The sequence below is a fragment of the Rattus rattus genome, chromosome 1 (assembly GCF_011064425.1).
Source record: "Rattus rattus isolate New Zealand chromosome 1, Rrattus_CSIRO_v1, whole genome shotgun sequence".
Taxonomy (NCBI): Eukaryota; Metazoa; Chordata; class Mammalia; order Rodentia; family Muridae; genus Rattus; species Rattus rattus.
This window is the reverse complement of record NC_046154.1, coordinates 130,612,215-130,684,303: the sequence shown is the minus strand read 5'-3', so window position 1 is coordinate 130,684,303 and position 72,089 is coordinate 130,612,215. Positions and strand designations below refer to the sequence as shown.

General features: G+C 37.8%; 1 protein-coding gene across 1 annotated transcript; it reads left to right on the top strand.

The window, feature by feature from the left end:
• Positions 1 to 20,723: 20,723 nt before the first annotated feature.
• Positions 20,724 to 46,976, top strand: Triqk (triple QxxK/R motif containing). The gene is made up of 3 exons (XM_032905703.1): positions 20,724 to 20,801; positions 40,362 to 40,447; positions 45,887 to 46,976. The coding sequence occupies exons 1-3, from the start codon at positions 20,741 to 20,743 to the stop codon at positions 45,998 to 46,000; spliced, it is 261 nt and encodes an 86-aa protein (XP_032761594.1). The 5' UTR covers positions 20,724 to 20,740; the 3' UTR covers positions 46,001 to 46,976.
• Positions 46,977 to 72,089: the final 25,113 nt, after the last annotated feature.

Here is a 72,089-nt window from a genome sequence, read left to right as displayed (position 1 = left end):
CAGAGAGTGTGTCCAAATTAACAAAATCAGAAATGAAAAGGGAGACATAACTACAGATTCAGAGGAAATTCAAAATATCATCAGATCTTACTATAAAAGCCTATACTCAACAAAACTTGAAAATCTGCAGGAAATGGACAATTTCCTAGACAGATACCAGGTACCGAAGTTAAATCAGGAACAGATAAACCAGTTAAACAACCCCATAACTCCTAAGGAAATAGAAGCAGTCATTAAAGGTCTCCCATGCAAAAAGAGCCCAGGTCCAGACGGGTTTAGTGCAGAATTCTATCAGACCTTCATAGAAGACCTCATACCAATATTATCCAAACTATTCCACAAAATTGAAACAGATGGTGCACTACCGAACTCCTTCTATGAAGCCACAATTTTCTTATACCTAAAACCACACAAAGACCCAACAAAGAAAGAGAACTTCAGACCAATTTCCCTTATGAACATCGATTAAAAATACTCAACAAAATTCTGGCAAACCGAATCCAAGAGCACATCAAAACAATCATCCACCATGATCAAGTAGGTTTATCCCAGGCATGCAGGGATGGTTTAATATACGGAAAACCATCAACGGATCCATTATATAAACAAACTGAAAGAACAAAACCACATGATCATTTCATTAGATGCTGAGAAAGCATTTGACAAAATTCAACACCCTTCATGATAAAAAGTCCTGGAAAGAATAGGAATCCAAGGCCCATACCTAAACATAGTAAAAGCCATATACAGCAAACCAGTGGCTAACATTAAACTAAATGGAGAGAAACTTGAAGCAATCCCACTAAAATCAGGGACTAGACAAGGCTGCCCACTCTCTCCCTACTTATTCAATATAGTTCTTGAAGTTCTAGCCAGAGCAATCAGACAACAAAAGGAGGTCAAGGGATACAGATCGGAAAAGAAGAAGTCAAAATATCACTATTTGCAGATGATATGATAGTATATTTAATGATCCCAAAAGTTCCACCAGAGAACTACTAAAGCTGATAAACAACTTCAGCAAAGTGGCTGGGTATAAAATTAACTCAAATAAATCAGTAGCCTTCCTCTACACAAAAGAGAAACAAGCCGAGAAAGAAATTAGGGAAACGACACCTTCATAATAGACCCAAATAATATAAAGTACCTCGGTGTGACTTTAACCAAGCAAGTAAAAGATTTGTACAACAAGAACTTCAAGACTCTGAAGAAAGAAATTGAAGAAGACCTCAGAAGATGGAAAGATCTCCCATGCTCATGGATTGGCAGGATTAATATAGTAAAATGGCCATTCTGCCAAAAGCGATCTACAGATTCAATGCAATCCCCATCAAAATACCAATCCAATTCTTCAAAGAGTTAGACAGAACAATTTGCAAATTCATCTGAATAAAAAAACCCAGGATAGCTAAAACTATGCTCAACAATAAAAGGACTTCTGGGGAATCGCTATCCCTGAACTCAAGCAGTATTACAGAGCAATTGTGATAAAACTGCATGGTATTGGTACAGAGACAGACAGATAGACCAATGGAATAGAATTGAAGACCCAGAAATGAACCCACACACCTATGGTCACTTGATTTTTTGACAAAGGAGCCAAATCCATCCAATGGAAAAAAAGATAGCATTTTCAGCAAATGGTGCTGGTTCAACTGGAGGTCAACATGTAGAAGAATGCAGATCGATCCATGCTTATCACCCTGTACAAAGCTTAAGTCCAAGTGGATCAAGGACCTCCACATCAAACCAGACACACTCAAACTAATAGAAGAAAAACTAGGGAAGCATCTGGAACACATGGGCACTGGAAAAAATTTCCTGAACAAAACACCAATGGCTTATGCTCTAAGATCAAGAATCGACAAATGGGATCTCATAAAACTACAAAGCTTCTGTAAGGCAAAGGACACTGTGGTCAGGACAAACGGGCAACCAACAGATTGGGAAAAGATCTTTACCAATCCTACAACAGATAGAGGCCTTATATCCAAAATATACAAAGAACTCAAAAGTTAGACCAAGAGGGAGACAAATAACCCTATTAAAAAATGGGGTTCAGAGCTAAACAAAGAATTCACAGCTGAGGAATGCCGAATGGCTGAGAAACACCTAAAGAAATGTTCAACATCTTTAGTCATCAGGGAAATGCAAATCAAAACAACCCTGAGATTTCACCTCACACCAGTGAGAATGGCTAAGATCAAAAACTCAGGTGACAGCAAATGCTGAAGAGGATGCGGAGAAAGAGGAACACCTCCATTGTTGGTGGGGTTGCAGACTGGTACAACCATTCTGGAAATCAGTCTGGAGGTTTCTCAGAAAATTGGACATTGAACTGCCTGAGGATCCAGCTATACCTCTCTTGGGCATATACCCAAAAGATGCCCCAACATATAAAAAAAAGACACGTGCTCCACTATGTTCATCGCAGCCTTATTTATAATAGCCAGAAGCTGGAAAGAACCCAGATGCCCTTCAACAGAGGAATGGATACAGAAAATGTGGTACATCTACACAATGGAATATTACTCAGCTATCAAAAACAACGACTTTTTATGAAATTGAGGCAAATGGTTGAACTGGAAAATATCATTCTGAGTGAGCTAACCCAATCACAGAAAGACATACATGGTATGCACTCACTGATAAGTGGCTATTAGCCCAAATGCTTGAATTACCCTAGATGCCTAGAACAAATGAAACTCAAGACGGATGATCAAAATGTGAAGGCTTTACCCTTCTTAAAAGGGGAACAAGAATACCCTTGGCAGGGAAGAGAGAGGCAAAGATTAAAACAGAGACTGAAGGAACACCCATTCAGAGCCTGCCCCACATGTGGCCATACATATAGAGCCACCCAATTAGACAAGATGGATGAAGCAAAGAAGTGCAGACCGACAGGAGCCGGATGTAGATCGAACCTGAGAGACACAGCCAGAATACAGCAAATACAGAGGCTAATGCCAGCAGCAAACCACTGAACTGAGAACGGGACCCCCGTTGAAGGAATCAGAGAATGAACTGGAAGAGCTTGAAGGGGCTTGAGACTCCATATGTACAACAATGCCAAGCAACCAGAGCTTCCAGGGACTAAGCCACTACCTAAAGACTATACATGGACTGACCCTGGACTCTGACCTCATAGGTAGCAATGAATATCCTAGTAAGAGCACCAGTGGAAGGAGAAGCCCTGGGTCCCTAAGACTGAACCCCCAGTGAACTAGACTGTCGGGGGAGGGCGGCAATGGGGGGGGGGGAGGGAACACCCACAAGGAAGGGGGGAGGAAGGGATGTTTGCCAAATGTACATAAGAAATACTCAATTTAATAAAAAAAAATACAAAAAAAAAATCCATTCGTATGAACTAAGTGGTTTTGAAGCACACAGACAGAAACAACCCCAAACTTATTTCTTGGGGCTAACACAATTTTGAAATAAAATCAAGATGAGCACATTATAAGAATAAATGCATTCTAGTTTCCCATGTTTTCAAACAATTCTCTTTTTGTCTATTCTAATCATCTCTGAGATCTTGTTTCCTAACTTTTTAAACTGCTTTTTAACCTACTGTTTTATTACCTGTAATTTGAGAGACATGCTTCTGGCATTTTTTTTTTAACTTTTTAAAATTTTTCTCTTGTGTTTTTTTTTTTTAAATTCTTTAATCCCCCCCCTTTTTTTTTACTTTCCAGATTTCATCCTCCTGATCTGCCCTCCTACCATTCCCCATCTAATACCCCGTCCCCCACCCCTGCCTCCATGGGGATGTCTCCACCTCCCACCCCTTACCCACCAGGTCTCCCCACTTCCTGGGGCCTCAGATCTCTTGAGGGTTAAGTGCATCTTCTTTCACTGAGGCCAGAGCCAGCAGTCTCCTGCTGCATATGTTGGAGGTCTCATATTAGCTGGCGTATGTTGCCTGTTGGTGGCTCAGTGTCTGAGAGATCACTGGGGTCCAGGTCAGTTGAGACTGCTGGTCTTCCCATGGGGCAGCCCTCCTCCTCAGTTTTCTCCAGCCTTTCTTCAATCCACCCACAGGGGGCCCTGGCTTCAGTCAGCTGCTTGGGTGCTAGTATCAGGATCTGACTCAGCCACTTGGTGGGCCCCTAAGAGGGCAGGCAGCTCCTGTCTGCAAGCACACCCCGGCATCAGTATCAGTGTTAGGGCCCCTGGCCTCCGCTTGAGCTGGATCCCAATTTGAACCTGTCCCTGGACCTCCTTTCTCTCATGCTCTTCTTCATTTTTGTCCCTGCAGTTCCTTCAGACATTCAGACAGAAACAATTCTTGGTCAGAACTTTTGACTGTGGGATGGCAACCCCATCCCTCCACTTAATGTCCTGTCCCTCCACTGGAAATGGACTCTACAAGATCCCCCTCCTCAGTGTAGAGCACTTCATCCAAGGTCTCTCCCTTTGAGTCCTGAGAGTGTCTCATTTCCCAGGTTTCTGGTAGGGCTGGCATGGATTTTATAGTTCACTTTTTAACTCTGGTTCGTCAAAATTTTTTTTTCTAAAAAATTTAACCTCATTCCTTTTAGAATGATTAACCCCTGAGTATATATCATATAAAATCCTGTTTGTTTTAGCCATAATTTTTAGACATTTCACAGGTTAGCATCTATTGTTCTCAAAATGGCTTAAATTTGAATTCATTTTCATTTGGATAATATATTTAAAATTTGTATTTACCATAATTTCATTTCTGATAACTGTCTTATGTCTGCTTTTAAAACTGAATTCTTCAGAAGTGTCCAGGATTGCTGTCAATCAATTCTTTGACATCTCCTTAAGCGAAAGGGTACTCCTGTACCTTTGATGAAATAGAAAGGTTGGATTAAGAGGTGGAGGCTGGAAACCGATGGCAAAGTAGAATTTCCAATGTCTTGATCATATGTTTTACCTGATCAGTCCTTTGTCTCTATGATATACTTTAATTATGACTTTTAGTATTCCATTTTTTTATTTTCTAGTGTAGTTGTATTATTGATATCACAGTGCTTGTCTTTGTTAATTTTTTCCATATTATTTTCCCAGTTTTATGAACTCAGTGTTCATTACTGCATTTTTCTAGTGTAATTTAGTACCTTTTAAGTGTAATTTGCCTCATGGTTTGTAAATATAAAATTTAATATTGCAATCTGTTTTAAAACTACCACTTTGAGAAATTCTTACATTAGTGAATTGGTAATGACCATATCGCATGGGACATTCATATAATGAATACTCTTAATGTAACTTCTGTCCAATTGAAGGCATACTAGTTGTTTTATACTTTTGACATCTACTTACTAATATAGCTCTTCTTAAATAAGTAATGCAGAATTACAAAGTTATGAGAAACTAAGTAACCACAAAGGACATTCTATGGCTCACTTAAGCTACTTGGTTCCCCCCTCAACACTTACATTATGTTCACTTCATGTCTTTCGCTTGTTTTAGAAAATGTATATTAAAATATTATGTATTAGTATTATTAGATTTTTCCTAATATGCAAAAATATGTTTTTAGGTATTAAAATAATCATTCTCAGCCTAGTCATGGGTTCATACACGCTATGTTTAAAAATTGTATAAAAGGGGTTAGGAATATTTTATGAAGAAAGTTTGTCAGGTCATATATTCTTTTATTGAGCAGAAAAGACTACTCTACAGTCTTCTACCCTCTAGTCAGGGTGTTCGTACATTATTCCATCTTTGTCAAGGAAGAAACAATGAATGTCTTTTGGAAGCTATCCATAAACAAAATACATTCCTGTTTGAGTTTATTATTCCCAAAGTAGTTACATATGCAGAGATAGGGAAAAGACACATCTGTATTTTCTGTACATTCAGTGTAACCCTGGCTATCTATCTTCTTCTAGAATAGTTTTCTGACATTCAGATGCCTGATAATTTGAAGTAGATGACACATATTGAAGTGACTAGCAATGAATACAGTTACTGCTATCATAATAATAAATCCGAGAAGCTCAATGTATGAGACAACAACTTTTTCTAGTCAAAAATATGAAAATCATATTTTAAAGACCTTAAATTATGATATAATATATTCATAATTCACAATAAACATCTCAAATTTTAGCAGTTTGCTATATGTAGTTACTTTTGAATTTATACTTATATATACATGCTGTATAATTATTAAAGTCATAGTTTTTATTGAAAATAGAGTTTTTAATATTATATAGTCTAATTATAGTTCCCTCCTCTCCTCTCTGACCCTTATCATCAAATCAAGTCCACATCCTTCTTGGTCTTTGTCATTACAAAACAAATGGTCCTATATTTAAAAATGTAAAACAATAAGACGCTCCTGTCTAAAGGAAATACAGGGACAAAGAGTGGAGCACAGACTGAAGGAAAGGGCATTCAAAGACTGCCCCACCTGGGGATCCATGCCATATGCAACCAGCAAACCCAGACACTATTGCTGATGCCGAGAAGTGCTTGCTGACAGGAGCCTGATATTCCTGACTCCTGAGAGACTGCCAGAGCCTGAAAAATACACCTGAGGATGCTTGTAGCTAACCATTGAACTGATCACAGGGACCTCAATGGAGGTTAGGGGAAGGACTGAAAGAGCTAAAGGGATTTGCAACTCCATAGGAAGAACAGCAATATCAACCAACCAGACCCCCCATAGCTCCCAGAGACTAAACCACCAACCAAAGAGTACACATGCCGGGGGGGAGGGACCCATGGCTTCAGATGCATTTGTAGCAGAGGATTGCCTTATCTGGGATCAATGGGAGGGGAGGACCTTGGTTCTGTGAAGGCTTGGTGCCCAAGCATAGGGGAATGCTAGGCTGATGAGGTTGGAATGGGTTGGTAGGTACGGGAGCACTGTCATAGAAGCAGGGGGAGGGGAGTGGCATAGGGGGGTTGCAGAGGGGAAATGTGGAGGGGGGATAATATTTGAAATATAAATAAAATAATCAATAAAAAGAGAAAAACAAACATCAGTAGTAAAAAACCAACAAACAGAAAAACAAACAAAAACAAAGTGCTAAAGAAAAATACAAGTAACACATATAGATGCAGAGACAAACACATTGACTTCCCTAAAGACACAAACTATAAGTAGAATAACTTTAGGGTAAGAAATAGAAAAAAGCAACAAGAACAGACAAAGCATTATGTGACAAATCATTTCAGCAGCAGCAGCAGCAGCAGCAGCAGCAGCAGCAGCAGCAGCAGCAGCAGCAGCAGCAGCAGCAGGATCCTTCTGCTATTAGCATTGAGTTTGCTTTGCATCCACCATCTACTGCTGGGCATGGGTCCTGGCCTTAAGGGTTGCTTGTACACCAAGTGAGATGCTGTTAGAGAAAACTAGTTTTTCATTTGCCAGTGGTAGTCACTTGGAGATAGTCTGTGGGCAAGGGATGGGGGTTTGTTTGCACTTCAACTCTTTGCACTGAAAGCCCATCAGACCTAGACCTACACAAGCCTCGTGCATAATGCCCCAGTCTCTGTGAGTTCATATGTACGTAGGTCCTTCTGGGTTTAGAAGCCTTATTTCCTAGGCATTCTCCATCCCTACTGGCTCTTAAAACTGCTCTGCCTCTTCTACAGGGTTCCCTGAGCCTTGAGGGGTGCGATGTGATGGAGACATCTCATCTGGGACTGATGATTCCAGTCTTTCTCACATTGTCCAGATATGGGTGTCTGAATTTATTCCCGTCTACTGTAGGGGGAGGCTTTCTGATGACACCTGAGCAACTCACTGATCTATGAGTTTAACACGGTGTCACCAGGAGCCATTTTGTTGCCATGTACCTTTAGTAGAACAGTATTTGGTTTTCTTCTAAGTCTGTTGCCTATCTAGTGTTGAGTCCGTGGCCACCTGAGCAATGTTGGGAATTGGTTCAATCTCAGGACGATGGAATTTTAATCAAATAAGATGTGGGTGGGTTACTCCCACAAGCTTTGTGCTTCTGTTACTCTAGCCCATCTGGAGATAATTGATCCTTATAGAGCGATGGTTTTATAGGTTGGCTGGTGTTTACCTTTCTTCTTTGGTAGCATGCAGAGTACCTTCCAGTACCATGAATCCCTTAGTAGTGGCATAGCTAGAACACTTAAAAGAGGATCTAGTTGTTCTAAGTGGTTCTCAGGGGATGGGCCTCATGGGTTAGAGCCTTCTGGTTCTGGTCAAATGTTTTTCCTGACTGTGCCATGTGTCCCGGCTCCTCTTTTTCCCATTCCCAAGCTTTAGTCATGATGCTCTATATTCTTTTAATCCATGGGGCAAAGTAAACCCTTATCTCTTAAGTGTTGGTTTTGAAGCACTTTATCCAATGAGGGAAGTAACTACCCTCTGAACTGTCCATTTAAGCCTGGCACCTGATGCCTCCACCGGATATAAACATGTGACTTACGTTGACTTAACGAAAATCTCGATAAAAGGAAACTAGACCCCTGAAAATTCTAGGACAACAAATAAGGAAGTACTTTTCAAAGGATGATAATTTGTCAGTTGGACACAAGCACCTTGAAGGAAGAATCTGACATTGGGCAATAGGACCATCAAGATAATAAAAATGAATTCTTACTGGGTGGATAAAATAGTCTTCTGTGACTGTATACTGATAAACGTGTGCAAATGAAAAAGAACAGTGTGTTCATTTTCAACTGATAGATGTAGGCGGAGGAAATTAAAACAGCATCAGTTGGCAGCTGTTAAATTTTAATTCAGTACAAGTAGAGTCTGGACCAATAGCTTCAAATCTTATGAGAAGCAAGGTAAAATTTATATAGTTTCAAAGCTTACTGTAAATTATTATGAATTAAAAAGATGAAAATTCTTAGCTCACAGTGTAGAATGCAAGGATATCCTAAGATGTCCTGAGATGGTTGTTTTTTGGTTTTGGGTTTTTTGTTTGTTTGTTTGTTTGTTTGTTTTGTTTTTGTCTTGTCTTGATGGAGCCTCAAGTCAATTGCTTAGAAGGCAAATTGTGTGGTAGATCTTTCTATAGGTTTCTGTTAACAGGATTATTTTTATAGAACTAAGAGATAAGAACAAACTTATGACAGTCTTTATGTCTTTTATAGTAATCAAATGCTTGTTTTTTCCTGTCTTTTTAAATCAGTAAATGAGCACCTTACTGCTTAAACTTTGTATAAAAAGATTTGCAAGATAAAATTATAGATAATTTTAAAAGTTAGACAAGGACCATAATAGGAAATATGGTCTATCCAAGCTTTTCTAGAGACTGGTAAGATACATGTTAAGACTGAGAAAGTCTTCAAGTAGAGTTTCAAACTCTGCCAGTACTCTAAAACTAGAAGTTGTTCATGTTTGCTTAAATGTATATGCATGAATAATAGGGAAACATAAAGATTTAACATTGCTTTAGTTAATTAGTAAAAGTTGGATAAAAGTCATGATTCTAATAGATTTAGAGTCTATCAGAACATTTCATTTACATGTGAAACTTATTTAGAAATTTATTGTTAAGTGCATTTTCTTAGTCATTGCCTTACAGAAGTACATTAAGAACTTCTTTAAAGAATTTACTTTTGTTTTTAATTGTCAGGGGAGAGGGGCGTCTTTGTGGACCTGTGAGTACAGTGTCTATCTAGAAGAGGGAGTCAGATTCCTTTGGAATAATGTGTATAGGCTGTTGTGAACTGCCTGAGTGCGTACCAGGAACTGAACTCTGATTCTTAGCAAGCACGGTATATATTCTAAAGTGCTGAGTCATCTTTCCTTCTCTCATTGAAAAAATTCTCCAATATTATCTTAGACCTAAAATGTGGAGTTCACATAGAATAGTGATAAATGGCTGCATCTGTTCTTTTGGGGCATTGCTTTTTTCTATTCATATGTAGCACCCCGGGAAAAGCAGCTCAAGTGAACCATTCCACTTTGGCTGTTAGTCATAGACTGTGGTTCATCACAGTGGGCAAGTAAAGGAACAGGTGCCTCAAACAACTGGCCACATCATCCCCACAATCAGGAATGAACACTTACTGTACTCTGCTCACTCCGTCTGCCCAATACCATCAAGATGGTCACTGCAGAAAATGGTCTTACCCACAGAGGGCGGGTCCTCTGTATCAACGCTTGTGATCAAGACACACCCCCATACAAACGCCCAGAGACCGTCTCTCAAATGATTCTATCCTTTGTCAAATTACAACTATCACTGATCATCACCTCTGCTTACTCAGAGATTGGGAAAAAGAGAAAATATCATCTGAGGTGGCCATGTCTATGGCTTACTGCTTTCCTCTCTCCTTTGGAATCAGCATTTGGTACCAGCTGAGTCAAGTGAGAATGCCGTTATTACATAATAAATCAGACAAGCTTCAGTTTCATAGACATCTTTTAAAGAAACTTAAAAGGAAGATGCATGTGGGGAACTCAGGGTTTGGAGTTGCAGATATAACTCTGGTTTCAATGACTCTTTATGTTGTTAGAGAAAACAGTTTGGATGATGCCATTTATTAGTGAGGGTGGATATTACCCTGCCTTGCTTAATATTAGTATCTACTTTAGTTACTGTTCTATTGGTGTGAATAGACATTATGATCAGGGGAACTTATGGAAGAAAGCATTGAATTTGGGGCTCCCGGTTCTAAAGGATTAGAGTCACTGACCATTGTGGTGGGTAGCACATCAACATAGCTCTGCTGTAATAATTGAGAGCATTCTTTCTGATCTCCAAGTATGAGGCAGAGAGCTAAGTGGGAAGGGAGTGGCCTTTTAAACCTCAAAGCAGATACCCAGTAACACACCTCCCCCTAAAAGGCCACACTTCCTAATCCTTCCCAAACGGTTCCACCAACTGGAAACTAAATATTCAAATAAATGGACCTACGGGGACCTCAGTCAAACCACAACGATATCCTTGAGTCTTGCAATATATAATCTTTCCTCTCATTCTCTTTGATTATTAAATATTTATATATAGTAGTCCAAATTATTTACCCATTGATTTTATATACCTTCTTCCTTCAGCACTACAGTAAAACCAAGATATACATTTTAATGTTTCATTTTATATTATTAGAATCTTTAGCACTAAAAAAATATTTGAATTATTTTATTCAAATGTCTGTTTTGATTGCATGTATGCCTGTGGATGCTTAATGCTGACACTGGAGAAGGCCAGGAAAGGGTTTGAAACCCAGGAGCTAGAGTAACAGGTGATTGTGAGCTTCTGTGTGGTGCTAGGATTTTAGTCCTAGTCATTGGAAGAGCAGACAGTGTTCCTAACCACTGAACCATTTCTGTAGTCCCCTTTAGAAACCTGTTTAAAAGAACAATTTATATGAAGTGTAACTTTGTTTAAAAGACAGCGTAATTTGTCAGATTAAAATTTTCTTCACTCTTTTAAATGCCAGAATTCTTTTTATTAGGTAAATATATACCTTTGAAAGCATATTGTATGCATGTTTGAGGAAGGTGTATGAGCACAGGTGTCTCTACATGCTCCTTGTTCCCGGCCGCACATCCAATAGTGAAGGAGACCCTCAAGTGTCTTTTTCTACCATTCTTCACCTTATTTTTGAGGCAGGGTTGGTTCTGAATCTGTAGCTTGCAATTTCAGTTAGGATGGCTGGCTAGCAATCTCCTGGGATTGGCCTGATTCCACCTCCCATGCTTTGGGTTGTAGGCTTGTGTGGCCATGCCTGGCTTCTAAGGTTGTGTTGGAAATTACCATTTAGACTGCCTGCTTTATAAGCATTGTTACTTACTGAATACTCCCCCAACCCAATTAGTGACTTTCATGTAATAACCGCAAATTAATATGAATAGCAGACAATTTGTATTTAAGTATTGTATCTCCTTTGGAAATGTAGCATAGGAAGCTAAAGCCCGGTTGTCACTTTCTCTAGTGAAACATTTGAATTATAATGGTTACTTTCATGTTTTGGAAAATTGGTCACTCATTAGAGATGGTCACTCATTAGAGACCATCTCTCTTAGATGGCACTTCAGATTTGTAGTGCCGACTCCCAGTTTGTCTGGGCAAAGTTTAGAATTATAAAAATTATTCCATGGGTCCCAGCTAATGTCATACCAACCTCCCTGAATGAAGAATGTTATTAACATCACACACAAGGCAGCTTTCTGTCTATTCTGGGCAGTATAAATTTAATGTGTTGTTTTCAAGTATGTTGTATGTCCAGATGCCACAACAGTCTGTGCTTTAAAAAGCACCAAGAGAGAAGTAAGCAAAATGTTTGTGGATATCTTTTGGTGGGTGCTGAAGGATTTCTGATACAATTATGTCTGAAACAATAAATTCTGTTAGACTTGAGGAAAAGTCAGGTCCATTGCTTTCCTGAGCAGTTATATATGTTTTATCAGGTGGCTTTGTCACACCCTCACTGTGACCACCTATCCCTTTTGTTCTTCTCCTGTATTACTTATTTCTGCTCGTGCTGTTTCCATCTGTCTAGCACAATATTTTGCAAGATGTGGCCTACAACTACTTACGTTTGAAAACCCTGGCAAGTAGTAGGTGTTTGTTGAATTTACTTAGCCCTTTCTCCAGCCTTACTGAGTATTCTTTATGGAGTGAGTGAGGCCTTAGAATCTGTATTTTAGAGATCTATGCTTGAAGTTGTGACTCATTGTTAATATCAGCTTTTCTGCCTCATGGACCCATCTAGGTAGATCCTCAGTTCTAAACAGTCAGCTTACAAGCATCACTTTATGCGTATGTGTGAATGTCCTGTTCGCTTGGTGGACTACCTTTGAAATTTCCTTACTTGTGAGTTATATCTTAGGTTTATTATCTTCAAATTACCCTGTACATGGAATGGTAGTAAAAATATATTGAAGTTGGTTTCGTCACTGCACAAAACCCTTTGTAAGCTCCTGTTGTGTTCAGAAAGCCCATCAAAATTAAAAGCCTCAACAATCTAGTCACGCTACTCAAGCAGGCTGTCATCTACCAAGAAATCTGAAAGAAGTCACCGTCTGACATAAAGCATGTTCATGCAACAGCTTTGCAATGCATCACTGTAGAAGAATTCCCCGAGAGCTTGATAAAGAAGAGTCGGTGGTCAGTAGGGTTACTTGGGAAGTCTAAAAGCAGAATAGCACTGACTCTCTGTGAATCTTAGCTGCTGGGATTCTGAGCTGGCGGGGCTGGAAAGGGCCTGGGAACTTGTTGCTCAGTAGATAATAAGCAACTAATGGACAGATGTGTTGACAGTTGCCAACCTAGAGCCGCTAGTCCTGCTTGGTGAGCAGTGTCCCTGCCCCTTGAAACTGAAGACTTTTCTCTGTGGGGTGACTTCTATCTAACTAACCTTTCCCAGAGGGATTGTGCTTCCCCATCCCACCTACCCCCAGATCACTCAGGTATTCTGTGTAGGCTTAAGAGAAAGCCAGTTCCGGACAGGACACGTTTCTTTTTTTTCTTACTCATTTTCTGGAAAGAGCCATTCAATCCGAAGTCCTCCTTTGAACACTCATGTCCCACATACACCTTTGATATTTCATTGGCTCCCTGTGTACTTTCTATTCTTGAAATCCACCAATCCTTAAGCAGTCATTTTTTTTTTTTCATTTAACTGGGTACTCAGAAGAGACATCATTTTCACAAAGTCTTTTTGTTCGTTTGTTTGCTTAGGTTTTGTTTTTTGACATTATTATAGGAACCTAGCTGGATCTCAAGGCTGACCTTGGATTCCTGCTATTCCTGCCTCTCCCTCTGATGTTCTAGAATTAAGGGGCCATTGTGCCACAAAGCTCACCTCTGAGTCAGTATGTGGGTAATCGTCATATTTCCATATTTCTGCTTTGTCACTTAATATTAAATATTGAGTAAAACAAGCCAGAAAAGTCAACCAAAGACCCCCATCTCATTCCTTTGTCACGTGTGACTGCAAGGCCTTCAAACATTCTTTTTATTATCTATGGACATCCCCATCCTTCCTTAGTCTAACTTCAGAGTGTCTGTGTGCAAGCCTGCATGTGGCTCTCCATGTCCATGCTTACACGTGGTTCTCAGTGTCCGACCTTGCATGTGACTTTCTGTATCCATGCTCGTATGTGGCTCTCCATGTCCAAGCCTGCACGTGGCTCTCCGTGTCTAACCTTAAACACTGCTCTCCAAGTCTGAGCTTGCATGTGACTTTCTGTATCCATGCTTGTAGGTGGCTATATCCAGGTCCCTTCACTATCTACATTTACAGTGGAAACTTTATCTTTTCTCTTAACTCCTTTTTTTATTTGCCACATTGGGGTCTTCCACTTTGACAGCCGTCAACCAAAGTAGGCTCCATCTCAGTAGTCACTCGCTCCACAGTTTTATGAGTCTCAGTTCTTCCTTAACAAGGACGTTTCATTCAAATATTTGTGTACTGTTAACTCGAGAAATTGGGTATTTCATCTTACCAGAGCTTTAGAGTCTAAAGATTGGTCTATTAATAATTCTGATTAACTCTGTGATCTGACAACCATACTTCCTCTGGAGCTTTAGGCCCCAGAGTGGGATACTTGTCCTTATACTGTCTTAGACCTTTGCTTTCCTTGCTCTCTTTCTGTTTTTTTTTTTTTTTTTTTTTTTTTTTTCATTTTTTTTTTCGGAGCTAGGACCCAACCCAGGGCCTTGCGCTTGCTAGGCAAGCGCTCTACCACTGAGCTAAATCCCCAACCCCGCTCTCTTTCTGTTTTGCCCATCCTGGAAAATACACATCCTACTCGACCATACGATCTTTCTCAGTGTCAACATTAAGCCGTTGAGAGAGCCAAAAGTAATGTATCATCTGTCAGAATGTGTCCCTGTGAGTAACGCTCACCAAATCCATGTCTTTATAGGTACTTATCTACGAGTCTGTCTTCTCAAAATTCTACAGTTCATCAAAGTATCAATTCCAGTCTCCAACTGTCCAATTTCTGACTTCTGTCTTTGCACCTTCCTCTCACAGGTCGCTTATAACACTGCCTCATATTTCAAGGTGGAAATTGTGCTACCAAACCCTCCATGCTATTTCCTACCAAAGCTCACTTCTTGCATGTTTTTGTCATTTCTCCAAGTGTGGAGTATTATCTCTGGAAACCTGGATTATAGATGGTGCCACTTAGGCAATGTCTAACTTTTTCAGTGCAGATGACCCTGATATGAATTGTTTAAAAATGAGTTATACAGCTGATTACATATTGAGAATATATTTTAAAAAATTACAGAGGTTGAGTAAATTTATTAAATGGTGGCGAATAAGCTTGTGACCATGGTAGAACCCAACGTTAATGTGAACCAGGCTTGGTCTTGCATTTCTGCAATCCCAGCATGTGTAGAAAGAAATAGAAGGATTGAAATTTCAAGACCAGCTTTGGCTTTGTGAATCACTATTTTTCAGTTGTTTTGTTTGTTTAAACAAAATAGGGTTTGATAGCACAGTGGAACCCATATAGAAAAGAAATGACCTTGTCCTCATTCAGAAGACTGCATAGTCAAAGTTTTGAATATTCTGGAAACAGTGAATGTGTCAACAATCAGGAAGAAATATCAGCTATGACCACCATTGTATTCTGCATAATGCTCTATTTTGTGACTTTTTATGTATATCAAGTATCTTTTCTACTTAAATATTACTTGATATCTAATGAAGAATTTTCATAGTTTAGTTGCTTTTTATTAGGAATAATGCTAATGTATTAATTTTTTCTGTGGGCAAGAGTTAAATCTTTTAATAACCCATGTTTTGATATGGATTTGAATATAACAATCTAAATTTAATTCTTTTCTTGGAAGTAGAAACATGTACAACGACTTTGGTTTTCCCGCTTTTACACTTTGTCATTTTGGGCTTTATAAAAATGTTCGAACACTAAATTTTATTCAGACCTTCCCTAAATGGTACCATTAATGATCCAGATGTCATAAAAAAAATATCGTCTTAGTTAAGGTTTCGTTGCTGTGAAGAGACAACATGACAAAGGTTCACTCTTATAAAGGAAAACATTTAATACATTTAATTGGGACTGGCTTTTAGTTTCAGGGGTTCAGTCCATTATCATCATGACGGGAAGCATGACAGCATGTAAGTAGACATGGTTCTGGAGGACTCAAGAGTTCTACATCTAGATCCAAAGGCAGCCAGAAGAAGACTGTCTTCTGCAGGCAGCCAGGAGGAGGGTCTCATTTCACACTGGGCAGAGTTTGATTATATGAGTTCTAAAAGTCTGCCTTCACTGAGACATAGATCCTTTAAGAAGGTCACACTTCCTCTAATAAGGCCATACCTCTAATAGTGCAACTTCCAATGGGCCAAGCATATTCACACACACACACACACACACACACACACACACACACACACACACACACACCATATATATATATATATATATTTAACATATATACATATTATACATTAATATATACATATTATATATTACATATATTAGAAAAAGAAATGTGGTTTCAATGTGATCGAGAATATGAATTGTTTTGTTTTTAGAGATTTCTTTTCTGTGACTGGAGGTGAAAGGCAGGTCTATGCATGTGAATGCGTGTGCCCATTGAGGTCAGAGGCACCAGGTATCCCTGTAGCTGGAGGTGCAGTCAGCTGTGAACTGTACAGCATGGATCCTGGAAAGAAACTGGGGTCCTATATCACAGAGTATGATCACTTAATCACTGAGCCTTATCTCTAGCCCAACTAAATGACCCAAAATATGTTTAAACCTACATATGAAACAAATTTGCGTTTAATTCAAGTTAAGAAACTATATATAAATGGTAAAGACATCTTCAGTCTTAAAACTTCCAGAGTATAAAGTTTTAATTAACAAATTTAACTATGAATTATTTTAATATGTGGTCTATGTTTTGAATAACATTGGTATTCATTCTTCCTTAAATATGTCATCAAGTTTCAAGAAGGATAAAAAGTTCTCTGATGATTTAATCTGAGAATTATTCTACAGCAAAATTCATAAATAATAAATAGCAGCTTATTAATCCATATTTTAGTTGATCTGGGTCTCAGAGCAAGTTACCTCCTCAGGGAATGCAGTGTCCTTTATGAGAGAAGGCAATGAGACCCTGCCTCTAAGGAATTAAATTGTGAATACAACCTTGGTATTGTACATACTAATATAAATCTGTTATTCCCTTTCCACATCTATCACAACACGTTTTAAACTGTGGCTGATCTCATATGCAAATAGCTGTCTCATTAGAAATCATGGCAGGATGTCGCAGTGTCTCCTTGGGTTTCTTGGGGGTCTGCTATCTTGCCATCAAAGCACTAGAAATGAATGTTGATTATTGCAAAGCTTTGAAGAGCAGAACACAGCCATGTAAGTTCTAGATGTCTGAACACTGAGAGTTTGTGCTATACAGATACACGGGCATGTCTTCAGGTCCTTTTAATAGAATCAATGCATTTATGAGGAAAGCAAAATACATTAAACCATTTTATGCTCTATTTGCCTAACAAAATTTAGTCATGTCTGTAGTGGGTTTTAGGCTTTTAATTATTTTACTCATCATTTGGGTAAATGTTGTATTTTGGCTTAAAAGAATAGAATATAGTTATTTCAAACAAAATAAGAAAGTTGAATTTTTATAATTCTGATCAAGCATTATCAATCACTAAAATAATTAGAAACAATAATTATAAGCTAGTTTTCCTTTTGTGTAGACCTTTAAATTTTCTAAATTTTTATAATTTTACATACAATAATTCTATATATTATTTATAGGCTGTACAGACATTTATGACAACTTAGATTTGTTAAACTTTTTGTCATAATATTAAGAGAAGCACATTTGGAAATTAATAAACTTCAGGTTAAGATACTGTTTTTTTATTGCTGTAAGTAATTAATCATTACAGTACTGACTTCTTAAGTGTTGCTTTTGTTAAATGACTGGAATGCAAGGGCATTGGAAGGACCAGGATGAAAAGGGTTGTGTATGAGCAGTTCTTTTTGGTGCTCAGACTTAGCAATTTCCTGTGTTTTGTGTATTTAACTTAAGCATATTTCACAAAGGAACAAAACTATATTGAAAAAATAATATTATCTTGTGTTTTCTTCATGCAAACTAGCTTCTCTCTTGAAATGGATATATCTTCAAGCTCCATTCAATTAAGATTAAAATAATGACTCCACTTTACTATTAATAAATGCAAACACTATGCAAAATAGAACTGCTATATGAATATATTATATCTATTGACATTATTTATGGCTTGTCTTGACAGAACTATTTTTAATGTTTTGATTTATAACAAGTAAGAGTATATAGGTTTTGGTAATGACTTAGTTTCATTTAGAAAACTTTAAGTATGTGTCTTCTTACATGTAATAACTGTGCTTTACTAGAGATAAAGACTTAATTTATTTGACTTTCTGTTATCAGTAGATATTTTATATTTCTAGGTATTGTTGCATAATCAATCTGAAGATTATTATAAGATGTCTTTTTGCTGTGTTGAATGATAACATTATTGGCTCTTTCTGTGAAGATATATAAAGAATGTGTAGTTTAACTTGAACAGACTTCAAACATACTTGGTATCTGAGAACCCTGATAAAACCCATTAGGAAAATTCTGTTTATTTGGAGCCTGAAAGAGCTCCTCTTTTATTAATCCAGTCCAAACCTGAGAGACTACAATAGATTGTCCTCTCTCAAATTCTGCCCTGTGCTCCTTGAGGTTTCCAGACTATGAAAGATATAGCCTACTCCTGCCTTTTTTAGTGTCACCCATAGGGAGATTTTGTTTCTAACTAAATCATGATCATTTTAGAGAAACTCCTGTGTGTGTTCCTGTCTGTGATTGCCTCCTCTGGAGTGAAGGTGACATCACACTGTACAGTTACCTCCCATGGCACTATATCATCTCCTTCAGAGAACGAGGACCATAGCCTGTTTTCATTCACCCAATCCTGTGCTTAAAGTTGAGTCTTCCTTTGGAAATAGCTTTCTCAATTTTTGCTAATCTCTGTAACCACTCACACGGAGTTCCACGTGCCTGTAATTTTGTCACATTTTCATTCTTAAATACAATTCTGTCGACTTTTCATCTGTTCTTTGAAACTTCTAGGCTTTTTGGCTTCCGGGTAGCTACTTTTATCCTCTAATTTCTCTCGGAGATAACTTGGAGTAATAGATCCAGGACAAAGTGGCTCCCATCTCTCTCTCTCATCTCTCTCTCTCTCTCTCTCTCTCTCTCTCTCTCTCTCTCTCATTTCTCTCTCTCTCTCTCTCTCTCTCTCTCTCTTCCCCTCCCTCTCTCTCTCTCCTTTCTCTTCTCTCTTTTCTCTCTTTCTCTCACCTTCTCCTCTATTGTCTCTCTATCCCTCCCTTTTCTCTCTCCCTGTCCTCTCAGATGGGAAATATTAACTGACTTTCAAACTGGTCTTCAAAGATTTCTCAGTTTTTTCTTCCAGTCTGCCTTTTAGAAGTTAGCTTTCTAGCCTTTTAAACCCCGAGTTCTTAGAACTCCTGTGCCTTTATGTATTTCTACTTATTAATTTTTAATTAAAATATAATTATATAACTTCTCTACTTCCTTTCCTCCCTTCTCTAGGCAAAGGCAGCTAATGACTGCTTAGGGAGGAAGAGTTAGCCTCTCCCAGGAATGCAGCCCCTAATGGGTACACAGTACAAAATATTCCTGAAATCATGAAGACTCAGGTCACAGTAAACAGATATGGCAGACTGTATTTATATATGTATGCATATATATGTAACAGTAATAATGAAATAAAACGTGGCCTTTGTGTTTTTAATCCTAAAGTGACTTCTTGCTTGGCCATATCTTTTCCACCTATCTTATTCAAACAGAACTATGCCAGAAGGAGAAAGGACTGACTTCCACGCACTGGGGTTTACATTGAATGTGTGAACATGTGTGATTATAGTAAATGCAGCCCACAGATATCTACCAACTCACAAGAGAATTTAATTCTTTCCTCAAGGATGAAAAATTATTAAAAATGCTTCCTAAACTCCTTGGATAACCAAGTTTCTAGAGACGGCCTTCTAGATTTGTCTGAGGCTCATTTAGATGTCATTGCTTCAGGTGGGGGAGAGCACCCATGGTCTTGCCTGTGAGTTTTCCATACTCACACTTGAAAATGATACATTCCAATCCCTATGATAAGAACTTAATTACTCTTCTAATTAAAGCTAGGCAATGTAGTCTAACAGTGAAAATAAGAAGCGATCATGGATTTGGTGAGAAGAGGACAGTTTCTGGCGCAACAGTTAAACGTAATGAAAACAGAATGTGAATACTGCTTTGAGGACTAGATTAAAGCACATATTGCAAAGGTGGGAGTAATGACACACAGCAGTGCTCTCTGCTGCTGCATTACAAGGGGTGCAGCAGAGCCTAAACACACTCACCTGGACCACACTCTTGAGGCGTTTGAAAACAAAGTCCAAACTATTCAACTCACAAACTATTGCCTCTATTCAATTTAACACAGTTGGTAACTGCAAAGAAATTTACCATTTATAGACACCTCTCTAGTATTCTGGTTTAATTGAACTTAGTTCTTGATGAAATTAATGTGACCTAGAATAAATGAATAAAGATTTTTATCACCAGTAATTATATAGCTGATGATTTATTTGAAGAGTGTTGTTTTCTTTGTAGACATCTAATTGAAGTTAAGTTGGCAGACTTATTATTCAGTGCTTTAAAAAGATCTTGAACTCTTTGGAAATTGTGTAGATAGTTTTTTTAAAATGTGTTTCACTATGACAGTTTTCTTTTTTTTTTTTTAGCAGGTATTTTGGAGATCAAAGATGGGTAGAAAAGACTCTTCCACTACCAAACTTCCTGTTGATCAGTACAGAAAGCAAATTGGTAAGCAATGAGGTTCTGTAATAGAAACTAAAAAAGAGACAGTCAATTAAAAAAATCCACTTCCTATAATGTATATGACTCACAGAAAAACATGAGTAAGGAAGTACCTTAAAGTCTTTAGGAGGAAAAGCAAATGTAAAAGTGCTTCCTACAAAGGACCTACTTCATGTATTTGCTTTTTCAAGTGCTTTTGGCATTTTATGAATTGAATAAAAGCAAAATTAATATTGTTATTTTATAAATAAATGCTGCTTTACAGTACTTTTTATATTACCTTCTAATAAGTTATCCCTTTATAATCATTCAGATATTTAGTTTCATTGTCTCCCATTGCAGTGACTTATATTTTCAGAGTACCTCATTAAACTATGCTGAATAAATACAAATGCAGTGTCACATGGAGAGCTGAGCTTAGAAAGAAAGAAAGGGCAATTCCCAGGAGCCATAAGTAAAGACTTACCGGAGACAAGATGCAAGGCTTTGTAAATTAAAGTTCCAGGCACATCTTCAGATAGTGTAAGAACCCTTGGCCAAGATGGCCATCTACAGAAGATAACACATCTAGGGAGAGAGCAGGAAGCAGCTTGCTCGTGAACACATGCTTCTTTTCTATGTGTCCACAAAGTATTTGCTTACAGAATACTCATGCACTAGGCAGTACACAAAGAGAAATCTAAGATTTTAGAGAGCTTGTAGCCTAGGGATACATTTTTTTAAAAAACAGTGTAATAAAGTAGAGATCAGAAGCTAAACAACAACTTGTCAACATACCACTATCTTCCTCTTCTCTCTACCTCTACCCGTTCTTATTTAAACAGAAATGTAATGAATTAATAAGACCTCCTTACATAATTGTAGAATAAAAAATTTCAGTGGATTCAGATACAATAGGTCAACTAACTGTTAATAATACGCATCTACATTATAATATTTACAAAGCATGCAACTCCATAAATTTAAATAATTACAAAAACATACAAATTTAAAAACAAAAATAAGAGTGCATAGGCCAATGAATAAATTTTTGTGTTTTGTATTATATATAACTTTATAAAACTACAAATATTTATGTATACATACATACACATATCAATATCAGGTGGCTATAGTAAATACAAATATCAGTTATTCCATATAATGGCCACTTAACTCTATCGGTCAGTTGTCTGTTGACCATGATACAATATTATTAAATGTAGCCGGTATATCTCTAGATGCCACAGCTTTGCACTTTTGGACTTGAATATTCCCGTTTCTGTCCTTCAACTTGGATAAGAACCAAAGACGTCCATCTCTTCTTTTCTAAATCCTTTTCTTTTTGAGATCATACTGTAATCACAGCATTTCTCCTTTACTTTTGCCCCTTCCAAATTCCCTATTTCCGCTATTCTACTTAAAGTTCATGGCCTCTTTTTTTTTAATTTATTGTTGTTATATAGATATTACTTCTCTTTTTAAAAATTTTTATTGAGTATTTTTATTTACATTTCAAATGTTATCACCTTTCCCAACCCACCCACCAATGTTTTCCTGCCTCCCCACCCTGACATTCTCCTACACTGGGGGATCCAGCCTTGGCAGGACCAAGGACTTCTCCTCCCTTGGTGCCCAACAAGGCCATCCTCTGCTACATATGCAGCTGGAGCCATGGCTCTTTGAATGGTGGTTTAGTCCCTGGGAGCTCTGGTTGGTTGGTATTGTTGTTTTTATGCAATTCCAAATGCCATCAGCTCCTTCAATCCTTTCTCTAACTCCTCCAATGGGTACCCCGTTCTCAGTTCAATGATGGGCTGCAAGCATTCGCCTCTGTATTTGTCATGCTCTGGCAGAGCCTCTCCGGAGACAGGTTTATTAGGCTCCTGTCGGCATCCACTTCTTGAAATTAGCAATATTGTCTATGTTTGGTGGCTCTATGTATATGGGCTGGATCCCCAAGTGGGGCAGGCTCTGAATGGCCCTTCCTTCAGTTTCTGCTCCCTTAACCCAGTTGATTCAAGTTATCAGGCTGTGGGCAAAATTAAGTAAGATTCTTTGGCAGAAGACAACTTGAATGGCCTCTATTTCATTTCACATATTGTATTTGTTGATTGAACTTCATGGTCTGGACCTCCACTCACCACTAGCTAACCAAGAATTGTCAGTCAAGCTCTATCACAACATTATAGGGCACTTCTTGCCTGCAGATCCAAAAGTTTTTACATTCTTCGCACAAGTTAGTTCCAAAGGCACCAAAACAAATGATCAGGTTCATCATAGTCATAACCCTTCTCCTGGTACCAATTTTCTGTTACTTCCTCTCATCACAGTTGGGTCAAAATGTCTGACAAAAGCAATTTAAGGAAGGAGAGGTACATTTTGGGTTCTGGTTCACGAGATGTATTCTAGTCTGTGTGAGAAGGCATATTGATGGGGCTGAGAAGCAGCTGGTCAAACTGTTCCCATAGGCAGAAGCAAAGAGAAATGAATACTGCTCAAGTCTCATTCTCTTATTCAGGCAAAAAGCCCAAGCAATGGTATGTAGCCACACAGTTCATTGTAGGTATCCCTCTTCAGCTAAACATTGTTGGAAACATCTTCTCAGACAAACCCAAAGGTATAATTCTCTAGTAATTCCAAATCTAGGTGAATTGACAAGTTAAAATAACCTCAACAGTTTGGATGAATATAATTTGGTCAGTGTGAATGATATTTTGAGTGTAGTGTCAAATTTCCTTTTCTACTAATTTGTAGATGATCTTAGCAAATATTTTCTCATGAATATGAGGCATCATTTTTTGCTTTGTAATGTCTTTGTTTAGCTTCAGAATATAAGTTAAACTCTCTTGAAAATGACGTGATCTCTCTAATATATTTTGGAAGAGTTTATGAAGAATGTTCTTTTCTAAATGTCTGGTAGAATTCATCTGTACTGGCATCTGGTACTAGGATGCTTTTAGTCAGGAAATCTCTGATTACTAATTCAGTATCTTTATTTATTATTTGTCTTTTTAGGTTTTCTATTTATATTTGATTCCTTCTTGGTTCCATGAGCTGAAACAGTGTTTCTAGGAATATACCCATGTTTATATAAATACTTCCATTTCTTCTAGTTATTTAGCTCGTTGGTATATAATTATTCATGATAGCCTGTTACAGGCTTTTATGTTTGAGTTTACACGCTCTCCTCATTTTGATATTTGTTCACTTTGTTTCAGTCTAGAAAAATTCATAATCTCTTTTGTTAATGTTCTTCCTATTGTATTTTGGTCCATATATCATGCATCTAGTATTTATTATTTCCTTCATTGTGCTAACTTAATTTATTGTTACATAATTTTTGAGCACTTCGGATTGATTAGTAGAAATTATTTTTTTTCAATTCAGGTAGTTATTAGTTTATATATCACTCTGTATTAGCCCATTGCTGCTTTAACAAAACCGAACTAAAGCCAGTAGTATGTGAAGAAGAAATGTTCAGGGGACTACCCACTGGCTGGCATATCACATATGCCTCTTCGGTGTGACTTAATGTCATCATGTGTCATGTAGAAACCGAGAAAAACCCTAAGTTGGCTCAGTCTATGTTTCTGCTCTTAGTCACCAGTCCCACTATGTCCTATCCTGATGATCCTGCCTGACCCTAATTACCTCCAAGCATTAGCTACATTTGGGTTGTTTATTACATTTCAGCATGAATTTTGAAAAAGGCATTCAAACTTGGGCAACTACTTTTGCAGCATGCAATTAATTTGTTCATTTTCAGGTCACAAAATTGGTGAATATTTAAGTTGGTTACTTGTTTTCACATCATATTTGTGAATTCCCATTTGACTTGCTGGTGTGTGATTCCATTGTATACAGTAATGATATGTTGACTGAGTTTAGTTTTCTTTCTTGTGTTTGATAAAATTCGTCATGTGCCCTAGCATGTGATACATCCTGGAAAATGTAAGCATGCACTTAGAACTGTGTAATCTGTTAATACAGAATTAGATACTCTATATTCACCTATGAGATGTATTATCTAATTTTACTCTTTCTATATTGGTGATCAATCTATAAAAAGCTGCATATTGTCAATAAATTATTTTCTAATCATAGCGATCTCTTGAGTTTCATGATTAGTTTGTCTATTATTAATCCATGTATTAGTATCTGTCTCTGTCTACCAATCAGTCTGTCTATCTATCTCACACATACATACAGATATATATGCTTTTATGTGTATGTACTTTAAAGTTTAGAGGATACAAAATATATCTTCTTAATCCACATATTTCAGAGTTGATGGAGTCAGCTAAGCTCAGAATGGAAAATTTTTCCCTGACTTTAACATGAGTATGGTTTTTCATTTTCACCCATTTTGTAAAGAATACAGCATTATATAGGCTTTGTACTGCATTGGGGACTCTAAGAAACAGAGGTGTTTTGAGGTCTATATGTTAGCTCTACGCTAGCAGCTTATGTAGATAGCATCTGAGTTTTCTTGGACATGAGCCTCTACAGAAGGTCTTGAAACCATCTTCTAAAGACAAAGGAACATTTATAATTACTATATCCATTTCTTAAATTAACTCAGTTATAATACCATTGTTACTCTTTTATTTACCACAGTTTTTATAAGGTTTGTTTTGTCAGATGTAAGCCTAGGTGCTTCTGTGCTTGTTGGCTGACTGGTACTAGAGTTCTCTCTGTGTGTCTCTCCCTGTGTCTCTGTTTCTGTCTCTGTCTCCTCTCTCTCTCTCTCCCTCTTTCTCCCTCTCTCCCTCTTCCCCTCCCTCCGCCTCACTCTTCAATATCCTTTCTGTTTCTGTAATGACACAGCCTATGTATCATTAAATCTAAAGTGAATCTCATCTTGAATGAATTTAATTGTGTCTTTTAAAATTCTTCTCAGCTATTTGTTTCTTTATTGGTACATTTAATGCATTTACATTTAAAATAATTGTCAATAGAACATGAATTACTTTTGCCATTTTGTTGGTTTCAATTTTTAAGTTTTTTCCTCCCTTGCTGTTTCTTTGCAATTTGATGGTTCTTTAATGCTATAAAGTCTTTCCCTTTTCTGTGTCTACTGTTGATGTTTGGTTCTAATTGCTAAGAAGCTTACATGAAACAGAATAGTCCAGCTAAGGCTGGTAACAACAAAGTGCATACAAAGCTGGAAGAGTGGGTTTTTTTTTTGTGTTATCAGGTTTTGCTAAATACTTTTGTTGTGTAGTCAATCTTGCACTAACATCCTCTCTGCTGTTGAAAGAAAACTACTATCTTACATTTAGATATAGTACTGCTCATCTAAGATTTTTCAGATCTCTTTTTATATATATATATATATATATATATATATATATATATTCCACTGTTCAAGAAAGAATTAAAACGTCCCAAAATGATGTATTTTTACAATACCTTTTTGTCACTTAATATGTGAAAATTAATGTTTATTTTTTATTTTGTTTCCCCATTTGTCTTTTAATGACTTAAAAAATATTTTAAAAGTTTTTTGTGGGTTGGGTTTTTAGCTCAGTGGTAGAGCGCTTGCCCAGCAAACAAAAGGCCCTGGGTTCCATCCTCAGCTCGGAAAAAAAAAAAAAAAAGAAAAAAAGGCAAAAGGCAAAAAAAAGTTTTTTTTGTTTATTTTCTGAGCCTTTTTTTTTAATGTAGTATTGATAACTTCCTTCTACCTTTTGTCTAATTCTCAATCATCTTTTTACCTGGACTTTAAATTTTTGATTTTATGTTTTTATATATAGTCCTCAAAATGTTTATTTTGGGATAAACAAATTTAATTTGTAGCTGTAAATGGAAGTTCTTTATTATTGAGCTTAAAAATTATATTCAGCTAAAGTTAATGTTCTCTATTGGTTTGCACCCTATTCAACAGCTCTGTAATATTTGGACTACATCTTTTCTTTCATAAGTATTTAATTTCTTTCTTTCTTGGGATTTTTTTATATTTTCTGTTTTTATTTCTTTCACATTGGATTTACTGAAATGTAATGTTTATCAATTTTGAAATCATACTGAGTGTTCTTATTTCTCATATGGGACTAGTGTTTGCATCTATTCAATTTAATATTCTTAAAGGCAGATGCTCTTATTTATTTGTATCCATACTGATGTCACAGAAGAACTTAATAAAGACTTGCTTAAATATCTTCAATTTCTTAGTTTTAGATTATAATTTCTCCCTTCTCTTTCCTCCCTGCAAACCCTTCCCTTCTACCCCTCATTGCTGATTTTCAAATTCATAATCTCTTTTTCATTAATTGCTGTTACATACACATATGTACAAGTATGTGCACATGTATTTCTAAATGTTACCTGTGCAGTCTATGGAGTGTTGCTTGTGTGTATGACTTTAGGTCTGAGCATTGTTATTGGCAAACAAGTTGGTGGAGGAGACATGGCCTTCTGCCCTCGGCACCTTTCAGTTACCTGCAGAACTCTATGAAGGGCTGACGTCTCTCTCCTGGGCTTTCAACGTCCACTTTGGAATGTCTAGTGTTCTTGTCCCTGTAACTTGTTAAAAGATATAGTTGGTATAGTTACGTAACTCTTCTGAAATATCTTATTTTCTCATGCTTATCCATTTTTTGTTTTATTTTCCTTTAGTACCATAAATCTTAGTGCTTGTTTATTGATATGGTATTAGTAGATGATGTGGTCTTTGAAATCTATGATAGCTGTCAGTATGTTCTACCTACCACTGGGAATTGTTCTAATTATCTCTGTAACATCATTAAACTAAATGTTTGGCCCATGTTTATGTGTTTAGGGATTAGTTTACCAGGTTGCTTGCTGTAATCCAGATGTCTGTATAATTTTGAAAAAAATGATTTTTTTATTTTAAGTTTTGTGTTTATTTTTACACTCCAGATTTTATTCCTCTCCTGGTCCACCCTCCAACTCTTCTGCTTCCTATACCTCCTCCCCTCTCTGTCTCAATGAAGATGTCCCATGCCCCACCCACCTGACCGACCTCTAAACTTCCTGGGACCTCCAGTTTCTTGAGGATTAGGTGCATCTTCTTTGACTGAACCCAGTCCAAGAGTTCTCTGCTGTATGTGTTGGGGACCTCATCTCAGCCGCCTGGTTGGTGATCCAGTGTCAGACATCTCAGGGGTTCAGGTTAACTTAGACTGCTGGTCCTCCTACAGAGTTGCCCTCCTCCTCAGCTTCTTCCAGGTTTTCCCTAATTCAACAGAGGGGTCAGCAGCTTCTGTTCATTGGTCGGGTGCACATATCTGCATCTGACTCTTTCAACTGCTTGTTGGGTCTTTTGGAGGGTGGTCATGATAGGTCCCTTTTTTGTGAGTGCCCCAAAGCATCAGTAATGGTGTCAAGTTTTGGGGCCTCCCCTTGAGCTGGATCCCACTTTGGACCTGCCACCAGGTCTTTTCTCAGGCTCTTCTCCATTTCTATCCCTGAATTTCTTTCAGACAGGAAGAATTAGAGCCCACCTCCAGCAGAAAGACAGCATCAAGCGAGGGTTGAGGTTGCTATCCCACAGTCAAAACTCTGACCCATAATTCTTCCTGTCTGAAAAAAGTGACTTTTTAAAGTTTTACTATTATATTACCTTTATCTTTTAAAAAGCACATGGCATCATTTTAAGTGACTGACAACAGCTAATTTTGTATATCCTTACAGATCAATGTTTCTAATTGTTTTACATTATGTAGTAATTCCACCAACTTGGTTATTATTCTAAGTATACATTTTCTTATGAGTATTTATAAGTTGGTTTATCTTTAAGACATCAAAATACAAAGGTTTTACTTACCTGGACACTAGAGTTTTCTATAGATACTCTGAGAAAGACTGTTGAGTTTGCTTTTGTAGTGTAATTTTTGCAGCTACATGGTGTTTGTAATACAGTAAAGATATCTTACAGCAGTTCAATGGCAGTTTGGAAATTATGTAACAAATTGTCTTGGCCTTACATTTACTTCTGATAGTATAAGAAACAATTATATAATACTTTTGAGTTGAATAAAAGAGGAGGTATTTGAAGCAGTTGAAAATTACTCTAAAAGGTTGAAGGCAAGATAAAAGTCTTTACTGTTGATTAGCAAATATTATTTGTCAGTGCTGCAAATAACTCATCTCCCAATAATTCATTTGAGTAATTAAATTTAGATTGCAAATTTTTCTTTTCAAATATTTTGACTGTTATCTCTCTTCTTTTCTATTGTATCTTAATTGGTGTGGTCTATATAAATGGACAATAAATTATATATCTTTGTTATAGAGATCAGACAGTGAATAGAGCTTGGTATTCATCCCAGACAGAATTATGATGGAATGCATTTGAAAGATTAAAGGACTGAATTTACTTTTTTTTCTAATTAAAGGCAATTAAAGATTTGCGGACACAAATAAAAGACAATGAATTAAGGAAGTCCATTTGCAGGTGAAAGGCTCTGCCTTTGAAGCAGAACCAGCTGCATTCTCATGGAGAATATAACCGTTTAGGAAGCTTTTCTGCATGCGCCCGTTTGATAGCATAATGGAGTTATAAGCAGCTTAGGCGGCATTCAGAAAAGAGAGAGCATTAATGCTGAAAGCAGTGGAGGCTGAGGAAGAGCAGTGCTGCTGTGTGATGATAGTGAACATGGCCACTGTGGAGCGGAGAGAGGAGCTGCAGGCTCATGGAAAGATGACCATTTACAAAACAGTAGCCAGGCAGTCATGGGATAACCAGCCTGAGCAACCAAGTCAGCCCAATGATAAAGACACAACGGGGGGAGAACCAAAGGCAACTGTTTGCTTTTTGGTTTGTTTTTTATTAAACTAAGGAAATTCCTACTTGTAATATTAAAGCATGAATTACTTTAAATAGGAAATAATTGCTTACATATAGATGATATATTAATTTAAAGCATCATATAAATTGTGATATCCTTTGCTAAAACAATGTGATATGGTGAATGAATATCGATAACTAGTATACTATTAAAATGTATGATTTTTACTAAATATATTTTATATGTGTTTTCAGTATATATGTGTTATATTCATTTAAATATTTGTTACTTTTATGGAAAATGCTTGCTTTTAGACAAATTTTAATATTACTGAATATATAAAAACATTTTCAGTAATATTTATTAAATTTTGATAATATCGTACAATATGATTTGATCACATTTACCTCCCTAATGTCTCTGAGATCTGCTTTCTCTGTCTTCATCTCCCTACCTACCAGGTTTCTTCTGTATCCTCCATTTCTTAATCTCTGTATATTAACCAGTTGTAGGTCTGTATATGCCATATTTAATCTCTGTACATTGACCAGTTGTGGTTCTGTATCCGCCATTCCTTAATCTCTGTACCTCAACCAGTCGAGGGTCTTTATGTTAATTTTATGTTAATTGTCATCTACTGAAAAAAGAAGCCTCTTTGATGAGTGTTGATAGATACACTATCTATGGGTATATCCATTTAACAGAATAATAGTCTTGGCTTCATTCCAAATGCCTATAATCTATTTATCCACAGGTTCTTGGCTCCATTAACAGTGCCAGGTATGGTTGCTATCTAAAAGAGCTGGTCCTAGATTCGTGCAGAAAGTTATTGGTGACTTCCATAACATTTATGCCACTATTGCCTCAATGGGCATATCTTTAAGTATAAATAATGAAATTATGTCAGTTGTAGAAAAAATGGAGCTGAAGATTATATTAAGCAAAATAAGTAAGGCTTAGACAAAGATCATTGTTTCTTCCTGTACAGAACCTAGATTAGTCCAAGTACACACATACCCATATAACTACACACACTCACACACACACACACACACACACACACACACACATACACACACACATCAGACACACACATACACACACATCAGACACATGATTTTTTGAAAGAGTATCATAAGAGCAAACAAGATAGCTAAGAGAGAAAGATACTTGCCAACAAGCCTAGCAACTTCAGTTTGATCCCCAGTATCAACATAGTAGAATAAGAGAAATTACTCCAGAGATCTGTCATTTGACTTCCACACATGAACACACTCATGTAAACACACACAAGGAATAAGTGAAGAAACCCAGTTTTTAACATATCAGAATTAAATTGCAGAAATGAAGTATAATTCAAGTGATAAGAAATAGAGTTGGGAAGAAAATTATTATATAATTATTATTGAGTACACAGATAATGCATACAGTGTTCTGAAGTGCATATAGTATGTGAAGTAATTGACAAAATATCTTTGGAAGAAAGAATTAATCTTGCCTCCTAGTTTCCAGTATGGCAGTCTACAATCTTTTCATTCTTGCCCTTGACAGCAGGATGAGTAAGAGAGGCTTACTCATCTACTGGCTCACAGAAATCAGACAAAAGACAAGGTCTAGGGACTAGGTCTAACCTTGGAAAGCTTGTCTCCAGTGACCTACCACCTCCAGGTATGTTCAACCCTCTAAAGTGTCCATCACCCCCCAAAGACATGGCCAGAGGAGAGCCAAGCCTTCACTGCACTTCGTATCTAAATCATAAGGGAGCAGATGACAGAAGTTTCAGCCTGGCTTCTTCCACAAATATGATAAGTATGTTCATGATATAAGTATACATGATAAATATATATATTTAACATATGAGCTGGCAACCTATACCTAAAAACAGGGAATCTTGTGCTAACACAAATCTCACTATGATTATCTTCATTGTCTTGAATTATTAGTTTATGGTTCCCTATATATAACTTAAGTAACTGTCTTGGAAATACTTGGGACATTTATTTCTGTTTACTCACTGTTATAGGTGCTTGAAGATTGAATCTAGGGCCTCATGAATGCTAAATACATATGTAATCACTGTGTTACTCTATCCATTCCTATTGCATTATGGCATGTCCAGAAACAAATGCAAGCTTAATACTTTACATGAAAAAATATAGATTATCTAATTTGGATATTTAAATACAAGTACTCTAAACATAAGGGACTTCGGTGTATTACAGTTTTTACAGCCATTAAGGAGAAAGACTTCTGTCTTAAAGCCATAGGAGTATCGATTTCCTATACATTTGAAACCCACATCTATAACTATAGTATAAGGATATGAACACAGGAGGATTGTTGCCCTGAGTTCTAGAACAACATGGTCTACATAGCAAGACATTGTCAGAGAACAAAAAGATTCAAGCTTTAAAAGTTCTTGCCCATAATAGAAGTGTAGCCTGAGTCTGAAGACCTTAGAAGAGACCTTGTAAGTGCTGTCATTGCAAACTGCTTTGTGCAATGTATGCTCTTGTGTGTCATGGACCAGAAGGGGAATGGAAAATTAATGCCAGATGTGCTGCTTGGAAATGTGCCAGCTGTATATTAATTTTAATAACATCTACTATAAATACACGTTTAGATGTTCACATTAACCTCAATGATAATCTAAAAGTTTTGTTTCATAAAAGATTATAGGTGGGAGAGAGTAACTTAACCAATGGTTTCATGGCACTGAAGCTGAATGGTAAATTCTTACTGTTACACGACTCTAATGTCAATCTGCCATGTGTTATGACAACATTATATAAAATAGTGCACATTATCGATGAGTCGTATTGTTTGAAACCATCGTTCATTCTTATCTTTTCTCTTTTTTAGCATGTAGAAGATGAGTAGGAATGTCGTCTTCCTGCTCGTCTCTGAGACTTTCACATTTATTTTTAGATTTTTCCTTAGGAATGTGCTTGGTAACCCTGAGTGGAGGACTGTATCGCCATGTTCATCGTTCTGAGCTGTTTATATCCCAGCAGGAATAATGACAAGAATAACCTGACTGTTGAGATGTGAAATCAGAATGAACACTTGTCAAGCTTTCTCCTCTCTCTCTTTTTTCAGCAAAATTAAATGTTACTAATTTAAAATGGGTTAGAGTCATGTTTCTCTGTAAATTATTTATTCCTTGATTTAAACTTAGAACATTTGATATGCGTTTTCTTTTACGATTGACTCATTTCTGAATCACTAAACCCCACCAACAAAAACAAGTGATTAAGTTTCTGTTGTTAGATTCAGAGCCGCCGCACGGCAGCAGGGTGAACCACACGCTCTTGCTTTAAGAACTAACACACAGCTCTGCAGGCAGAGAAGCACTTGTATGTGTAATGAACTCTACCCCACCGTAGAACTCTTCATTGCTATCCATTTGCCTCACTCCTCCGCCATTTCTACTTCTAAAGATCTATATGAAAGTTTAAAGGTACTTTTGAATCATTAGTAGACACATTAAGAAGCAGATTTATTTCACATTAAATTTTTATGATATACTTTAGATCAACTGCTTTCCGATTTGCTTGCATGTGAGGAAGATGTGGAGTTAGAGAGAGTCACAGTATCATTTAAAGGAGGGAAGTGTGTGCATGAGCTCTGGAAATGGACCACTGAGAGGACAGGGGCTGAGGTGAGAATGGGAGCATATAGAGTAAAGATTGGAAATTACCTCTATTGTCATGTGACCATTGCTCAGAAACAAATCTCAGTTTCACACGTAATGTGACTCCCATATATTTCTTTGAGAGTTTTTTTTTGAATACACGTTTTCTTGATAAACCTTTTGTTGTGAAATCTACTTTTGCCCCCCTGAGGCTGAGCGATGTTTCTTTTGTGGCTTGTCAGTAGGGTCACCAGATGGTACACCAAAACCAAAAATGATCTGACATGGACTCAGTGTTGCTTGTTTCTTGGCTGTGAAGTGTGGTAATGAAGACTGAGTGTCACATCTAAATGTCACTGTTTGCCACTGTACGTAGTCAGGTCTGTGTGTCCTCAGGGGAGGAAATGAAAGTAAAGGATGTATTTTATTCTAATGAACTTAGGGAACAGAAAGTCGGTTGTTTATAGGTTCTTTTTGTAGTCTTAGAGAAAAACAACCGAATATTTCTTTTTTTCCCATTTTTATTGAATTGGGTATTTCTTATTTACATTTCAATTGTTATTCCCTTTCCCGGTTTCCAGGCCAAGATCCCCCTAGCCCCTCCCACTCCCCTTCTATATGGGCTTCCCCTCTCCATCCTCCCCCCATTACCAGCCTCCCCCAAAGAATCCCATTCACTGGGGGTTCAGTCTTAGCAGGACCCAGGGCTTCCCCTTCCACTGGTGCTCCTACTAGGATATTCATTGCTACCTATGAGGTCAGAGTCCAGGGTCAGTCCATGTATAGTCTTTGGGTAGTGGCTTAGTTCCTGGAAGCTCTGGTTGCTTGGCATTGTTGTTCATAAGGGGTCTCGAGCCCCTTCAAGCTCTTCCAGTTCTTTCTCTGATTCCTTCAACGGGGGTCCCATTCTCGGTTCAGTGGTTTGCTGCTGGCATTCGCCTCTGTATTTGCCTTATTCCAGCTGTGTCTCTCAGGAGAGATCTACATCAGTCAGCCTGTACCTCTTTGCTTCATTCATTTTATCTAGTTTGGTGGCTGTATATGTATGGGCCATATGTGGGGCGGGATGTGAATGGGCATTCCTTCAGTCTCTGTACTAAACTTTGCCTCCCTATCCCCTCCTAAGGGTATTCTTGTTCCCCTTTAAAAGAAGGAATGAAGTATCCTCATTTTGGTCAGTCTTCTTGAGTTTCATGTGTTTGGTGTATCTTGGGTAATTTCGACCATTTGGGCTAATAGCCACTTATCAATGAGTGCATACCATGTGTGTTTTTCTGTGATTGGGTTACCTCACTCAGGATGATATTTTCCAGTTCCATCCATTTGCCTATGAATTCCATAAAGTGATTGTTTTTGATAGCTGAGTAGTATTCCATTGTGTAGATGTACCACATTTTCTGTATCCATTCCTCTGTTGAAGGGCATCTGGGTTCTTTCCAGCTTATGGCTATTATAAATAAGGCTGCTATGAACATAGTGGAGCATGTGTCTTTTTTATATGTTGGGGCATCTTTTGGGTATATGCCCAAGAGAGGTATAGCTGGATCCTCAGGCAGTTCAATGTCCAATTTGATGAGGAACCTCCAGACAGATTTCCAGAATGGTTGTACCAGTCTGCAATCCCACCAACAATGGAGTAGTGTTCCTCTTTCTCTACATCCTCGCCAGCATTTGCTGTCACCAGAGTTTTTGATCATAGCCAATGTGACAGGTGTGAGGTAGAATCTCAGGGTTGTTTTGATTTGCATTTCCCTTATGACTGAAGATCTTGAACATTTCTTTAGGTGTTTCTCAGCATTCAATATTCCTCAGCTGTGAATTCTTTGTTTAACTTTGAACCCCATTTTTAATAGGGTTGTCTCCATGAAGTCTAACTTCATGACTTCTTTGTATATTTTGGATATAAGCACTCTATCAGACTTGGATTGGAAAAGATCTTTTCCCAATCTGTTGGTTGACATTTTGTCCTGACAACAGTGTCCTTTGCCTTACAGAAGCTTTGTAGCTTTATGAGATCCCAATTGTCGATTCCTGATCTTAGAGCATAAACCTTTGGTATTTTGTTTGGGAAATTTTCTCCAGTGCCCATGTGTTCGAGATGCTTCCCCACTTTTTCTTCTATTAGTTTGAGTGTATCTGGTTTGATGTGGAGGTCCTGGATCCACTTGGACTTAAGCTTTGTACAGGGTGATAAGCATGGATCGATCTGCATTCTTCTACATGCTGACCTCCAGCTGAACCAGCACCATTTGATGAAAATGCTGTCTTTTTCCCATTGGATGGTTTTGGCTCCTTTGTCAAAAATCAAGTGACCTATGTGTGTGAGTTCATTTCTGGGTCTGCAATTCTGTTCTACTTGTCTATCTGTCTGTCTCTGTACCAATACCATGCAGTTTTTATCACTATTGCTCTGTAATACTGCTTGAGTTCAGGGATAGTGATTCCCTCGGAAGTTCTTTTATTTTTGAGGATAGTTTTAGCTTTCCTGGGTTTTTGTTATTCCAGATGAATTTGCAAATTGTTCTGTCTAACTCTCTGGAGAATTGGATTAAAATTTTGATAGGGAATGCATTGAATCTGCAGATTGTTTTGGTAAAATGGCCATCTTTTACTATATTTATCCTGCCAGTCCATGACCATAGGAGATCTTTCCATCTTCTGAGATCTTCTTCAATTTCTTTCTTCAGAGGTTTGAAGTTCTTATCATACAGATCTTTCACTTGCTTGGTTAAAGTCACACCTAGATATTTTATATTATTTGGGACTATCATGAATGGTGTCATTTCCCTAATTACTTTCTCGGCTTGTTTCTCTTTTGTGTAGAGGAAGGCTACTGATTTATTTGAGTTAATTTTATACCTAGTCACTTTGCTGATGGTGTTTATCAGCTTTAGTAGTTCTCTGGTGGAACTTTTGGGATCACTTAAATATACTATCATATCAATGGCAAATAGTGATATTTTGACTTCTTCCTTTCCAAACTGTATCCCTTTGATCTCCTTTTGTTGTCTGATTGCTCTGGCTAGGACTTCAAGAACTATATTGAATAAGTAGGGAGAGAGTGGGAGACCTTGTCTAGTCCCTGGTTTTAGTAGGATTTTTTCAAGTTTCTCTCCGTTTAGTTTAATATTAGCTACTGGTTTGCTGTATATGGCTTTTACTATGTTACGTATGGGCATTGAAATCCTGTTCTTTCCAGGACTTTTATCATGAAGGGGTGTTAAATTTTGTCAAATGCTTTTTTGGCATTTAATGAAATGATCATGTGTTTTTTATCTTTCAGTATGTTTATATAGTGGATTACATTGATTGTTTTCCATATATTAAACCACCCCTGCATACCTGGGATGAAAACTACTTGATCATGATGGACAATTGTTTTGATGTGCTCTTGTATTCGGTTTGTAAGAATTTATTGAATATTTTGTGTCGATATTCATAAGGGTAATTGGTCTGAAATTCTCTTTCTTTGTTGGGTCTTTGTGTGGTTTAGGTATAAGAGTAATTGTGGATTCATAGAAGGAATTCGGTAGTGCTCCATCTGTTTCAATTTTGTGGAATAGTTTGGATAGTATTGGTATGAGGTCTTCTATGAAGGTCTGATGGAATTCTGCACTGAACCCATCTGGACCTGGGCTCTTTTTGGTTGGGAGACCTTTAATTACTTCGTCTATTTCCTTAGGAGTTATGGGGTTGTTTAACTGGTTTATCTGTTCCTGATTTAACTTCGGTACCTGGTATCTGTCTAGGAAATTGTCCATTTCCTGTAGATTTTCAAGTTTTGTTGAATATAGGCTTTTATAAAAAGATCTGATGATTTTTTTGAATTTCCTCTGAATCTGTAGTTATGTCTCCCTTTTCATTTCTGATTTTGTTAATTTGGACACACTCTCTGTGTCCTCTCGTTAGTCTGGCTAAGGGTTTATCTACCTTGTTGATCTTCTCAAAGAACCAGCTTTTGGTTCTGTTGATTCTTTGTATAGTCCTTTTTGTTTCTACTTGGTTGATTTCAGCTCTGAGTTTGATTATTTCCTGCCTTGTACTCCTCCTGGGTGTATTTGCTTCTTTTTGTTCTAGAGCTTTTAGGTGTGATGTCAAGCTGCTGACATATGCTCTCTCCTGTTTCTTTCTGCAGGCAGTCAGAGCTATGAGTTTTCCTCTTAGCACTGCTTTCATTGTGTCCTGTAAGTTTGGGTATATTGCACCTTCATTTTCATTAAATTCTATGAAGTCTTTAATTTTTTTCTTTATTTCTTCCCTGACCAGGTTATCATTGAGTAGAGCATTATTCAACTTCCGTATATATTTGGGCGTTCTTCCCTTATTGGTATTGAAGACCAGCTTTATCCTGTGGTGGTCTGATAGGACACAAGGGATTATTTCTATCTTTCTGTATGTATTAAGGCCTGTTTTATGACTGATTATATGGTCAATTTTGGAGAAAGTAGCATGAGGTGGTGAGAAGAAGGTATATCCTTTTGTTTTAGGATAGAATGTTCTATAAATATCTGTTAAGTCCATTTGGTTCATGACTTCTCTTAGTCTGTCTATGTCTCTGTTTAATTTTTGTTTCTATGATCTATTCATTGATGAGAGTGGGGTGTTGAAATCTCCTACTATTATTGTGTGAGGTGCAATGTGTGTTTTGAGCTTTAGTAAGGTTTCTTTTATGTATGTAGGTGCCCTTGTGTTTGGAGCATAGATTTGGACTGAGAGTTCATCTTGGTGGATTTTTCCTTTGATGAATATGAAGTGTCCTTCCTTATCTTTTTTGATGACTTTTGGTTGAAAATTGATTTTATTCAATATGAGAATATTAGTTGTTTTCCAGCCTTTCACTCTGAGGTAGTGTCTGTCTTTGTCTCTGACATGTATTTCCTGTAGGCAGCAGAATGCTGGGTCCTCATGGCATATCCAGTTTGTTAATCTATGTCTTTTTATTGGAGAACTGAGTCCATTGATGTTGAGAGATATTAAGGAATAGTGATTGTTGCTTCCTGTTATATTCATATTTGGATGTGAGGTTATATTTGTGTGCTTTTCTTCTCTTTGTTTTGTTGCAAAACAATTAGTTTCTTGCTTTTTCTAGGGTGTAGCTTGCCTCCTTGTGTTGGGCTTTACCAAATATTATCTTTAGTTGGGCTGGATTTGTAGAAAAATATTGTGTAAATTTGGTTTTTTCATGGAATATCTTGGTTTCCATCTATGGATAATTGAGAGTTTTGCTGGATACAGTAACTTGGGCTGGCATTTGTGTTCTCTTAGGTTCTGTATGACATCTGTCCAGTATCTTCTGGCTTTCATAGTCTCTGGTAAGAAGTCTGGTGTAATTCTGATAGGTCTGCCTTTATATGTTACTTGACCTTTTTCCCTCATGGCTTTTAATATTCTTTCTTTGTTTTGTGCATTTAGTGCTTTGACTATTATGTGATAGGAGGAGTTTCTTTTCTAGTCCAATGTATTTGGAGTTCTGTAGGCTTCTTGTATGTTCATGGGCGTCTCTTTCTTTAGGTTAGGGAAGTTTTCTTCTATGATTTTGTTGAAGATATTTACTGTTCCTTTGAATTAGGAGTCTTCATTCTCTTCTATACCTATTATTAGGTTTGATCTTCTCATTGTGTCCTAGATTTCCTGTAAGTTTTGGGCCAGTAACTTTTTTTCTGTTTAACATTATCTTTGACGATAATTTCTTTGGAATGTCGATGATTTCTTTGGAATCTTCTGCTCCTGATATTCTCTCTTCTACCTCTTTTATTCTGTTGGTGATGCTTGTATCTATGACTCCTTGTCTCTTCCTTTGGTTTTCTATATTCAGGGTTTTCTCCCTTTGTGTTTCCTTTATTGTTTCTATTTCCATTTTCAATTCCTTCACCTGTTTGATTGTGTTTTCCTGTAGTTCTTTCAGTGATTTTTCTGTTTCCTCTCTAAGGTCTTATACTTATTTACTTGTTTTTTTCCTGCATTTCTCTAAGGGAGTTCTTTATGTCTTTCTTGAAGTCCTCCATCATCATGATCAAATGTGATTTTAAATCTAGAGCTTGCTTTTCTGATGTGTTTGGATATTTAGTGTTTCCTTTAGTGGGAGAATTGAGCTCTGATGATGTCATGTACTCTTGCTTTCTGTTGCTTGGGTTCCTGTGCTTGCCTCTCACCATCAGGTTGTCTCTGGTGTTATTTGTTCTACTATTTCTGAGAATGGCTTGACCATCCTATAGGCCTGTGTTTCAGGAATGCTGTAGACATTTTTTCCTGTTTTCTTTCAGCCAGTTATGGGAACAGAATTTTCTGCTCTCAGACATGTACTCAGTTGTTCCTGTCCACTGGCTTTCAGCTGTCCCTGTGGGAGGGAACCAAAAGGGCCTGCCCCTACTTCTCCTAGTTCCCTGTGGGCAGGGGTACCAAAATGGGCTAGGTGTTTTCCTCTAGAATCAGAAATGTGGTCAGAGAGTAGTCTCCTCTGGTTTCCCAGGTGTATGTACCCCTCTCATGTCTAGTTCTCTCTCTCACAGGATTTGAATACAGGGAACTGTTTGACCAGATCCTTTCAGATCTGGGCGCTCTCTGGACCACAGGGCTCCTACAGCTTGACTGCCGCAATCTTCCTGTGCCCAGAGGCACTCTACAGTTTCCTATTGGGCCAAGGATGTGGGCAAAGGTGGGCAGAAGTGGTGATCTCTCCTGCCCTGGTGTCTCAGGATTGTCCACACTTCTGGGTGGTCCACACTCTCTCCCACAGGGTTTGGGAGCAGGGAGCTCCCAATATTTCTTAAATTAATCATTTGAATATTTAATGTATCTACAATATAATAAATTTATCAGGAGTTATTTTATAATTGCTAAAACAAAGTTAACTTTACAACATAATGTGATATATAATTATGTGTTTATTATTTATCAGTGCCTTTATTTCCAAAAGATGCACTTACTCTGACTATCTTACTGTCTAAAAGTTTAAAGTTGTAATTTTGCTTTGACATGCTTTGCACTTTGAATCAAGATGTCTGTCAGAGACTTCTTCCTAAAAGAGTAAAAGGACATATTGATTTTAGCGATGTTTATGCTAATCTCAACTGTGAATGTGCATGTCGTTCTCTATCTATGCTTTTCTTTATGTCAACATTCTTAGACATTTCATAGGTGACTGAATTTTTCATTGTACATAAATATAATTCATTGTCTGAAACTACTTCTTTCTAGGTAAACAAGATTATAAAAAAACCAAACCTATTCTACGAGCAACCAAACTAAAAGCAGAAGCAAAGAAAACAGCTATCGGCATAAAGGTATGCTTCTGTGTGATAAAGTTATGATTTGATGTGTGCATGCCAGTTCCTTTGACACAACTGAATTGTATTAGTGTTGAATTCTGAACATCCTAAGCTAGGAGAAATCTCAATAAAATATCCAACGTGAGGGGTTTTGTAAATAATTTACTTATTTCTTTACCATCTTTTGAGGACTCTTAAAAGGAATAATTAAAGTGTATAACATAAACAGTAAATAGAAAGTAAGTTATTGCTAAATTTATTATTCTAGCTGCTATTACTATTGTTCAAACATTTCAGTCATGTGTCTTCATCAGATTTTGGGACTTTGAGTAAATTTCCCCTACAAAATTGTTTACGTTACTGTTGTAATATCTCTGTTGTTTTATTGTCTCCAGTACTCTGTATAATGAAATTCTAATGACATTCTCAAAGTTGTCCTTTTGGTAAACCAGTGTTTATCTGCTTAGGTGAGATAATTGCAACTGAGGATGATGTCAGCAGATACTGGTTCACTGTGCTAGCAAAGCCAACGTCATCATCTTCACTATTATTCTCATCAAATGTTCACCCAGGACTTAGAATGAAGTAGCTGGGTAGGAGAGGACACTTGGAAATAAAACTATCAAATGTGTAAAGTAAAAATGACCAATTCAAATATTTTATTTAAATATTAAACTGTTAAAAGAAGATTTGGGTTTTCATCTGGCAGATAAAAAATCAATTTTTCTAAGTTATAGCTTATAACAAATGCCAAGGTATTACCAGCAAGCTGTAACAGCTGTTCAGCTGCCAGATGATATATTTGGTTATCTTCCAGAACTTGCTATTATGATCATGAAGCACTGCCTTCCTTTTGCTTCTGATTGCTGATGTTGACCCAGCTTTACTGAGTACTATGCTGTTTGCACAGCACAGTTTCCTCAGTTGGCACTCTGATGTAGGTTTTAATGATAAAATAATGTTTCGTTTAAAAGAAAAGCTTACTTTATATTTTTTTCAAATACACATGAAGTTGCATTCATTTATAAAAGACACTATGGTACGAATTTTTCAAAAGCAATGCTAAGCATTTATTTTCTGTTTGGTCTCATGGTGATTTGAATCTTGTAGTAGGAACAATTTTCACATTGTCCCCCAAGGAAACAGTTAATAATCTTTTTTGTTTCATAATATGCTAGGCATTTTTAAAAGGAAATACTAATATAACAAAATATATTCCTAACATAGTTTAATGAATAGTTAAATATTAAAATTTGTAGAACAATATAGCCATTTATGTATTTTATACCACATTTTTATACACACCCCTCATTTAGTTTGCTTTTATACTTTTGTTTCGGAATACTTAGAAGAAATCACTGTGCTCTGATTATAAGTTAAAGTCCAGTGCACACTACTATTAGCTACTATCTGCTTCAAAATCTATGATGAGTGACTTTCTCTTAGCTTTGCCTCACAATATAAAGTATGTATTAAAAGTATGTAATACAGATATATTTTAACGATCTAACATATCATTCTGATTGCTAAGTCTAGAGAATAAAAAACTATTATTTTCCTTGCATAAATCTGTGTCTGCAGCCATTACTGTGGTATGAAACTTTTAAGAATCAGAACCATGACGGTGTCTTGCACTTTGAATGTAGCATAGTGATTAGTTTGCCCCATCAAACTTTGAGTACCTTGTCATTTTGGCATAGGATTTTAAATAACAGAGTTTCAATCAGCAATTGTCTTTTAATGTGTTTTAATTTCCCCGGTGAGTGATTTTATCTATATTGATAATGTCAAATAAGTAACTGAGGACTAATGAACATCAAACATGTTTAACTCTGATCCAGGTGAAACACGATGTCCATAATGTTACGTTACTACTTGCCTACTTTTGAGTGAGTTATGTCCCTAGAAACTATGAACAGTTCCACAGAATAGAAAAAATGCCAATGGCTACAAAACTAAGCATACAATGAAGACCCTGAGGTCTCATCCCTCTGGCTCTCCCTATGGCTGGGGGTGATCTAAGCCTGAGAAGCTGTATTTGGGGCTGGAGGCTATCATTTACCTCAGAGCTGTCCACAGAGCTGACTGTACAGGGCAAGCAGTACAGAGCTTTGTTCTGGCCAGGCTGACGGCTTCTGTGACTGTTAAGTGACAGGGAAAACTCAAACTTAGCTGTGTCTGGTTTGGATAAAGAAGACTTCCCATGAGTGTTTGTCAGGGCCTTCCTGACTTCAGCTGACCTTGTGTCATGGAGCCATTGCGATATAATGCAAAGTGCTCTTGCATTTGCTATCGAGTTAGTACTGTGGATATTCATGACTTAAAGTCTTGAAACTGTCCCAGTTTTAATAAGCTTACTACCAAAGTCATATAAGCATCACTTGATCCAGTGTGTCTGAGAAATCACTCTGAGCTATTACAATATTGTAGAATCTATGGAAGGTGGTGAGCAAGGCATGGTGTTCTTGAAAAGAGTGTACAGGAAATCCCCTCCAGATTGAGTCACCATGTTAAACCAAAGTACCCTGGCCCCTGAGATGGAAAGAGATGGGAAGTAGGGCACTGACCAAGTAAGGCTTCTGCTGCCTAGCTAGACATGCCCAGCAGAGTAATAGAAAATGTTCTGGAAGGAAACTAGTTCAGCTTAATACAGGAATATATCATGTTGAGTAGAATTCACTTCTAATTTAGAAATCACTCTTATTTTTTATGCTTCATAAGTATGAATCAGTATCATAATTTAAGACATAAAACGGCCGCGTGTGGCACTGAAAGGTATTTCTACAAACAACGTTCATAGTAGGTTGTTTTTCAAATAGAAGATTAATTTTCCACCATTAAAATTAATTTTTACTTCTTTTATTAAAAGTGAATTTTTATATGGTATATTCTGATTATTGTTTCCCCTCCCCCAAATCTTCTGAGATCCTCCACACCTCCCTCCCATCCAAATCCACACCCTTAGCCAAACAGGCATTTAAATAATTATAATAATAGTAATAATAATATAAAACAAAACTAAACAAACTGTAATAGGAACAAACCACTAAGGAGAAGAAAAAGAGGCAAAGAAAAAGCATGGGATACGCATGGATGCAGACACACATACGTACATATCACTAAAATTCTTACACAATACAGATACCTGTGTTTCCCAACATGAAAAAGGAAACAAATCTTTGTTTGCTAATTTTAAAAGTCTATTAGAAAAACATAGTCATCACAAAGGAGTAAGGATAGAAAACTTAGCTTCTCCACATAAATAAAATATTCAGTGTCAAGCAGATCCTGCCAGCATCCCTTTGGGATGAACAGCTTGAAATGTTGTTTGTTCTTTTTGTTATTTCGGGTTCAAATCTGAATAGCAGCCAAGACTTGGAAAGGGAGTCACATGCCTACAGGTGTCTAAGGTTATGGTCACAGCCTCCGCCAATCTAAAAGCTTTATTTCAAGATTTGATCGTGGCATAAAACTTCAAAACAGTCACCCTCCACAGTGCTTGCCTCTGTGAAAATGCATTTTTAAGTAAACTGTTAGAGACATTGTCCACCGTGATTTTTAACTCATCTGCATTTGCATTGAAGGAAAGGGGCCTTTCTATATACATAATCTTTGCTTTCTACGGCCAACCCTCTTCTTACTACCTGTGAATATCCTGAACTCATTTATGAGGGAATGGCGGGTTGCCTTAAGAACAGTGGATGGGAAAGCAGTCATTAAGAATGATTACCAGTAAGATGAGAAACAGGGTCTTGATTCGAGAATAAAAAGTCATTCTTTGGTTGAGCTTATGTAAGCGACGGCTGCTGTTGATCAATCCTGTTGTCCACTTTACAGAGCAGATGGGGTTGGTGGCTGTGTCACTTGTTTATTACATCCTCTTAAAATTAGTGGCCGTTTACCCAGATGGGCCTGGGGGCACAGCTGTGGATAGGAGACAGTAAATGAAACCTGTCTGATGCCTCCTTGCCCTTTAGAGATGTCAAAGTGTTCCAGCTGTAACAAAGAAAATTTCACTTTCGTTTGACAGTACATTGATGTATGATATTTTAAAAATCAAGTCACACAAAATTTGTTGACATGGGTTTTTTATTAATATTTATTCTCATACTTTGGATATTTAAATAAATGTAATCAAGCATCGGAAAATCTGTACATAATGTCTATTCATATTTTCAACATTCACCTGAAATTTCATGTTGGGTATACATCAGATCCATTTTAATGTTTTTTAAAGTTTATTAGGTGGCACATGTTGAATTATTTATTTTACATTCATATGAAATGTAAAATATATTCATACAAATGCAAATGAATTGCTTCCCCATGAAACAAAGCAAGGTAAGCAGTGTGATGCAAAGGTGGAAATCAGTCGGTATTCTAGAGCCTTCTGGGTCATGGACTGACTCTCTTCTTTCTTCCTGTGCAGTAAAATAACATGTTAATATTGAGAAAAGTACTTTTCAGAACATATACACACACACACGCACACACACACACACACATATTTTGAAGGAAATGTGGCTTTATTGTATATTAAATTTTATCCACTATTTAATACCAATGATTAATAAAATTAACATCAAAATACCAAGGTAGCATATAATCCCTGTCTTACAAGCAAAAGTGAATCACACTAGTTTATGTCTTATGAGCTCAGGGTTCACTCTTGTTCCCCACTCTACAATTTACAGATTTTAGGGCTCTAAAAAGCAGATATGTGGCTAAGCATGTTGGCATAACCCTACAATCCCAGGGCTCCAACTGCAGTCTGAAGAAGGACGAACAGGAGCTGGAGGCCAGGGTCAGCCATTTACCAAGTTAGAGGTCAGTTTATCTTAAAAAGGTAGAAACAAACAAACAAACAAAAATGAGGGATGTGGAGGGGAGGAAACAGAGAAGAGGGAAAAGAAGCGAAGCTTAATACAGTGCAGAGAGTGGAGGATGTGGAACTGAGCAGGGAAGGATGTAAGCAAAGGGGAGGGGAGAATCTATAATTCCATAATAATACCAAAAATAAATGTGAATGGCTATGTTTGTATAGCATCTATCTCCTGAAATCAATTATCATGGATGTTTCATTGCAATAGAAAATAGTGATAATTTGTAAAATATCTTCTGTTAAATTACATCACTAATGAATAACATAATAGTTAAAAAACAGTAACGTGTACTCAGAGAACAACTGGAATATAGAAGCATAAACTTCACTGAATGCACTTAAAATTTTGAATGTCAAGGTTAAGAAGATATATTAAAACAATAAATTTAAATTGTACCCCTAGAAAAATCATAATAGAAACACCATACACACTATGAACTTGCTGTTTATGGAGAATAGATTAATAATTGATAAGTAGAGAGCTGTTATTATCCTACACCAATAGCACAGGCTATGTATGTGCTGAAGCTGACCTCTTCATCTACTCAGGTTTCCCGTTTTCTCTTCCCCAGGAGGTTGGCCTCATGCTCGCAGCTATACTGGCCCTCTTACTGGCTTTCTATGCTTTCTTTTACCTCCGACTGTCCACGAATATTGACGCTGATCTGGACCCAGATGAAGACTAGCTGAGCAGGAATCAGAAAAGGAAAAGAACTAAGTCTGATATGAGCATCTTTGGGGACAAATACATTGCAATTTCCAACACTAGAACAGTTCGAAAATTTGCTTCTTGGTACTGTCAGTCAGTTTGCAGAATTATCTTTGTGCTTAATGGCATAGGGTATCAGAAAAAGACCTTACCCAGCAATCCGGGATCATGTATCTATTTGATACTTTATAAATCTCTCTGCCCTGGCAGATATCCTCTTCAGGGTACCGTTTAACAAGATGGAAACATTTTTTTTTCAGATTTCTTTCCAATTTACATGTACAACTCCATCGGTTACAAGTCACTAAACCTATTATATCCTATGTATTTTGTAAGAAAAATATATATTGCCATTTGCAGAAGCATACTCAAAATCATATTCAGAATCCAAGAAGGAGCAGAAAGTGATAGGAAATTTCTAATTTACAAAGAAGCATGCTTTCTCTGCAGACATATTTTATGTCATTAGGGAGACTATCTGCACATACATCTACAGTAATCTTTTCCTTCCCGCCAACTGTTCGTGCACATGTGCTGCGTCAGAAATGGCACCTGCATGACAGAAGCTCAAAGAGTCACATATGTCCCTAAAGTGGAGTTCCTCGTCTCCTGGGCTGCCTGAACTGGTGTAAATAGAAAGTTCAGCTGATCTTGATTTTAATTAACTTATTACACCATTAATATAAAGTTGGGATTCTATATTAATTATGTTGTTCTGGCTGCCTGCAGTATCAGTTTGCCCCTCATTTAGGGAGCTGTGTAACAATCTGCCATCTAATCGTGCAGGGTTTTCTACGCTGCAGAATTAGCAGGGGCGTACGTACATCGAATTATTTTATTGGCTCGTTTCTTAAATGTGAGCATTACAAAGTTTTTTATCGCATTTTGTCTCTTGTGAATTAATTATGACTCTGTAGAGAAAAATAAACAATAGAAAAATATGTCACATTTTACCTTTATGTGTAGTTCTTTTTGTAAATGTTTTCTATGTATTTTGTGGTTTAGTGTAATGACTATTCAATATTTTTATTGGTAACCAGAATTTTAACAAAACTGTAAAGTACACACGCACACAAAGCCTAGAACTACATATATATATATATATATATTCCTATATGTACTTAAGTATATAATACATTCTTGTTAGCTCCTATCTGATATAAAGATGCAGAGAAAACAACTATTTTGAAATAGGTATGGACTTTAAGACTGTACATTCACTTTATGAAAAAACTAAAAATGATTCTAAGGTCATTTCTTTCTGCACTTGCCAGGAGATGGACGCTCTAATAAATACTCAAGGAGTAAATCAGGTTTTCAGCATGGTTTCTAAAGGAACAGATATTCTTTGGTACTTTTGCAAAAAAAAAAGAAAAGAAAAAAGAAAAGAAAAAAAAACCAGTATGTCAGTGTAGCATTTGTTCTGTAGAAATTTTTAAGTAGCATGATGTATTTCATCAGTGTGAAACAGCCAAAGGTTCCAATATCCTCACATATTATTTATGCCAAACATCTGAGGGCAAAATGTGGCCAGAGTTATTTGCTGGATTCTTCCTTTGAACTCACAGGCTCAAGAGAGGGAACGAGAGCTCTTGCACACTCACCACAGAGGACTCATCCAAGTGGCATTTTTAGGAAAGGTTGCAGCATTTTATGCCATGTGGTCTGTCTGTTCGCGAAGTGGGAGGCAGGGGAATATCCAAGCTGGCATTTTGGATTTGATGGGCCTTTTACTTTCCTGAGTGACATGCCACATGTCAAGAAATGCTGCTTTCTTCCAGTCTCATCACATTTACGTGAGCAATTTTCATTTAGTTATTTCCCTCCCATATGGTGTTAAAAACAGTCACATCCAATGAAGCTTATTTCTGGTTCTCTGTGGTAACTGAAGTGAGAGGACATGGAATAACTTCTTATCAGATACCTATCCAGGTCAGATAGTTCTGCAGTTCTCAGTGTGTCTCCTGGAAATGTTTGACAAGTGGCTGTTCTGAGAAAAGCCCCCCCTTTCCTGTTTCACTCATGAAATGTGCTCTGGGGAGAACGTATTGTTTCTATAATAATAAATATCAATTGAAATCCGCTGTAATAATAAGCAGGTTTCACTACCTTTATTTATCAGTGTTCTGGGTCTGTTTGTGTAGCTGGTTGATTTATGACATTCCCAGAGAACAAATCCCAGGCTAAAATCTTTGATTTCAGCAAATAGCAGGTAAAGAGAGACAATGATATTTTTACATGATACTCTTTTCACAACTGCAAATTTCATGAACTCACATTACCAGGAAGCAGCCAATCTCCCAAACAGAAATACCAGACTGAAAATCTAGTTTGAATATTTCAAGACAGGAAGACGTTAACTCCATGCTGTTTCAGGGGACAACATTTTTGATTAGTGAGTAGCATTTGTCATAAATGCGGGATTGGCGTCAAGTATAATGTTTAGACATGGCTACTCCTCTTATAATGATGTACACTTCCAAGGATGATCGAGACAAAAATAGGGAGACATTATAATGGTCTTTAAGAAATATTGGGATCTGCCTATGTGCACTGCGGCATACATGTCCAACTAAGATCACATAGCAGTAGAGAGCTGTGAATAGCATACAAAGGGAATGATCTCAAATGCAGATTTAGATAAAGCCATTTAAATTCATTTGGGGAAAATATTGTAAAAGTATAACATCGTCTAATAGTCTTTCTACGCAAAGAAAATCCCACTTCAGTGCAAATATATAGTTGTTTTCCAAGTTCGACGTATATCAAGAGTTTCTCTTTCAATTTCATCATACAGACTAATGGTGAACTCTAACTCCAATCAACAGAGAGATCCTGAGAACATGGGTTGTTTTATTTCTGCCATTCCAGTTTGTGGTCCTCTGCTCATGAATTTAAGTGCAAGCAAGAATTTGGTTTAATTCATTTTAGATGACTCGGTGATTTTCCATATATTAAATGCTTTAAAAAGTTTAAATTTAATAATAAATCTAAACACAATATTAGTCAACCCAGAAATTAGCATTTTTGCTTTTCTAGTGTAATGCAAGAAAATCTATGTATAAACTATATGTATATATGATTATTTCTTGCAGATCTAAAGAACTGTACAAAGTCAATATGAATTAGGAACAGCGGTCTCTTTTAGGAGATCAATGCATATTTATTTAAAAACATTCTTAGCATTTCACTTCAACTTACCATACGTATTCACTTCAAATGAAAATAAAATTAAATTTTTATTATAATGTTTTACGTGAATACTAAAGCACTCAGTTTTCTAGGCTCTAAAAGTATATAGTCAATAATAATTCATCACAGTGAATTGTACATTAGATAAGCCTCATAAATAAATGCTTAGAAATTAAACATGTTTCTATTTTAATGTACTGCATCTGTAACAAACTTCCGAGCCAGAGACTACCCAAGCTGAGTCTTTCTTCTCTCTCCAGCAACAGGGAAACTTCTTTATACTTACCTGGGGCTTCTCTGGGGGCGGGGGGGAGGGGCACATCCTACTTCTCCCCTAGCAGCGTGGTGCCTTGTCTTCTTAGCACTACACCCTCGTCACCTGGATAGAAAGATGGTAGCTAGATGTTGTTCCACTGACACCATTTCTAGGATCATTACAACCTTCCATCAAAACACAATTGTAGCAGAGGAATCCAGTCCCTACAGAGACAGTCTCACCGTTTCCCTCCGTTGTAATTGCATAAGTAAGTACAAAGGAGAACCGGAGAGTCGTGTGCAGAGGTGCACCACTGTGGACCAGTCCCAGTGCATCAGAGAACCACTTAAAACAATTGAACTGCAGCCCTATTCTGCATAGTAACGCCTTGTTACACAATTTTTTTTGTATCCTTAGCAACAGATAGGGGAGGCTTATTTCGAGAAAAATAAGTTACTTTACACGCCAGAAGATTTTTGATGACAGTGCCCCCTCCTATTTTTCATTTTTTAAAACAACAACCAAATTGGTGGGGAGGCAGCCAAATTTTGAGGTACCAGTGTTTCTCGAACAGATGTCGCACCATTATTTTTTAGCTCGTTTGGATGAATAAACATGTGAAACTGTGAAGTATTACATTTTAGATTTTTTCATTAAAAAAAGAGACAATCTGTTTACTGTCCTAATTGAGACAACAATCCTCGTGGTTGCCAGTTTCGGCAGTCACAACAATGAACTATAAATATTTGGACCAATCAAGTACATGGTGAGTATAAAGGCTATAGCATGTGTACAGTTCTGTTGTCGCGGGCACCCATCTTAGTATGTCTTATGTTTTTAACTTCATCAAATAAAATGGTCTGTGTGGAGCTAAACTTTCCTGGTAAAGCGAAAAGGAGTGGATATCAAGATCTAATTTCGTCCTCCTTTGTGAACCTCTTCAGTGTACAGCTGTCTGTCTGCAGCTGACAAGTCGCGTCTGCATTTGCCTTGCTGAAGGGGGAGGGCAGGTCCGTCACTGCCTTTCCTGTGCGATGTGCCTGATGATAGCAAAAGCTCAAAAAAATCTCCTTCCTTTTCTCATATTTACATAACATTGCACACACTTTAAGTTGGAAATTCCATAATTGGTTTATAGTTAAGCGACAGAAAATGGTATCTATCATTTTTGCTGAAAGGACTAAAATAAAGGAGGCTATAACACTCATCTTCCCATGGTATTTTTCTTGAAACACCAAAATGGGACTCTTAAGTTGGCCGGATAACTAGCTGTCTGGTAGTCCCAATTATTTGTGACCCGGGGAGATTTACTGTGCTGTTGCTGTAGCATTTGTTATTATAAGTAACAGAGTTTTATATATGTGATGTATTTTGGCTATTGCAACTGCCATTTTATTACTGAAATGAAAATTTTATCATGATTGACACAGTATTTTCATTAAAATAATGAATTATGTTCCTCTACATTACTTCATATTCTATGAAAGCAAGAGCAATAAGATTTTATGTAGATAGGCATCTTCTATATATGTAAGTATATGTTTATGAATGCATGTGAGCCAGTACATATGTATGTATGAATGTGTGTACATGTGTATATATTATGTAAGTCAGTATGTATGTATATATATATATATATATGTATTCTGTGAATTGGTTTGTTTGAGATGGGCTCATATAGCACAGGCAGGCTTAGGATGACCTTGAATTTCTGATTCTCTGCTTTCTCCTCCAGAGTACACGGATTACAGCATGAACTACTATGTTAAATTTAAGATTTTTAATATACCATATTGAATGTTGAATGAGATTTATATAACATACCCCATTAGAACATAAATGATGATAGTTTCTGTAATCTACATGTATATGGAAATAATTCACAAGTTAGTAAATATAACTTCAAATGTAATTTTGTTAATGTCACCTTAAATTATTGTGCACATACATAATTTAGTAAGTATGATGAATCTTCGTTAAAAAAATACAAACTCTACACAAGAACATAAGGAAGCTTTGATACAAAAGAAAATCCCAGTTATCCTGACTGGATGATTTAGTTGTACTAATATATTCTTTTGAGTACAGAGAAATTTAATATATGAACTCTTAGTATATTGTCAGGATAAAGAAATAATATGTAAACTATTAACATAGTATAACATTTAGTAGAATATAGTATGTAGTCATAGGGAAAACAAAGCTGCAGGAAAAGAGATGCCTTATGTAGTAAGATCTAAACATGTACATTTATTTAATGAACATATATAATAATGATGAAGAGATAGGATATTAAATTATAAATATAAATATTCCTGTATAGTATGACTTACAACTAAGTTAATTTCTGAATAAATTGTCATTCTCTACAAAAATGAAATCATATAAGTTATGAGGATAAATTACAAAGATCTTTAGAATCTTATAATAGGAAATTATATCTAGACATTGACTTCTGAATTTACCATCATAATATAAATACTCTTAGATAGCCGCACATTAAATACCATCTCACATTGCAGCCTTGACCTTAATTAAGGATCTGAAGAAACAGTGTGGTTCACACACTGCGTGAGAGTGGTCATGGAACCTGTTCTCTGGAAGGCTCTTTTACAGTGTACCTTACAGCTTCAAATGCTGTACATAGTTTACACATTCATTGCTAGATGACACCAGTAGTGTGAAAGGAGCTAAGAGTGTTAGCCAAAGCACCTTTCATAATACCCAAAGCACCAAAAGCAATGTAAGTGCCTCACACAGGATCACAAATGAGCCATGACTGTCAATAAAGGAAGCATGGCATAGTTCTTAAAGTGTAAGTATTTCACTGAATGATCAGAGAATGAAAATTTCCTTATATAGTTACATGGCATGCAATTCTGTTTTGTTTAAATATGTGTGTCTCTGTACATGTGTATTTTAAATGCATAGAAAGGGCATTTAGAAAGGGGAATTGACCTCTGTGTACAAGTTAATCTTCATTTCTTTCATTGTACTAAGCTGAGTTCTTCATCTCTATTCTTCAGAGAGTGCTAAGAAGAAAATGACTCATTGAGCTACTTAAAGGTCCAAATGCCTACTAGGCATGTATCTTTCTTTTTCAGTCACTTAACAAGTGACTATACTTAAGTATCTATTAGGTATGAAGTGTGTCTTGTCAGCCTTTTAACATTCCTTAGGATAAGTACCAGGGCTGACATATTTTTACTCTTTTCACAGTGACAAAGTTATTCATTATTTATACACAAACTATTGTTTATTTTCTGAGTTCCACTCACTGTGCTTTGTGCTCATAGGAAAAAAAAATGGCCAATACTGTTCTTGTATTTTTCAAATCCTAGTTTAATAAGTGTACTTAAATGCTTTAACCTCACTTCTAGCCCCTATAGGTAGTGTAAAGGAAAAATTAGTAGGACAAAGGAGACCTGTTTAGATCCACTCAGAAATACCATTCATGAATCAGATGACAGTTCCATCCAGAAGAAACCACTAGGCTCTGCCAATCAGCCAACGTCAGCAGAAGCAACAAGAAGGCTCAGGAGTACCACCATAAGTTCTTTGGTGCATTTCTCTCTATGAAGCCACAATAAGCAATGATCAGCGAAGGGTGAACCAATACAACATAGCACTGCCCACTCTCTGAAGGGTTATACTTATACCCTTTCCAAACATCATGTATTCTTCCAAGAGTCCTCTGTAGCAAAACACCACAGGCACATTTTCCAAACAGCCTTGGATAAACACCACGTGTCTGTTCTTAGCAAAACATCCTTCATGTGTCTGCTTCAGCAAAAACGTCCTCTCATAAGTCAGCTCCCAGAAAAACAGCACATGACAGAACTGAGTCTCCAAAGAAATGAGAATATTCAAATGCACTCTTATCTCAGACCTTGGGGAGACAAATAACCCTATTAAAAAAATGGGGTTCAGAGCTAAACAAAGAATTCACAGCTGAGGAATGCCGAATGGCTGAGAAACACCTAAAGAAATGTTCAACATCTTTAGTCATCAGGGAAATGCAAATCAAAACAACCCTGAGATTTCACCTCACACCAGTGAGAATGGCTAAGATCAAAAACTCAGGTGACAGCAAATGCTGGCGAGGATGCGGAGAAAGAGGAACACTCCTCCATTGTTGGTGGGGTTGCAGACTGGTACAACCATTCTGGAAATCAGTCTGGAGGTTTCTCAGAAAATTGGACATTGAACTGCCTGAGGATCCAGCTATACCTCTCTTGGGCATATACCCAAAAGATGCCCCAACATATAAAAAAGACACGTGCTCCACTATGTTCATCGCAGCCTTATTTATAATAGCCAGAAGCTGGAAAGAGCCCAGATGCCCTTCAACAGAGGAATGGATACAGAAAATGTGGTACATCTACACAATGGAATATTACTCAGCTATCAAAAACAACGACTTTATGAAATTCGTAGGCAAATGGTTGGAACTGGAAAATATCATTCTGAGTGAGCTAACCCAATCACAGAAAGACATACATGGTATGCATCACTGATAAGTGGCTATTAGCCCAAATGCTTGAATTACCTAGTGGCCTAGAACAAATGAAACTCAAGACGGATGATCAAAATGTGAAGGCTTCACTCCTTCTTTAAAAGGGGAACAAGAATACCCGTGGCAGGGAAGAGAGAGGCAAAGATTAAAACAGAGACTGAAGGAACACCCATTCAGAGCCTGCCCCACATGTGGCCCATACATATAGAGCCACCCAATTAGACAAGATGGATGAAGCAAAAGTGCAGACCGACAGGAGCGGATGTAGATCAACCTGAGAGAGACACAGCCAGAATACAGCAAATACAGAGGCGAATGCCAGCAGCAAACCACTGAACTGAGAACGGGACCCCGTTTGAAGGAATCAGAATGAACTGGAAGAGCTTGAAGGGGGGTTTGAGACTCCATATGTACAACAATGCCAAGCAACCAGAGCTTCCAGGGACTAAGCCACTACCTAAAGACTATACATGGACTGACCCTGGACTCTGACCTCATAGGTAGCAATGAATATCCTAGTAAGAGCACCAGTGGAAGGAGAAGCCCTGGGTCCTGCTAAGACTGAACCCCCAGTGAACTAGACTGTCGGGGGAGGGCGGCAATAGGGGAGGGGGAGGAACACCCATAAGGAAGGGGGGAGGAAGGGATGTTTGCCAAATGTACATAAGAAATACTCAAGTTAATAAAAAAAAATACAAAAAAAAAAAAAAAATAATATTGACAGAAGCTGATGCTTTTATCCAATAGGAAAAGGGGAAAATGAACAAAACGGTGAGATGATATGCAACTGGGTGGGAGAAGTCAAGAAAAGAGTGCTGATGAATTTACTGCCCAGTCCCTTCCATCTACTATCTAGAATAAACTGTGTGAATGGTGCTGAAGGCCTGGGAGGCTGTTAACATCCGTTGTGCTCACTAGTCTTTCCTTTCTCTGTCTCAAAATGATTTTCTCTAGTTCAAAATGAGAAATTCCTATGTGCATATCATCTAAGATGAATCAGTTCCCAGAATTCCCTGAGCTTCCTCCCTCTCACCCAAAGCCAAATGAGGTAACTCCTACTGAAATCTTTCACATAATATATTCCATACTAGTTATCTATATTGTAACTGATTTTCTTACTCAAATCTAAGGAGAGAAAACCTCGCTGGCTTTTATTGCTGGCTCTGCAGTTCCTTGCATTGCTCCTGACTTATCTTTGACTGAGCATGACACTCCTTACACTCCGTTCCTGAGAATGGGCCCTCAATAATGGCACTGCTACTGCAGAGAAGGTGAGGGGCAGGTCTGTCTTCGTGCATGTGTCTGTTCAGTGTGTGCTGATGCCCCTGAGTCAGCGTCAATCACAGTGTAATTTTCAGAAGCAAAGCCCTAGAAACAATAATAATCATAATCCCAATGACCCTTAGGTGGAAATGGGAAAGCACAAGATGACCCTTTCCAGTGCCTTTCTTTGATGAGAGGCATTTTGATTAAGTATAGGTATTCCTAAATGTACATTATTTGTTGGACTTGAACCCTGTGCTAAAGATGACACCTGAGTAGTGAGACACTGAGGGTATCGTGTATGGGACATTTCTCTCCAAATACCTGATGATAGCATAACCTTACCTTTGTTGTTATATTCACAGAGGAGGGGAATGGGGACTTTAAAATATTGAGTCACTCAAATAAGCTAATTTTATTCAAGACATTTTAGACTCTTAACAGATTTTAATCTCTTAATGTTTTCTTTCTATTTTTTGAGAAAATTGCTGGATGTTTCTTCTTCCTTTTTAATTGGATATTTTCTCTATTTACATTTCAAATGTTATCCCCTTTCCTGGTTTCCCCCTGGAAACCTTCTCTCCCGTCCCCTCTCACCCTGCTTCTATAAGGGTGCTCCCCAACTCACCTACTCCTTCCCACTTCCCCACCCTGGCATTCCCCAACACTGGGGCATTGAGCCTTGACAGGACCAAGGGCCTTTCCTCCCATTGATGCCCGAAATGGCCATCCTCTGCTATATATGCAGAGCTGGAATAGCTTTACCTTCTGGTATTCGGTTTTTATTAAAATATTATTCACTATAAAGAACTTTTATGCATTCATAGCTTTAAAGGTGAGCCTTGTCTGTCAACATGGTGACACTTAGGATCACCAGGGGAAGGAGCCTCTAAGCCTGTCTGTAATTGGGTTTTCAGATTATCTGTGGTGGGAAGACACTCCCCACGGAAAGGTATTGGCCCTTGAAAGGAGTGAACCAGCTGAACATAGACATTTATCACTGTTTCCTGACTCTGGATACAAGAAAACTTACCTTCTCCTGACACCAACCCATCTCTTCCCTGCTATGATAGTATCTTCTTTGCTATGATAGACTGCATCCCTGGGATGGTTTAAGTCAAAATAACACTCCCTTTTGTCAGGTTTTTGTTACAGGTATGAGACAAGTAGCTTAAACTGTAGCCAATTGAAAAGTCTTAAAAATGTGTTCGACTCTTAGCAAGCCTTTTGGAACTTCCTGTGTTAACTCTTTATCACTAATACACTGTGTCTACTTTTATTTTGTTTTGTATTCAATAGCAAATAATTATATTTTAAAAATTGAGACAATTCATATATACCTATATGATATTGAAAGAATTATTTTTAAAAATTTAGCACACCCACATACTTAATGCCCCAGCATGCCAATATTTTTTTATTTCCTGTTTCCGTTTTTACCATTTGAAATATAAAAATACATTTGTTGTAATCTTTTACTTTACTTATTGATCTTGAAGTTAAGCAACTTTTAATGTATATTTATATTCATTTACATTCTATAATTGTAAAATTTTTGTTCATATTTTGTCCATTCAAAGCTGTGGAGGCTGAAGAAGGCAGTTGAGCAGTTAAGAGCTTGCACTACTCTTGCAGACGACCTAAGTTCAGTTCTCATCACCCAAGTTAAGTGGCTCACAAGTGCCTGCAATTCCTGATCCAGGCAGTCCAACGCTCCTGACCTGTGTGTGCTCATGCACGCATGTACACATATCCACTCACAGACACATAGCGAAAAATAAACAGAAAACTTTTTAAAGTGTTGGTATTTCTAAAAGTAGAATTCTTATAATTTACTAACAAATTTTTGTCAGCTTTGTATGGGTCTATATGTTTCCAATCTAATGATAGGATTTGTGTGTCTCCGTCTCACTTTCTCTGAGCTGTCAGTTGATCAAAAGAAGTTAATGTGATGAATGCTCAAACATTATTTCACTAATTATTGAGATTAGAGCAAGCTTTCTTCCTCCAGAGCCATGCACATATTTTCCTCTCAATGTTCCTATTTTTTGTTACAATTAAATCTTTGATACTTTTAAAAACCTGGCAGAGTTTTAGGTACCCCACAGGACTGACTTAAGTACTGTCATTCTATTCTCAGTGATGTCTGCCATGATCACCTGACTTATTCTGCGTAGCCTTTCCTATCCCAACCTTGATTTTCCCACTAGTACCCTGGAGGCAGCATTGTGTGTATTGTCACAGTGTTATTAATGAGCAGCTGTCTGCTTCCTGTCCCAGTAACCTGAGGTACCTCTCTGAAACGTTCTGAACAATGTAAGATCAAGGTTGTAATCTGGAACATCATTCTGAGGTCCGTACCTGAGAGATCTCCATGTAATTCCTTGGAGAGTAGAAGACCATGTGACTTGTGCACTTTTCCATGCATCCAGTGGTTGTCCTCTTTCTTTGATGAGATCTGATAATTGTTCATATGATTCTAAAGTCGACAAGAGAAAAGTCTGCTTTCATACAATCCAAACCTGGCCCGTGGGACACGCTACTTTTATTTATTCTGTCCATTTCATTAAAGCAGTTACATAAGTTTTTGCCTAAAAACTTCGTGAATCTTTTGTCAGAGACATTCTTAGATATGTTTCAGTATTTATAGTATCCTGGCCATTTAAAATGAATTTATTCATTGGCAATTTCACACGTGTCTAATGCATTCTGGTCACACTCATCCACCCACCTTTGTCCCCATCCCACACAGCTGCCGAGCTAATCTCCTCTCCTCCCACCAAGTGCCCATCTATTTACATGTAACCATTTTAAAATTATTTTTATTGCTGTGTAGAAAGACAGTGTTTGCATATCAATCACATTGACATAGTAGTATTAAACAATGAATTGATTCTAATATTCTAAGAAGTACTGTAAAGGCACAGAATAAGCATAGGGCACTGAGTTCAAATAAATGGTAACTTTACCCATTTCCATCTCTAGTGCTAGTTACCTTTCCAGAACATCTCACACTGAGTTAGTGCCCCCAGTTCTTCCCAAAAGTAAACTTAAACTTGGGTCTCTCAGACTTATTTATGGAAGAGCCTGCTGGCCTTTACATAAGTGTTGTCTTACAAAGTCTACCCTATTTAAAATTGGAAATCCTATTTATTTGGGGGCTTCTTATGCACTTTTCCTGTTTCTGTTTGTTTTTCTGTAACAGTTATTGGTATCTAAAATAGTCATGTTTTATGTATGCCAGCCTTTTATACATCTATCAGTCACCGAAACTGTTTTGGACAAATAAGTAGGTGATTAAAATTATTGCTATTTATATTGTATTACAAAATATTTTCTGGTTTTATTTGGTTTTACTCTTGATTCTGTAAAGATTTGCAAGGGTACAATCCTATTTTTTAAAGCTCATCAAGAAGAAAGAAGACCTCACCAAAGTTTGGATGCTACAGTCCTACTCAGAAGGGAAGAGAAAATAATCTCTGGAAGTAGAGGGAGAGAGATCTGGGAGGGAATGAGGAGAGGAAGGGGAAAGGGGGGATGGTGGTTCAGGTACTGGAGGAGGTGGGGGAGAAGTACAGAGGGTCAGGAATTTGAAAGGAGGAGAGTAGCATTCGGGGAGGGGACAAGGGGGCTAGTTACTAGAAAGTCCCAGATGCCAGGGACCCAAGAGTTCCCAGGACCCAGTAGGGAGAACATTAGCCGAAATACCCAACAATGGGGAGATCGAACCTGTAGAGACCCTATCCAATGGATAGACACAGTCCCTGATTGAGGGATGGCACACCCACCCACTGCAAAAATATTAATCCAGAATTCCTCCTGTCCTAAGGAAATACAGGGACAAAGAGTAGAGTAGAGGCTGAAGGAAAGGCCATCCAGAAACTGCCTCACCTAGGGATCCATCCTATCTATTGACCAAACTCAGACACTATTGCTGATGCCAAGAAGTGCATGCTAACAGAAGCATCGTATAGCGGTCTCCTGAGAGGCTTTGCCAGAACCTGATCAATACAGATGTGGATGCACACAACCAAACATCTGACTGAGCACAGGGAACCCAATGGAAAAGTTAGGGCAAGGACTGAAGGAGCTGAAGGGGTTTACAGCCGCATAGGAAGAACAACAAAACAATATCAACCAACCAGATCCCCCACAGATCCCAGGGACTCAACCACCAACCAAAGAGTACCAGTGGGGATGAGGGGGGCACATGATTCCAGCTGCATATGTAGCAGAGGATTGCCTTATCAGGCATCACTGGGAGGAGAGCACCGTGGTCCTATTAAGGCTCAATACTCCAGTATAGGGGAATGCTAGGGTGATGAGGCAGGAGTGAGTGGGCGGGTGGGGGAGCACCCTCATAGAGGCAGGGGAGGGAGGAAGGGATGGGGGATTGTGGAGGGGAAACTAAGAAGTGGAATTACATTTGAAATGTCAATAAATACAATAACAATAAAAATGAAGAATGATATTAGGATAAGGTGAAACAGTAATAATGATGCTGGTTCTCCTTCCTTTTTCTTTATTTTTCTCTCATAAGATGCATCCCAACCACAGCCTTCCCTCCATCTTTCTCCCATTCCCTCCCACCTCTCCTCAACCAGGTCCACTGCTCCTTTGTTTCCCTTCAGATAAAAGCAGGCTTCCAAGTGATATCAAGCGAACACGGTATAACACAATGCAGTAAGACCAGACACCAAGTCTCATAATGAGGTTAGATGAGGCAACTCAGTAGAAAGACAGTGGCCCCATGAGTAGGCAAAATAGTCAGTTACCCCCGCCCCCTGTTAGGAGTCCAACAAAACTCTCAAATTAAGCAACCATAGCATGTATGCAGAGGGCCTTCCATGGAAGATCCATGGTTGCTACTTCAGCCCCTATGAGCCCCTGTGAGCCCAAGTTAATTGATTCTAGGTCTTGCCTTTGGTCCCTCTGACTTCTACAATCCTCTGCCCCCCTCTTCTGCCTAATGTTTGGTGTGGGTCTCTATACCTGCTAGATGAGTCTTCTCTGATGACAATTGGACTAGGCACTGATCTCTGAGTATAGCAGACTATCATTAGGAATTTTTTATTTACCATTTCCTCCCCCTGGTCGATCATGATTGGGTCTACCCTAGGTCTCTGAGGCATCTAGCTTCTGAACCCTGGTCATCCAGAAAGGGTCAGTCATAGGCTCGGTCTTATGGCTTGGATCTCAGGTTAGAGCGAGCAGTCATTGGTTGACCACTCCCGAAAGCTCTGAGCCACCATTGTGTCAGTGCATCTGATTAGCAGGACAGATTGTGGGTCAAAGGTTTTGTCCCAACACTGGGAGCCTAGCCTGGTTACAGAAGAAAACTCGTTCATGCTCCCTGTCCTCCATTACTAGGAGTCATCAAGAGGGTCATACCCAAAGGTTCTGGGAACATTCCACTACATTAGGCTTTCACATTACTTCTTAATGCTTACCTATTCCAGCCTCTTCTTCAGTACTCTCTCCCTCCATTTGTCCCTCCCATACCTGATCCCTCCTGTTCCCATCCTAAGCAGCCCCTAGATCACCCACAGAATCTATTCCCTTTCTTCCTCCCAGGGAAATCCATGAATGCCCTACTGGACATCTCCTCTTTATCTACCTTCTCTGGGTCTGTGGATTATATTATGATCCTTTATTTAACAGATAATGTCCACTTAGTTTTTGTGATGTATGCCTTGTCATTTTTAATTTTTGTAATTTTTATTTGATATTTTATGTATTTACATTTCAAATGTTATCTCCTTTCCCAGTTTCCCCTCTATAACCCACCTCTCTAATACCCCCTCCCCCTATGTCTATGAGGGTGTTCCCCCTCCCATCTGCCCATTCCCATCTCACTGCCCTGGCATTCCCCTGCACTGGGGAAATCGAGCCTTCACAGGACCAAGGGCTTCTCCTCCTATTTATACCAAACAATGCATCCTCTGCTACATATGCGGATAGAGCCAAGGGTCCATGTGTACTCTTTCATTGGTGGTTTAGCCCCTGGGAGTTCTGGGAGGGGGTCTTGTTGGTTGATATTGTTGTTCTTCCTATGGGGTTGTAAACCCCTTCAGCTCCTTCAGTCCTTTCTCTAACTCCTCCATTGGGGACCCAGTGCTCAGTTCAATGGCTGGCTGTGAGCCTCTGACTATGTATTTGTCATGCTCTGGCAGAGCCTCTCAGGAGACAGCTATATCAGGCTTCTGTCAGCAAGCACTTCTTGGCAACAGCAATAGTGTCTGAGCTTAGTGGCTGCATATGGGCTGCATCGCCAGGTGGGGCAGTCTCTGGATGGCCTTTTCTTTAGTCTCTGCTCCACACTTTGTCTTTGTATTTCCTTTAGACAGGAGCCCTTCTGGGTTAAGAAATTGAAGATGAGTGTCTGGTCCCATCACCTAACCAGGGGCCTTACCTAACCTCTGGATATGGTCTCTACAGGTTCTCCCTCCCCATTGTTGGGCAATTCAGCTAATCTCATTCATGTTGGGTCCTGGGAGTCACTTGCTTTCCTGGAATCTTGGACTTTCTGGTTGCTAATCCCAGTTTCTCATCCCCCATTGCTATACACCTCTGTTCAAATTCCCAACCCTCTGTATATCATCCCTGTCTCCTCACATACTTGATCCTGTTCCTCTTCCCCCCTTTTTCTTTCCTTTCTTCCTCCCAAGTTCCTCCCACTCTCTACCTCCTGTGAATATTTTGTTCCCCCTTCTAAGACAGGACTGAAGCATCCATGTTTTGGTCTTCCTTCTTCTTGAACTTCATATGGTCTGTGAATTGTATCTGGGATATTCTGAGCTTTTGGGCTGATATCCACTTATCAGTCAGTGAATATATATCATGTTTGTCTTTCTGCATCTGGGTTGTCTCATGAAAGATGGTTTTTATTTGTTTGTTTTCCCAATTACAAACCATTTGCCGGCAAGTTTCATAATGTCACTTTTTCTAACAGCTGAGTTGTATAAATGTACTATATTTTTATCCATTCTTCTGTTGAGGGACATCTGGGTTTTTTATATATCATGTATATTATGATTATTACGAATAAAGCCATTATAAACATAGTTGGATAACTGTCCTTGTGGTAGGATGAGCTGACTTTTAGCTTTTATGCCCAGAAGTGGTGTAGCTAGATTTTAACAAAGATTCATTCCCAATTTTCTGAGAAACCACCATAGTGATTTTCACAATGGCTGTACAAATTTGCACTCCCACCAGCAATGGAGGAATGTCCCCATACAGTAAGTACATCCTCTCCATCATGAGCTGTCACTTGTGTTAATGATCTTAGCTATCCTGACAGGTATAAGATGTAGTCATCTTTATAACATTACTGACTCATTCTGTTACATCATTGTGTAAAAGTGTAATGGAAGCATGATCTATGTATGTATATTCTATCTAATCTATTTATAATCTGTCTCTATCTATTATCTATCTGTCTGTCTATCTATATATAATCTATTTATATCTACCTATTATCTGTTGGCTATCTGTCATCTATGTTTTATCTGTATCTATCATCTACTTTTCTATTTCTCATCTCTTCTCTATATTACCATTTATACATCTTTTATCCAAAATATTCAAAAACCAGTCTTTTAAAATCACTGTGTATCAGATGAATCCTTCATATAAAACATTGTCTTGAGATTTGTCATTTGACCTAACATGATTTTTTTTTCCCCGAAACACATGAATTAAAAGTCACTTACACTTTGAAACTGGCTGGCACTTGGGAATGGTTAACTTCGCGTCCATGGACATTTGTGCCATGTAATGTTTCTCCCTTTGTTGATGCTTCGCTATTTAGCAAGGGTCTATGGGTTCCTTCCCTGGCCCATATCAGGCTTCTCTCTGTGATGGGCTGTGATCAGGGCATGCAAGCCTGGCCTCCCCTCGTTTCTATTGGATACTGTTTCATCACTGCAACACAAAGCAGACCAAGATGAAACCGTGCAGTTTTATCTCACTTTTGTTATCTTGATTATTCACTGATCCCCCTTGAATTTTCACTGGAATTCATTTTATCTTGGGCATAGTTTAACTTTCTTCTGAGATGGACTTAACTATCTGTTTTCTTCAGTGTGTGTGTGTGTGTGTGTGTGTGTGTGTGTTTGCTCTATTATGCCTTCATTTCACTTTTATTCCTTTGTTTACAGTTTATTCTGGTGTATATCTACATTCATCCATCCACTTACCTAACCTTCTTATCATGTAGAGCTCTATCTAATTGTCAAAATCTTTTAGAGTAATTTAACACTAGGGTTATGTTTGAGACCCTGTTCGAGACACTCTTCATTTGTTCTTTTTGTAGACAAGATATCCCTTAAAGTATTTTCAATTTTTTTTTTCATTCTGTTAGCTTTGCCAAGTGCTGCTGGTTGAGTTTTTATTGATAGGAAGAGTCAAGTCCCTAGTGTAACAGTAGAAGGTGGTGTGAGGCCAGTCTTTCTTAAGTCCTGGGCAAAGAATGGTACCCTTCATTTCTTTTACACTTCTGGAAGATCCCTCACTTTCCCCCCATCTTTCTTTCTCACTTGTACCACTTCAGCAATGCCACATTTTCTCTCTTCCCTCTCATTGACACCATACTCCTCTTAAGTTCATCCGCCTCCCTCATTTTGTTTGACAAGTTGTATGTGGCCCAAGCTGGCATTACTGTGTATTCAAGGATGACTGAATTTTTATTCCCCCTGTGACAACTTCTAAACGATGGACTTATAGATATGCACCACTCTATCCAATCTATGTGGTTTTGGGATCAAACCCAGAGTTTCATGCATGCCAAACCAAGTACTTTAGCAACTGAACTTCTGGTTGTCAGTGTTAAAAAATATCAGACTAAATATCAAAAATCAGATTAAAACTTTCATTATTTAAAAATCACCGGAGTCCGTGGCTTGTGCACAATACCACAGCTTCCCGTGTACTCCTTAGGCTTTCTGGTGCACCTGCTGGCTCAGTCATGCCAAATTTCTGTTGTCACGTGGCATCATATATCAGATAATAAATTGATAAACGTAGCATTTTCCTTTTCTCAGTAAAGCAGTCCTTTCTTGCCTTACTTGTACATTTTTGTAATTTTAAAACGGGGTCTTACTATGTAGTTCAGGCTTGGAGCTCATCACCTTTCTACCTTTGCCTGCTGGGTGCTGAGATTACAAGTGCCCTTGCCCCTAATTTAGTCTTTCTCTTTTTTTTTTTTTTTTTTTTATAGTATTGGTGTGAGGCCTGGATGGGTTTTAAGAATGGATTCAGGTTAATTATTATTATCCTCAGTCCAAGAATCACTGGAAACAGAAATTTAATTTATCATTTTCCAAAGATACCTATAAAAATAAAGTATAATAAAAGTATATATTTAATATACTTAATAATATAAGTATAATAAAATTACTTTGAAATGTCTTGAATTTTAAACTTTTCCACAGGTTTGATTTGCTGTACTCTGTACTTTGAGGAAGGGACATTGTAGTTCGATTTTCATAGTATTATTTATATAATACCTTGCATATAGCTTTCACAGTACATTACTTATGAAGACTATTACTGCTCTAAGAAAATTATTGCATATAAAATTTATAATAACATGTTGTATCACTTATATTACAAGTCCTTTTAAAAGTTTCTTAGATAGATGTGTACCGAGAAATATTTTATGAAACAAATGCAATATAATGCAATTTCTTTAAAATACTCTTTATGGAAAATAATGCACACAAGTTCATATTCTCCTGACAAAGCTGGACATAATAAAAACAAATTTTCCCAATTCACATTTTCTCCGTTCTTCCTTTCTCAGTTAATAAAATAATAATAATGAAAATAAAAGCTCATGTGCTTTATTTCCTATTGTGTTTTTGTGAAAATTAAAGCAGCAAACAATAAGAAAATATGATACATTATTTTAATCTTGCATATTTATTAATTCATTTAATTTAAATGCAAATTATATGTTTTAATAATCATAAATTGCCTGGCATCAGGTTGTTTCAAGTAATGAGCAGTGCAAGAGATGGTATTTTTTTGAAAATCTAATAAAGCATTCTCTGGAACCTTCTTCCTTTGTAAGCTTCGCTGCCCCTTGAAGTATTCTGAAATGTGCAACTAAAGTGATTGAAAACCCGAGAAGGTGTTTAAGGTGGGAACAGGGTCCACCCAGGCTTCATGGCTCAATCTGAACACCGAGTTAAGCAGCAATTTCACATCAATCTGTGCAAAGATTTTACTTGTGATCATGAGCAAACAGAGGCCTTCTCTCCAGTAGGTGTCAGAAGTCATGTGATGGACACTAATGATGTCCGCTGCCTTTCATCATCTGTCAGGGACAAGTCACATTCTTTTCCACACCAACAGTTAAGAACATTTAATGAAACAAAACAGTCTTACTGAGCTCCAGGTTTCTTGCCTTCTTTGGTCCTAGAAATGAGACTCCAGGTTCATTAAATTGTGGCATGTGGAGGTACACCACAATTAGACTCTGTCTACTGAAGCAAAAATTATAATAAGATCCCAAGGTGAGTCTTTAGTGTATACTGACCATCCTATCCTGTCTCAAAAGTTTAGATAAATTCAGCCTATATAACAGGTTTAGATCATGCACATAGGTATATTTACCCTTTAATAAGAAAGAAATAAGATAAATCATATTATACAAATAGTCTGTGATGTTATTTGATAATTTTTATTTTGATATATATCTTTACATATTTGCTTTACATGCCTAGGAAGTGTTCATAGCCATGTAAAATCTGCAGTTTATTTGTGCCTTGTCCTCTGCCGATGACTACAGGGAGATCCAGAATATTTTCGTCTTAAATCAAAGATATATAAAGGTAGGTAGAAATTGGCGCACAATGTGGCTGTATTTTTCATTAATTCACTCTGCAAATACTGGGTTTCCGTGAAGTGCAAGGCAGTTTTAGCAGCTAGAAATGATTTTAAACTAACGATTTTGCTCTCCTCACAGAGCCTTTTGGCTCCCACTTTGCATTCTCAGAATGTCCTAACACTTGTTCATATGCCACCTTCTTAACTAGGTGCACACAAATTGTTAAACTTTGACCTGATGCCTCATCCTTACCCTGAACCATCGAATCTCTTGTCACAGCCATGTCCTGACTCCTTACCCATATCCCTTCTGAGACTTATATATACTTTTGTTAAGCATACTGTCTATTTCCAGTTTTTCCAACTTAATGTTCGTGGGTTATATCTCATTCTTCTGTTTATGGACTAGTTTGTTTTCTGCCTAGTCAATAAAATGTGTAAAGGGCTGAAGCTAATCCCTAGAACAAGAATGTTCAAAGATATTTATTTTATGCTTATACTGGTTATGTTGAATAGAATACTCAAAGTTTAAGAAGACATCAAGCATGAAATAAAAATCTAGAAGTTATAAAGAAGGAAATTTTATTTCTGAAAACTGGGATCAGCCCCATGGGAAACTATAAAATGGACAAGAGCCAAGGTCATTTAGCCCCGAAAATGTTAAATAAAAATCAGTAAGGTGAAGAAGACTCAGAGAAGGAGGCTGAGGAAAGCTGGCCACGGAACAGGGACAAAGGCGCACCTATTATGCATCCTATGGCCAGTCAAAGACAGCACTTCAACAAGGAAAAGCCACTGAATGTAGAAAATGTGGTGTCATCTCCTTTCTGTTAACGATTAGATTGTATCCTCTCTTTGGGATTCCCTGCCCTTTAAACTCTTACAGGGGTCCTTGTGAACCTCGTGGCTGGCAGGGGAATGAATCACAAAGTGGCAGGAAGGAAAACTCAGTTCAGCCTGACTCAGTAGGTGCTGGTTCAGAGTCTGATACCAGGTGGTTTATTGTAAGTCCAGTTCAACACGGTACAATTTCAGTAAAACAACAACAACAACAGCAACAACAAACAAACAAAACAAAAAACAAAATCTCTTTGGTACAATTCAATATTGGGTGCACAAAGAGTCATAATTACTTCGAAACCCAACTTAAACCACTTGTGACTATGAAGATGAATTCTATGGTTTAATGGCCTAGGATCTGATGTATTCTCTGACATAGCATGGAGGTCAGTAGGCTACATAAAGGGCATGTGATGCCTCCCTCTAAGGATGGGTTTTATTAACTGAGAGCTAAAGATAAAGGTTTAGGGAGGGAGTGTCTGGAACAAACACTCTGGGGGATTTGGGGAAGGTCTGGTTTTGTAGATAGCAAAGGTCACCAGGTCACTAACAACTTCCGCTCCCAGCTTTCTGAGTATAAAACAGCTATTTATTTCCTTTATCGAGGAGACAAACTTCTGGGTTTAGCATTCCTGGTTTCCCTAGTGATCTGTGGGCATAGGACCTTTGTGCTCCCAACACAAAATAACGTTTGTCTTTGGTATTAAAAATATTTGATTGTTAATTCTAATCTCATTACAAAGTATTATAAGACATATTTGCCTTGGGTGGTAAAAATACTTTATTGTTACTTCCAATCTCATGGCAGAGTATTATAAGGATTTTAAAAATGTTTTTAAAAGTTAGTCACGTAGATTATACTTCATAAACTGTAGCGTAATTCAGTAAATGAATCAAAAAAAGTTTGAATACCTTAAGATGCACGTATTTCGCTATAGAAACCATTGATGTAACTTTCCTACTCTTCTCTTCCAGGCTCTTGTCTTCCCTAGCCCCATCCCATCTCTATTTAGACCGACTCACATTAATGTTCTAAGATAGACCCTCCACCATCTTCCTCTCACTGCCTTCATTTTCGTCTAGCTGGACCTCATCAGCCATGGAGAGCAGTTATCCAACGTTTGCAAAACCCAGGATGGGCTGAGCTTTGAGGTGGTGCCAGCTTATAGTCAGACACGGGGTAACGTGATCTGCTCATTGATAGAAATTCCTCTTCTGAAGGTCCAGATACTTAGGTACCCAAACTACAGCAAGGCGAGTGTTAACACTGTCACGAAGCATCACTTGCAAGAAAGCAGCCCTACATAAGAGACTTAGTATGTGAAATACTACTGAAAGCACTTAAAGGCAGACAGAGAAATAGAAACTAAGAAGAGTCAACCCCTTTGTGATGGGGCTGTAAGGCAATCCAAACATACCTCACTAAACGTCAGGAGCTAGCGTTCTTACTGGTTAGTGAAAACATGAATTGAGATGGCAGAGTAGCTCTCTGGACTACTTTATGAATGGTGAGACGCCAGGTAAGATTTTCTTTAAGGGAAAATATTAACAAAATGGGAAGTTGCTTTGGATCTTTCCCCTGCTACAAGGACTGGCTGACGCTTATCACCCAGACAAAAGCAGACCTAAGACAAATGCTATGGGAGTTCCAGTGAGTTTTTCTTTAAATATTCATTATGGTTTACTTGGAGTGGAGACATTGGGGGTTTTGTTTGTTTCAAAGAAAAATGTCATGTATATTTTGTAAATAATAGAGTGCACTTAAACTCTAAAGAAAGCAAACAAACAAACCTTGATCCAGAAAATAAGACTCAAACAGTTTCCCCCCACATTATGCACAGAATCCATGTCCCTTTCAGCTCATTTCACCCAACAATGGCCAGGTTCTGTGGCTGCGCAGCTTGTTCTGCTGGAGTCCTTGTCCTCTTGGCTGCACCTCCTGTGTCTCTCACATCTGTGCCCAGCCTTGCTGTTTGAGCTTTTCTGCCCACGTCTGCTGTAGGTCTCCAGCACTGGCTTCTCTTCCTAACCAGGTGTGGCAGCGAACATCATCCAAGCACGTGCCTTGCCCTTTGTCGGCATCCACTGTTTCTTGTCTCTCATGATATCTCCACACCACATGTGTTCTCCCTGAGATTAGCTAAACTCTCTGAGATGTCAGTTTCACTGGCTGATTTTTACCAGGTTTCCCACCTTTTCACTTATTCCTCATCCTCGCCTTACCTATCTACGGCATTCATCAACTTCTGCTTGATGCTGCCTCTCCTTCTGGTAGTCACATCATGCTTTTGCTAGCTTTCCTGAACCTCTAGAAAACCTAGGTTATCCCTCCTTTGTCTCTGCATATAAATGACAATGGTCTTCAAGGATAAGTCCAGGGTGCTCTTTCCTTTTTCCTAAGTCATTTAATCTGCATGAACTCCTTTTTTCCATCCACTTAAAGTCTCGAACATTTACCCACACATCTTCTCTTCAATCATTCTGACCCGACTTCCCAGTGTTCTCATTCTCACCACTAACCCGCTGACAGTGGCACTTTCTTCCTCTTCTGGTTATATCAGTAGCCCCTTTGCTAGAGAATTTGGCAACAATTGGAGTGGTGCATACAGATTCCTACCACCCTGAGGACTGGCTCCATGTCCAATTCCTCTTTCCTATATGGCAGTGGCTATAGCCTGTGTGTGTTTCTACTCATTGGAAGTCCAATGAGTTATGCACCGTGCAAGAAAGCCATCTATTTTATATTTATTCATGACTAACATGCAAATTACCAATTAGAAATAGCTAATATTCTGAATCAGAGTAAGTCACCAGGCAAAGACCATCGGGCAAGTATTCCAAATTGAGCAATGTACTTACAAACTGAGGTCAGAGAAAACTATTTTCCCAGAACATATCAGTAGACACCACCCACATTTACAGGGAACTGTGTATTTCTTCATAATTGCAAGTAGCTGGCCACTAAAACGGAAAAACACACATGAAATTATACACGCAATAGTTACTGTCTTTCATTACTGTCAGCAAGCCATTTATGTGTGCATTAATACATGTTTTTACAATGTTTTAGACATTTATTATGTATGATTTCACTGTTCTATGACTACCTTGGCAGAGCTCACCCTGAAATAAAATTAACATTAATGATTATTAACAACATTTTAATGGAGTATTATATTAACATGTGAGATTAGGGCTTTCTCATATGATAATTTCTCTTAACAGTTTAAAATTTATTATGCCATTATACAAGCCCCCTTTTCCTTGAGCATTGTGTGGGCTCCCCACTTCCAAAACCACCAAATCTAATTAGCTAGGAATGATAATGGCAGCAGCAGCTATCAGTCAGTGAGGCCTCTGCCACGCTCGCCCATCAGTGAGCACTCTAAGTGCCTGGCATTCTTAGAGCCTCGGGAATTCCCATGATTAGCATTGTTGCTCCCATTTTACACGAAGAAACTGGAGCTTAGATATGTGAAGTAATTCTTCCAATGTCACAGTCAAGAAATTAGGAGTCCGTGCTTCCCCAGTGAAAGTGTCGGAGTTCAGACCGAACCTTTCAGGAATACTTCTTCAGCTTCCGTTTCGGCTCTCCTTGAGTGGCACGTTTGAGGTTGTTAATCCACTTGACCTATTCTTGGATTTAACATCCAAGGTTGTGTTGTACTGAGTGTTCTAATAGGAAAACCCGCAATATCGCCTAATAGGGAACTCCTATATAAGCATGCTCCCATGCATAGGTGTGGGTGTGGGCCTGTGTGTGGGCTGTGAAGATCAGAGGTTGATGTCAGTATTTTTCCTCTATAATTTCACACCTTATTTTTTAGGATTAGACCCATTCTATGAAATAGGAGCTCAGCAAGTGCATGGACACTTGGGATCCTTCAGTACTGATCACCGGTGTACACAGACACGCGGGACTTTTTATGGGGGGCTGTATGGATTCGAACCTAAGTATCCACGCTCCTTCAGCAAGCACTTTCCTCACTGAGCCATTTCCCGAGCCCCACGTTATCTCTACTTTAAATCTTCCCCCACATACTTAAGCCGAACGTATATGAGACCCCTAAAATAAAAATTACTAAAACTGAATTATTTATGTTAATTATATTGCCTTAATGAAAATTTTATCATTGTAATAAGGATAAAAATGGAACTATCGCTATCAATGGATTTTAATCAGAGTGTGCTTCAAAAGGTCCATGGTTGAAAATTCTTGGTTTTTAGGAGAGTCCAGCCAGACCCTCACTTGGAGTCAGCTCTCCAATACGGTTTTTGAGGATCAGGCACATTTAACCTCCTATAGTCTTCTAAAACTTTGAAGTAAAAATGTCAATGCTGCACGATTTTCTAAAGGATATCCAAGTACAGTGATGAACAGAAGAAGCAAGGTTTCCGTAACTATTAAAGGACTCTGGGAAATGCCAGGAGACGGAAGTGCAGCTGAGAGAGATCGGTTCAATTTGTCTGGGGCAAGTTTTGCTTCGGCTTTCTCTTCCTGTTCTTCACACAACATTTCCCATCTGGAGATTGTTTCTTTATGAAGAAGGGAGCAAAATCACAGGACCTTAACCCGACAGTGGCAAATCTGCCCTTCCTCTTATTTTGGTGTAAATTAGATACTGTGATATTTGTCCTTAGCAGGTTTCAAGTCACCTCAGATAACTCAGGGCCTACGGTCTGGTAGTATTCTTTGGTGTTATACTTTTTAAAGAATTTTTCTTATTTAGGGGTGGTATGTGGTCTTGAATGTATTCTTGTACTTTGAAATCTATTAGAAATGTCCCTCCAGAGTTATATGACACCTAAATGGATGATTCTGGATTATATTCAATTAGCAAATGTCCCTGAAACCTGTGGGCATTCATCTTCACACAATGATGCCTCCTCTGAAGGCCACAGAAACCAGGAGTTTACAAACTCGGCATATTCATTGATAGGTCTTTCAGGACCAAATTCCATTTAAAACCCATTGCTAGAGATATTTACATTTTCATCATCATCAGGCTACTAAATTTTTTATTAAGATAATTTAATTAATATAAATAATTTAGTTTTAGTAATTTTTGTTTTAGGACCTCATACATACCCACCAGCCTCGCTGAGCAAATAGGAGACCGAGGTCGTATGACTTTGTTACTGCCTATATTTTTAAATCACAAATGT

Coding starts and splice junctions, on each gene's coding strand:
- Triqk (XM_032905703.1), top strand. CDS start 20,741: ATGGGTAGAAAAGACTCTTCCACTACCAAACTTCCTGTTGATCAGTAC. Junction 20,802..40,361: donor TCAGTACAGAAAGCAAATTG/GTAAGCAATGAG, acceptor ACTTCTTTCTAG/GTAAACAAGATTATAAAAAA. Junction 40,448..45,886: donor AAACAGCTATCGGCATAAAG/GTATGCTTCTGT, acceptor TCTCTTCCCCAG/GAGGTTGGCCTCATGCTCGC.